The following is a 60,506-nucleotide window of genomic DNA, read 5'->3' as shown; positions in this document are numbered from 1 at the left end:
AGTTCAGTTCAGTTCAGTCGCTCAGTCATGTCCAACTCTGTGACCCCATGAATCGCAGCACACCAGGCCTCCCTCTCCATCACCAACTCCCGGAGTTCACTCAAACTCACATCCACTGAGTTGGTGATGCCAACCAGCCATCTCATCCTCTGTCATCCCCTTTTCCTCCTGCCCCCAATCCCTCCCAGTATCAGGGTCTTTTCCAATGAGTCAACTCTTCACATGAGGTGGCCAAAGTACTGGAGTTTCAGCTTTAGCATTCCTTCCAAAGAACACCCAGGGCTGATCTCCTTTAGAATGGACTGGTTGGATCTCCTTGCAGTCCAAGGGACTCTCAAGAGTCTTCTCCAACACCACAGTTCAAAAGCATCAATTCTTTGGTGCTCAGCTTTCTTCACAGTCCAACTCTCACATCCATACATGACCAAAGGAAAAACCATAGCCTTGACTAGACAGATCTTTGTTGGCAAAGTAACGTCTCTGCTTTTCAATATGCTATCTAGGTTGGCCATAACTTTTCTTCCAAGGAGCAAGCGTCTTTTAATTTCATGGCTGCAGTCACCATCTGCAGTGATTTTGGAGCCCAAAAAATAAAGTCTGACACTATTTCCACTGTTCCCCATCTATTTGCCATGAAGTGATGGGACCGGATGCCATGATCTTTGTTTTCTGAATGTTGAGCTTTAAGCCAACTTTTTCACTCTCCTCTTTCACTTTCATCAAGAGGCTTTTTAGTTCCTCTTCACTTTCTGCCATAAGGGTGGTGTCATCTGCATATCTGAGGTTATTGAGATTTCTCCTGGCAATCTTGATTCCAGCTTGTGCTTCTTCCAGCCCAGCGTTTCTCATGATGTACTCTGCATAGAAGTTAAATAAGCAGGGTGACAATATACAGCCTTGACAGACTCCTTTTCCTATTTGGGACCAGTCTGTTGTTCCATGTCCAGTTCTAACTGTTGCTTCCTGACCTGCATATAGGTTTCTCAAGAGGCAGGTCAGGTGGTCTGGTATTCCCATCTCTTTCAGAATTTTCCACAGTTTATTGTGATCCACACAGTCAAAGGCTTTGGCATAGTCAATAAAGCAGAAATAGATGTTTTTCTGGAACTCTCTTGCTTTTTCCATGATCTAGCGGATGTTGGCAATTTGATCTCTGGTTCCTCTGCCTTTTCTAAAACCAGCTTGAACATCTGGAAGTTCATGGTTCATGTATTGCTGAAGCCTGGCTTGGAGACTTTTGAGCATGACTTTCCTAGCATGTGAGATGAGTGCAATTGTGCGGTAGTTTGAGCATTCTTTGGCATTGCCTTTCTTTGGGACTGGAATGAAAACTGACCTTTTCCAGTCCTGTGGCCACTGCTGAGTTTTCCAAAAATAAGCATGGATAATCACTAATTAGAATTGAGTGCTGTTATCAGTCTTAAGCAAGCTCGTTAACTTCTCCGAGCACCAATTTCCTAACTTGTGAGGGTCCTTTTTTTTAAGATTTTTTTTTTTTAAATGTGGATCATTTTTAAAAATTTTATTTAATTTGTTACCATATCACTTCATTTTATGTTATGGTTTTTTGGTCACAAAGGTGTGTGGGATCATAGCTTCCCAACCAGGGATCAGGCCCACACCCCCAGTATTGAAAGGCAAAGTCTTAACCATTGTACCACCGGAGAAGTCCCTGAAGATGTATTATTGATGGTCTCTATTCTATGGGGTTATTATGAAGATTGGTAGGGAAAATATGTATAAAATACCTACCGCAGTGCCTGGTGATGACAACTGCTCAATAAACATTTGTCTCTTGACTTTCCTGTACTGACCAAGCATACTTTGACCAGCTCTAACAGAGAACCTTAACTGACACCTCTCTTGGACCTGGGGTGTACCAGGCAGGTAACTAGGCACGTCCTACTCCTTCCCACACAACAGCCTCAAGTGCCAGGGGTTACCGATCCCCATTTTCCCCGACCCGCTTTGCAGTGAACTCTACCCTGTAGCAGACGACTGAGGCAAAAAGTCCCAGCAGATGCGAAGACACGAGACAGCGGTGACTGTAGGGCCGGAGGGACACGCACTGCTCTGACCCATGGATCTCTGCAGATGGCCAGGAATCTGGGTGTTCCAGGAGGGATGACCCCACCCCTATCCGGAGGACCACTGATCCATCCAATTTAACTCAACAGGTTGGTTTGGGGAGTGACTGAGAGAACTGAATCCCTTTTTCTGGTCTCTGGAGAGCCTTCGGGAGGTAATACAAATACCAACAGCCAATGGTAAATGAGCCTCTACCACAGGCCCAGCACAGCACTGATGAGTTCCCATACGTCCTCTTCATTTCTGACACACGCAGGGGTGAGCGGCAGCTGAAAGTGAGACCTTAGTTCCCTGACCAGGAATTGAACTCTGGTCACCTGGATGGAAACCTAGAACCCTAACCACTACACCAGGAGCCAACAGTTAGAGTCCAAATCCCCAGTCCTCATCTGCCTTGAGAAGAAAAATGTAACAAGGATATAGAAAGTATAAAGGAAAGGAAAGTGTTTATTAGAAAAGCACAGTACGTACAAAAGGACACATGGGCGAACTCAGCAAGAGAATGAAGAGAGTCACACCTTTGGGAAGTTTAAATCCTTTATTAGAGGGCAGTCTTCCAGGTCTTTGTTTTCCTTTTGGCCAACTGTCTTTCTTTGACCCCATAACTAATTTGTCTCAGGACCCTCTCCTGGGTGTGCACATAGCCAAGACGGATTTCAGTACAAGGGCGTCTGGGTGTGTGGAGGGGGATGGCGAGACTTATCATTGTTGTAGCCATGCGTTCCGGGAAACAAACTCACTCAGAAGGACAATGCAGACAGTGGAGTGTAATTTATTACACCGGCGGGCCCAAGGCAGAGTCTCCTCTTAGCCAAGGACCCCGACCAGTTTTTGTGAAAACCTTATATACTCTAAGTGTACTTTCTCAAACCCACCTTCCCAAATTCCTTGAAATTAGTCTGGACAAGGTGAAAGAGAGATACTATCAAAGTTAACCCATGATTCATGTGTCATAAGCCTAGATAGTTAAACAGTGGACATTTATCAATAGGCCTGTGGTCATATCCCGATAAACATGATGGAATTTACGACTTTGTTCTGTTACAGAGATAATTAGCATATTCTTTTAGGCAACGGAGAATCCAAGTGCAAGTCCTGAGGCTCTTTTATCCGGGGGTCCGGTTTTCTACTGGTATGCCATTTCTATAGACACTGGGCACAAAGTTCAGAGTCCATTGGGAGGGTGAGCGTGCATGTAGTCTAATGTTCGCAGCCTGGCCTAAGATGGAGTCCAGCTCGGTCTGTTTCCTCCTTCACTATGGTCTGGCACCCCTGGCCTTTTTGACCCCATGGAGTCTTTCTGCACATGTATAGTGTCTCTTGCCCCAAGGGTGGGAAATACGTGACCTCTACATGTTTTAAATAGGGCTTAGTCCCTCTCTGTTCCTGCCAGAAAGTGTCCAGTGTCCAGCTATTTAGCCTATTCCGGTTGTTTTTGTAGCAGAGTGCAGTCAGGAGACTGGTCATAAATATGGAGCGTGGAGCCCACTTGTCTCTTGCCTCAGGAAATGTAAACAGGAGGCTGGTAGTAAGGGTCCAACCTGGAGCCTGTCTCTTTCTTCCTCAAGAAGTGTGAACAGGGGGCTATTGTAAATGTCTATCCTGGAGCCCCTCTCTCTCCTCTCTCACCCTCATATAATCCACACAAAAGCCTTGCAATACAGATCCTATTTTTGTCACCGTTTCTCAGACAAGGAAACTGAACTGTCACGTGAGTGTATGCTCCTTGGTTCTGTCTCGTCCACAACAAAGATTTGGAGGGACGGACTTTAAAGCCCTCGGGGTGTCACAGCTCTCGGGTCTTGGACAGACCATGTTATAGCTCTCAGGTCTCGAGCGGACCGTGTTATAGATCTTAGACAAGTCAGTGTTACAGGTCAGTGTTACAGCTCTATTTTATTTAGATAATAGCAGGAAAATCCATCTTCGAAGCGTGAGGGCATGTTGACCCAGAAACACGAAGAGAAGAGCGCCAGAGCATGCACGCGCGCAGAAGACAGCGAGAGCGCGGGAGCGAGCCAGCTTTGGCTCCTCTTTTTATGTTTTTCTCTCCCTGGCCCTGTCCTGTGTAAATTGGGCCAGCCAGGAGTGTTGTATGTTTTACCTGAGGTCCTTACTCTGGTCCTCGGACCTTTCTTTGTTCTATTTTTGCGGGCTTTTCTCTTCCTTATCTTTTAGCCACGGCCATTCTGGACTCCTTTTCCCTATGCTAATTACCTAACATGAACCTAAAGAATGAAGCAACCTTCCCAAAGTTGCTCAGTTGATAAGTCGCAGAGCCAGGACCCAAATCCAGGTGCAAAGCAGATATTTGTTTGGGGTTTGTTTGGTGAAGATGCAACCTTAGCTCATAGCCTTCAGGGCTTCTGCCCTCCTGGCCCCTTCTCCCCATGAGGAGCCCCAGCTCCCCAGGTCTCCCACAATGCATTATCCATGACAGAAGGACACCTCACAATCACCAGCCACCCCCCAACCCGACCCCTGCCCTGTATTGGGCTGAGGCCCTGCCCACCCCCTACCCCTACCCCCACCCCCAGCTCTTTCTGTCACTCTCTGAATGCAGAGTCATTAGCCAGGGATAGACAGGAGATTGCTTTCTTTGTCCCAGAAACCTGTTTAGGGGAAGTGCTGGGAGGCTTTTTCCCACTCCAAACAGGCCATCTCTCTGGCTCTCCCATTGTGAACTTCCTGCTTCCTACACTGCTGAGATTAGATTTCTATCTGTGATCAAAGAATGGTGGCTTGTGGCTGTTCTATCCTGAGACTGTTAAGAAAAAGGCACTTGGGTGGAGACGCATCTGGCTGCTGTCATTATCGTCATCATTTGAGATCTGCTGAGTGCCCCAGAGTGCTTGCCCTAGACTCAGGAGTGCTCAGAGAGGACAAAGTCAAGAGAGATGGAGTGAGCTTCCTGCTGCCAGGATATCTACATGCAAATCTCCACCTGCAAGTCAAATATCTCAAAGCCTGGTGCACACAGGTGTGTTCAGATAAACTCATCCTGTAGGAGGGGTTCGAGAGTGTAAGCAAGCTTTGCAACCAGCAGGAGGACTTGTTAAAACAGAGCACTGCACTCCACCCACAGGGGACCGCACTTTGAGAACGAGCGCACTAACAGGGCATGTACAGGTAGCACCGAGGTACCCACACGTGTGTTCCAATGCATGTACGTGCACAGACGTAACTTGCTCATAACTTGCTACCTTCTCAGCATCCTCTGGCCCCACTCTCCCCCTCAGTCTTTGGGCTTCAGCTTCTCCAACCTTCTCTGCATCCTTCAAGTCCTGCTTCTCCTACCTCAGGAGGAAAAAGAGATAGGAGAGCAACAAATCGAGGCAGAAATGCTCTTGTGTGGTGTGGGCAGGTATAGAAAAAGGATGCTTCCTGCCTATCAGCAAACAGAGGATGTTGCGGCCAGGAAGCCACTGCAGCCACCCTGCCGGCGTGCCCTGAGGGAACTCAGGATGGGGACAAACAGGCTGCCTGCCGTCAAGCCATCAGCCTCTGTAGCTGCCCCCAGCTGACTGAGGGGGATTCAGGATGGAAAAGAATAGGATACTGACACTATATAATTGAGGTACATATCAAAGGAATGATTTTTTTCTTTTTGCTGCTTGGCATGCAGGATCTTCAGCATGTGGGATATTAGTTCCCTGACCAGGAATGGAACCCATCCCCTCTGCAGTGGAAGCACAGAGTCTTAACCACTGGACCACTGGGTATATCCCCGAAGGAACGATTTCATTAAGCTAGACTCTTGCCTCTTTCCATACAGAGAAAATTGCTAAAGTTCTGGGATAACAGACTTCGACACTGTGGAGGTGTAGAAGTTAAACTCTTCTGAAAAACAGCGGAGCATTTTCAATAAATATATAGACAGCCCTACTTACAGGAATGTACCTTTAGGAGATCATTGCTTTAGAATGAAGCATGTACAAAGAAATTTATGACATAAGTGTTTGTAATATCAAAATCTGAAAACTAACTATCCTATTAAAACATCACCTGATTAAATTGGTACATGGATACTATGGGGGCTTCCCCGGTGGCAGTAGTGGTAAAGAACCCACCTGCCAAGCAGGAGACATAAGAGACTTGGATTCAATCCCTGGGTTGGGAAGATCCCCTGGAGGAGGGCCTGGAAACTCCACTCCAGTATTCTTGCCTGGGTAATTCCATTGCCAAAGGGGTCTGGAAGGCTACAGTCCATGTGCAAACAGTCAGACACGACTAAGCACACACACATACATACATACTATGGAGTATTCTACAATTATTAAATATGATAATATCCACCCCCTTGGGGAAGATGTGTATCTCTTATTGTTGAGAAAAAAAGGAAACAACATACAAAATAATCTGTAAAATATGACCCCACTCATATAAAATTGTAGACCTCTCTCTATGAATGCATAGAGAGTGTTCTAGAAAGATTTTACCAAAGTGCCAACCAATAATATATACTTCTGGATGGTGGGATTTAAAGTGATTTTTACTTTCTTCTTTGCAGTAGTACCTACTATTATACTAGTTGTTGAGTAATTAAATGAGATCATAAACTGATGATATGGAAAGTTTATGCTTGACAAATAAACAGTACCTTTTATGTATATTATCTCATAGTTTTTAGGATTGTTTGGATTTTTAAAAAAATGCTCCTATAGTGAGAAATCCCTGTAGGAGGGCATGGCGACCCTCTCCAGTATTCTTGTCTGGAGAATCCCCATGGACAAAGCCTGGCGGGCTGCAGTCCATGGGGTCTCAAAGAGTCGGACACGACTGAGCGACTAAGCACAGCACAACACACAGTGAGAATTAAATTACAAAATTACAAACACAATCAAGCTTTAAAAGAAAAAGGCCAGAGTATAAAGGGGCAGGGAGGGGATGCCATGATGTGGGTGTGTGTCCCCCACCCCAACCACAGTCCTGCTCCCAGCACTCAATGCAGTCCCAGACTAGTGAGTGCTGGTGACAGTGTGTTGAATCCAGCAGAATTTGGGGCATCTATTCATCCTGTTAGGAGGATTATCAGAGAAGAACCTGATGGCGTTCTGATCTCTAGTCCCAACCTCAGAGCAGACCCCACCCAGATTTCGTCTCTAGTATTGACACTCTTGGCCATGCTTCCCCAGTCCCAGGCAGAATGATCGAAGTGTTTCTTAGAAGAAGTAGAGCACTGGCTGGGGATACATCAAGCCCAGGACGTTAAGAAATGCAAATTCCCAATCACTCTTTCTCCCACCCACTGAGCTCTTCATTAAACTGCAATTAAATAAGCAGCCCTCTTCTTCAACAAGACCCAGCATCACCACATAAAGCTGACAGCCTTAGCCCTCTACACAGGTGTGATTGTTCACTTTTTGCTGTGAGTGAGCAGGGAGGGTGAGATCAAGATATGGTTCCGGTAGAATTTCCAGAAAGTGCCTATCCAAAATCAATACCTGTGGCTTTCCCTTTTTTGTCTTGTGTGGTCTAATATGTGCACGTGAGCTAAGTCACTTCAGTTGTGTCCGACTCTGCAACCACCTGGTCTGTAGCCCGCCAGGCTCCTGTGTCCATGGGATTCCCTAGGTAAGAATACTGGAGTGGATTGCCATGCGCTCCTCTAGGGGACCTTCCTGAACCAGGGATCAAACCCCCATCTCCTGTGTGTCCTGCATTCCTAGGCAGGTTCTTAACCACTAGCGCCACCTAGGAAGTCCCATGGTCTAATGCAGCTGTCCTCAAAGTGCAGTTGCTGAGGACCCCAGAAGGTGTCCTGAGACTTTTCAGGGGATCAGCAGTGTCAAAACTATTTTCATAATAATGCTGTGAGGTCATTTGCCTTTTTCACTGTGTCGACTTTTGCACCAATGATACAAAAGTAATGGTACACAAAACTATCACAAATTAAGGCTGCTTACCTCAAATTGAGCCCATTTTTGCACGAAATGCTCCCTTGGTATCTCTAATTTTCATGAAGAGATCTCTAGTCTTTCCCATTCTGTTGTTTTCCTTTATTTCTTTGCATTGTTCGCTGAGGAAGGCTTTCTTATCTTTCCTTGCTATCCTTTGGAACTCTGCATTCAGCTGCTTATATCTTTCCTTTTCTCCTTTGCTTTTTGCTTCTCTTCTTTTCACAGCTGTTTGTAAGGCCTCCCCAGACAGCCATTTTGCTTTTTTGCATTTATTTTCCATGGGGATGGTCTTGATCCCTGTCTCCTGTACAATGTCACAAACCTCTGTCCATGGTTCATCAGGCACTCTGTCTATCAGATCTAGTCCCTTAAATCTATTTCTCACTTCCACTGTATAATCATAAGGGATTTGATTTAGGTCATACCTGAATGGTCTAGTGGTTTTCCCTACTTTCTTCAATTTAAGTCTGAATTTGGCAATAAGGAGCTCATGATCTGAGCCACAGTCAGCTCCTGGTCTTGTTTTTGCTGACTGTATAGAGCTTCTCCATCTTTGGCTGCGAAGAATACAATCAATCTGATTTCAGTGTTGACCATCTGGTGATGTCCATGTGTAGAGTCTTCTCTTGTGTTGTTGGAAGAGGGTGTTTGCTATGACCAATGCGTTCTCTTGGCAAAACTCTATTAGTCTTTGCCCTGCTTCATTCCGTACTCCAAGGCCAAATTTGCCTGTTACTCCAGGTGTTTCTTGACCTCCTACTTTTGCATTCCAGTCCCCTATAATGAAAAGGACATCTTTTTTGGGTGTGAGTTCTAAAAGGTCTTGTAGGTCTTCATAGTACCATTCAATTTCAGCTTCTTCAGCGTTACTGGTTGGGGCATAGGCTTGGATTACCATGATATTGAATGGTTTGCCTTGGAAATGAACAGAGATCATTCTGTCATTTTTGAGATTGCATCCAAGTACTGCATTTTGGACCCTTTTGTTGACCATGATGGCTACTCCATTTCTTCTAAGGGATTCTTGCTCACAGTAGTAGATATAATGGTCATCTGAGTTAAATTCACCCATTCCAGTCCATTTTAGTTCTCTGATTCCTAGAATGTTGACATTCACTCTTGCCATCTCCTGTTTGACCACTTCCAATTTGCCTTGATTCATGGACCTGACATTCCAGGTTCCTATGCAATATTGCTCTTTACAGCATCAGACCTTGCTTCTATCACCAGTCACATCCACAACTGGGTATTGTTTTTGGTTTGGCTCCATCCCTTCATTCTTTCTGGGGTTATTTCTCCACTGATCTCCAGTAGCATATTGGGCACCTACTGACCTGGGGGGTTCCTCTTTCAGTATCCTATCATTTTGCCTTTTCATACTGTTCATGTGGTTCTCAAGACAAGAATACTGAAGTGGTTTGCCATTCCCTTCTCCAGTGGACCACATTCTGTCAGACGTCTCCACCATGACCTGTCCGTCTTGGGTAGCCCCTCAGGTCATGGCTTAGTTTCATTGAGTTAGACAAGGCTGTGGTCCCTGTGATCAGATTGGCTAGTTTTCTGTGATTATGGTTTCAGTGTGTCTGCCCGCTGATCCCCTCTGGCAACACCTACCATCTTACTTGGGTTTCTCTTACCTTGGATGAGGGGTATCTCCTCACGGCTGCCCCTCCTGACCTTGAATGTGGAGTAGCTCCTCTCAGCCCTCCTGGGCCCGCACAGCCACTGCTCCTTGGACTAGAGGTAGCTCCTCTTGGCCGCTGCCCCTGACCTCAGACATGGGGTACTTTCTCTCGGCCGCTCCTGCACCGTCTCAGCCTGGTGCACTCGGTCAACGCCCCTGACCCTGGGTGAGGGGTAGCTCCTCCTGGCCACGCTTCTGCATGGTCCTAACAGAAGCAGAAGATATTAACAAGAGGTGGCAAGAATACACAGAAGAACTATACAAAAAGATCTTCATGACCAAGATAATCACGATGGTGTGATCACTCACCTAGAGCCAGACATCCCGGAATGTGAAGTCAAGTGGGCCTTAGGAAGCATCACTATGAACAAAGCTAGTGGAGGTGATGGAATTCCAGTTGAGCTATTTCAAATCCTGAAAGACAATGCTGTGAAAGCGCTCCACTCAATATGCCAGCAAATTTGGAAAACTCAGCAGTGGCCACAGGACTGGAAAAGGTCAGTTTTCATTCCAATCCCAAAGAAAGGCAATGCCAAAGAATGCTCAAACTACCACACAATTGTACTCATCTCACACGCTAGTGAAGTCATGCTCAAAATTCTCCAAGCCAGGCTTCAGCAATATGTGAACCGTGAACTTCCAGGTGTTCAAGCTGGTTTTAGAAAAGGCAGAGGAACCAGAGATCAAATTGCCAACATCCGCTGGATCATTGAAAAAGCAAGAGAGTTCCAGAAAAACATCTATTTCTGCTTTATTGACTATGCCACAGTCTTTGACTGTGTGGATCTAATAAACTGGAAAATTCTGAAAGAGATGGGAATACCAGACCACCTGACCAGCCTCTTGAGAAACCTATATTCAGGTCAGGAAGCAACAGTTAGAACTGGACATGGAACAACAGACTGGTCCCAAATAGGAAAAGGAGTCTGTCAAGGCTGTATATTGTCACCCTGCTTATTTAACTTCTATGCAGAGTACATCATGAGAAACACTGGGCTGGAAGAAGCACAAGCTGGAATCAAGATTGCCAGGAGAAATCTCAGTAACCTCAGATATGCAGATGACACCAGCCTTATGGCAGAAAGTGAAGAGGAACTAAAAAGCCTCTTGATGAAAGTGAAAGAGGAGAATGAAAAAGTTGGCTTAAAGCTCAACATTCAGAAAACTAAGATTATGGCATCTGGTCCCATCACTTCATGGGAAATAGATGGGGAAACAGTGGAAACAGTGTCAGATTTTATTTTTTGGGCTCCAAAATCACTGCAGATGGTGACTGCAGCCATGAAATTAAAAGACGCTTACTCCTTGGAAGGAAGGCTATGACCAACCTAGATAGCATATTAAAAAGCAGAGACATTACTTTGCCAACAAAGGTCCATCTAGTCAAGGCTATGGTTTTTCCAGTGGTCATGTATGGATGTGAAAGTTGGACTGTGAAGAAAGCTGAGCACCGAAGAACTGATGCTTTTGAACTGTGGTGTTGGAGAAGACTCTTGAGAGTCCCTTGGACTGCAAGGAGATCCAACCAGTCCATTGTGAAGGAGATCAGCCCTGGGATTTCTTTGGAAGGAATGATGCTAAAGCTGAAACTCCAATACTTTGGCCACCTCATTCGAAGAGTTGACTCATTGGAAAAGACCCTGATACTGGGAGGGATTGGGCAGGAGGAGAAATGGATGACAGCAGATGAGATGGCTGGATGGCATCACTGACTCAATGGACGTGAGTTTGAGTGAACTCCGGGAGTTGGTGATGGACAGGGAGGCCTGGTGTGCTGAGATTCATGGGGTCGCAAAGAGTTGGACACAACTGAGTGACTGAACTGAACTGAACTGAACCACGAATTGAGGCCACAGCAACAGACTGTGTGCAGACACTGCGTCCTTCACCAGCACACACTTGCCAGATTTTAAGAGCGTCTTTGATGAAGTTGTAGTAGTAGTGTGCCTGCTGAGTCACGTCCGACTCTTTATGACCCCATGGCCTGGAGCCCACCAAGTTCCTCTGTCCATGGGATTCTCCAAGTCCAGGCAAAAATACTGGAGTGGGTTGCCATTTCCTTCTCCAGGGGATCTTCCCAACCCAGGAATTGAACCAATGTCTCTTCTATCTTCTGCATTGGCAGGCGGATTCCTTACCACTGAGCCACCAGGGAAGCCCCTCAATGAAGTGGTAGAAATAATTACTTATTGAAAAGTATTCATTATTTAGTCTCAATCCTGAATACATGTCTTTTTAGTACTCAGTGTGGAAAATGGTAAGTGTGAACAAGGCACTTTGGTTGCATCCCAAAGTGCTAAGTTGTCTTGAGGAAAAACACTTGCATTTTTGAGCTGCAAGCTGAACTAGCCACTTTTTTCATGAAATACCATTTTTCCTTGAATGAAAATTAACAGACAAATGGCTATTCAGACTTGATAGTTGGCAATCATTTTCTCAAAAATGAACAAAATGAGCTTGTCACAGCAAGGAAAAGAACAGACAATACAGACAATATTTGTTGCTAGGGACAAAACTTAAACTCTCAACTGAAAATTAGAATTTTGGAAAATGTGCATCCTTCCCCATGGGGCTTGACTGATTTCCAATCCTTAAATACTCTTCTAACGAGAGCAGTAGTGATGTTAACACAAATTATTTTTGGTACTGTATAATGAAATATGTCAGCATTTGGAAGATGTTCATAACTCAGAATCAATATTTTCCAAATGACAGATTCATTATGTTACAAAATTAGACATGGGCCAAAGACCCATCCATTCAGGGCTTCCCAGGTGGTTCAGTGTTAAAGAACGCACCTGCCAAGCAGGAAACGTGGGTTCAATCCCTGGGTCAGGAAGATCCCCTGGAGAAGGAAATGGCAATCCACTCCAGTACTCTTGCCTGGAGAATTACATGAAGAGAGGAGCCTGGTGGGCTACAGTCCATGGGGTCACAAAGAGTTGGACACAACTGAGTGACTAAACAACAAGAAAAAACCCAGAGTGCAACACAGACCAGAGATTTTTAAAGTAACTGAGTAAAAAATTCATTGACAGGTTTTCATTCCACATTGCACCTGACCTTTAAGAAACTGCCACTTGTCAAGTCTGAGTACACTAAGTATCAAAAAAAGTATTCATAATTATCTGAAAGGCTAATAAAATAGATTTCCACTTTCCAACTCTATATTTGTATAATATTGAATTTTCTTTGTGTATTTCAACCAAAACAGTGTATCACAACAGACTGAACACTGAAGGAAGAATGAGAATCCAGTTCTTTCATTAAGCCAGACATTAAAGACAGTTGGAAAAATATAAAACAATGCCACTCATCTCCCTCTCTTTTGTTTAAAAATATTATTTCAATAAAAACATTATTTTCATTAATATTTAATTGCTTAGTTATAAATATAATGAAATGGTAACAGGATCTATGTGCTAAAAACTACAAAATCTAGATGAAGGAAATCAAGGAAAATCTAAATAAATGGATAGACATGTCATGTTCATGGTTTGGAAGACTCAGTGGTTAACACGTTAATTCTCTCCCAATTGATTGTAGATTTACACAATCACAGTCGAAATTCCAACAGGTTTCTTTATAGATTAAGCAAACTGGTTCTAAAATTTCTATGGAAATGTAAAGAACTAGAATAACCAAAATGATGCTGAAAAAGAACAGACTTGGAGCACTCACCCCGCCAACTTTAAGATATACTATGCTCCTGTTGTTCAGTCACTAAGTTGTGTCTGACTCTTTTGTGATCCCATGGACTGTAGCCAGCCAGTCCATGGGATTTTCCAGCCAAGAATACTGGAGTGGGTTGCCATTTCCTTCTCCAGGGGGTCTTCCTGACCAAGGGATCGAACCCAGGTCTCCTGCATTAGCAGGCAGTTTCCTTACCACTGAGCCACCTGTGAAGCCGAAGACATACTATAAGACAGGGTGGCACTGGTCAAGGATAGACACATAGATCAGGGCTTTCCTGATAGCTCAGTTGGTAAGGAATCCGCCTGCAATGCAGGAGACCCTGGTTCAATTCCTAGGTCGGGAAGATTCGCTGGAGAAGGGATAGGCTGCCCACTCCAGTATTCTTGGGCTTCCCTTGTGGCTCAGCTGGTAAAGAATCTGCCTGCAATGTGGGAGACCTGGGTTCGATCCCTGGGTTGGGAAGATCCCCTGGAGACGGGAAAGGCTACCCACTCCAGTATTCTGGCCTGGAGAATTGCAGGGACAGTATTGTCCATGGGGTCGCAAAGAGTCAGACACGACTGAGTGACTTTCACTTTCACTTTCGAACACAAAGATCAGTGGAACAGAATAGAGTCTAGAAATAAACCTGTGCAAACATGCTCAATTGATTTTTGACAAAATCCAAAGACAATTGGATAGGAAAAGTTGCAGTCTTCTCAACAAAAGGTGTTAGAACAACCTGGCATCCATTTGCAAACAAAGAAACAAACAAAAAAATAGACCTCAATCTATAACTCAATGGTATCCAAAAAGTAACTCCAAATGCTTCTCAGGTTCAAGTGTAAAACTTCAAACAATAAAATTCTTGAGAGAAACTATCAGCAAAAGATCTTCTTGCGCTTGGATTTGGCAGAGTTCTTAGCACAATCCGAAAAAAAAGGAACCTGATAAGTTGGAATTCACCAAATTAAAAACTTGCTCTGTAAGGACACAATTAAGAGAACAAAAAGCCTGGTCGTATGTGGAGAAAATATTTACAGATCATATATTCAACAAAGACTAGTATTTGAACTATGTATAGAACGCTCAGGACTTCCCTAGTGACCCAGCGCTTAAGACTCTGAGCTGCCTGTCCAGGGGATGCGGGTTTGATCCCTGGTCAGGGAACTAAGATCCCACATGCTGCCCGGCATGGCCAAAAAATAAAGGTAAATAAATAAATCTTTGAAAAGAAAAGAACTCTCAAAACTCAATAATAAGAAACAAACCAAAAAACAGGCAAAGGATCTGAACAGGGATTTCACTGAAGACGATAGGTGGATGACAAATAACACACAAAACGATGCTCAATATCATTAGTCATCAGAGAAATGCAAGTTAAAACCACAGTGAGATGCCACTGCATGTCTGTTAGCAGGGCTCCAACAAAAAGTACTGACAATACCCAGAACTGGAGCAGATAGGGAGAAACTAGAACTCTTTCTTTTTTCTTGGAGTATAATTGCTTTACAGTGTTGTGTTAGTTTTGGCTGTACAATGAAGTGAAGGAACCACATATATGCATATATCTCTTCTTCCTTGGATTTCCCTCTCATTTAGGTCACCGCAGAGCATTGGGTAGATTTCCCTGTGTTATACAGTAGATTCTCATTAGTTACCTATTTTGTACATGGAGCAACTAGAACTCTTACGCAGCAGGTGGGAATGTAAAAAGGTACAGCCCCTCTGAAAACAGCCTGGCAGTTTCGTACAGAGTTAAACATATGATAACCATAATGTCAGGCTTCCCAGGCGGCGCTCGTGGTAAAGAACCTGCCTGCCAATGCAGGAGACATAAGAGATGCAAGTTCGATCCCTGGTTCAGGAAGATCTCCTGGAGGAAGGCAAGGCCACCTACTCCAGTATTCTTGCCTGGAGAATTCCATGGACAGAGGAGCCTGGCAGGCTACAGTCCATAAGGTTGCAAAGAGTCGGACATGACTGAAGCGACTTAGTATGCATGCACGCAACCATGATGTCACCTAGGGTAATTTATCCTAGAAGAATGAAAACTTAGGTTCTCATGATAATCTGTGTACAATCATAGAGATCTATGGTGATCTTGATTTCTGCCATGATCTCATCAAGAAAGAATGGCTTTTCCCCTAGAGAGAAATTATTTGCCTTTGTCATAGGTCAAAAAATTCCAACACACTGTAGTGTACATAAAAGAGACAGGCCTGGACTGCCCTTGTGGTCTGGTGGTTAAGAATCTGCCTGCCAATGCAGGGAACATGAGTTTGATTCCGGGTCCAGGAAGAACCCACATGCCTTGGGGCAACAAAGCCCATGCACCACAACTTCTGAGACGGTGCTCTAGAGTCTGTGTGCCGCAAATACTGAAGGCTGTGTCTAGAGCCTGAGCTCTGCAGCAAGAGGAGCCACAGCAGTGAGAAGCCCAGGCACCACAACTGGAGAGCAGTCCACTCATCATAACTAAAGAAAGCCCATCCAGCACAGCCCAAACCAACAGATGAATAATTTTTCTTTTTTAAATGACAGAGACAGGTCTGAGTTGTCTGCAAAGAGAGAAGGGCTTTGGGGGTTGAAGAGTGGAGAGCAGCCTGAGATTGACCCAGGGAGAGTGGGGTTCCTGAGACTAGGGGTACAGAGAGCAGCAGGTTTGTGAGCTACTCCTTTTACCTGTAATCCTCTAAGGGGATCTGCGATGGCTGCAGACTGAGTACCCCACCAGGAGCACGGTGGACAGGCTGTCCTGGGGCTGAGTTTCTGGGGGAAGAACATGAAGAGAGATGTTTTCCAGCCAGGATGAGGCAGTTCAAAGTCAGATTTTAATCTGGTTTTAAAAAGAAAGATGACATTTCTTGTACTTTAATGATGTAGAGCAAATTCCTACCGGCTCCACTGATATTGGTTAGAAAATCCAGGGCTGGATGAGATGGTTCAGGGTGAGTATATACCCTGAGAAGAGAGTTGGTGTCCTAGGGACACCTTTAATAGAGTTTATGGAAGACAGAAGGAACAGCCAGAGGGTCAGGAGGAGAATTGGGAGAACTTGATGCCGCAGAAGCTGCAGCAATTTCACAAAGTAGGAAGTACTCGAGAGTGAAATGCTGCAGTTTCAGAGTTCTGGTAAGATGAGGACTAAAAAAGTTTCCGTTTCCATCAGATTTGGCAATGTGGCGATTCACAGACGTGACGGGGTAGGAGCCAGATGGCCGTGGATGGACGAGTCCACCAGAAACAAAGATGTGTGTGCCCTCACAGCCCTGAATTGTCAGCTTCTTTGACTGAGCAGTCAGATGCCACCAGAGCAGGGCCAGGGACAGGAAGCCATCCTGGTCCCATCAGTGAATGAGAGAGCTGAGTGAGCTCAATTCAGTGCGTTGCCATGGCTTAGAGAAGCCACCAGTAGGGGAGGGCAGGTGGTAGTGCCATCTGCTCGGAAGATCAGCCCATTGCTAGGAGACTAAGAGGAAAGTTCCTAAACCCTGAAGATAATAGTCAAATATCCCTCTCCTATGACACTTGTTGGGTGAAGGCATATGGAGGTGAAAGACCTATCCTTTTTGTTTCAAATTTGATGTTTGTTGAGACATCATAATACGGCCAATCACTTTGCCCTGTGTGTTTACATGCATCCTCCCACTTCATCCTGCACCAAAGTGTGGGCTGGATACACCCATCTCACATACGAGGAAACAGAGATCGGCTTGCCCAAGAACAGAGAGCCACACAAGCGGCCGAGCCTGGAGGTACCTGGAAGAATTTGTACCTCCAGGTACTTGGTTTCCAGCTCCAAGGTTCTCTCCACTGCAACATAGCATAATTAGGAGGAATTATTCCAATAAGGGGCTTCCCTGGTGGCTCAGTGGTAAAGAATCCTCCTGCCAATGTAGGAGACATGGGTTCGATCTCTGGGTTGGGAGGATCCCCTGGAGGAGGAAATAGCAACCCACTCCAGTGTTCTTGCCTGAGAAATCCCATGGACAGAGGAGCCTGGCAGGCCACACTCTATGGCAAAAGAGTGAGACACGACTTAGCGACTAAACAACAACAGCAACAACATTCAAAGAGGATTCCCGGCTCCTTCCTCATATGAAAAGTGAAGAACTTCTGGGACTTGGGGCTTAGACAGAAGAGATGGTTTGTCATACCCACTGATTTCACTGACAGGAACTGAGCGTGGAGGACCAAAGGCCAAGCCGTGCTCCTCCCTTCTCAAAGGACTCACCTAATAAAGCCTCCTGCCTGGGCCGTCCCAGCTGCTTATCCCCAGAGCATGGCCCTCCGTGTTCCCTGGGTGGGCCCGCTGTAGGACCAGTATGGAGCTTGCTCCCTGGATGAGTGGCAGTGTCAGGGAACAGGAAGCCTGAGCCAGAGCAGAGGAGGTACGGAATGAGTGGCACGCACTTCTTGGAGTCACCTACACACATCGAGGAGACGTGGAGGCGTCCTGGAGCTGTGGCATGTCATGGCATGGGAGGGAAACCACCCACTTGGGGGTTGGGGGTGCAGGAGGTGCCAGGGGGCCTCCTCCCATCCGTGAATCATTTGTCCCGGGTTCTAGAAACTGCCTGCTCTAAGTTCAGGTCATGTGACGCTCTGAGGGATGTGCCCATCCTCCTGGGATGTTGTCCACCCTGCCCCTCGCACAGCGGAAGCCTGGTGGAGAACGGAAAGATCCGTGGAGCCAGATGGCAGACCCCAGGAGAGGGCAGCTAGGAAGACTCCACCTGTTTTTTAAAACAGCTTTTAACATCAGACAGCCTGGTGTCAAAGTCCAGCTCTGCCACTTAGTAGCTGTTAGTTTTGGGGGAAGCTTATTTCACTTCTCTTGGCCCTGTTTCCTCATCCGTAAACCAGAGGCCATAAAATGCGTACTCCAAGCTCACAGGAGATAATACACATCGAGTGTTGCACAGTAGCTGGCATACAGCAGAGGCTAGCTGTTATTGTCATTATCCTCATCATTATCATTACGAGGAGCTCTCCATGTGCATCTCCCAACGTCCTTCCAATTTCATCAGAACATTGGCTGAGCAATTATGGGCAACAATAGCTCTTGGGAACCTAACCAAACCCCAGAGGCAGCTGGATGGGCAGCGAGGCTGTAACTGGCTCCTCCTCCAAAGTGTCATCTTCATCTGCCGTGTTCCTGACGCATTCACTTGACCCTGCCCCTCTCCACCGGGAAATTCCAGGGAAATTCAGCCGTCAACAGAGCTGACAAAGCCAGAGAGTTTTACTGGTGCCTGGAGAATGCCTGGGACCCAGCGAACACAGGACAGTGTCGCCAGCAAACCCTCCCCTCAGTACACACACCCATCTCCCTGGAGATTCTGGATCAATTTGGGAAGTCACATCCCCCACCCTCCATGAGTTTTTTCTTTCTGTTTTTTTTTTTTTTTTTTTTTAATATATCTCTAAGGTACTTTGGCTTCCCAGGTGGCACTAATGGTAAAGAACCTGCCAATGCAGGAGATTTAAGAGACACGGGTTCAGTCCTTGGGTTGGGAAGATCCCCTGGGAGGAGGGCATGGCAACCCACTCCAGTGTTCTTGCCTGGAAAATTCCATCAACAGAGGAGTCTGGAGGGCTCCAGTCCACGGGGTCGCAAAGAGTCGGACACAAGTGAAGCGACTTAGCACACAGCACGACATGGCGAAGGTATCTTAGTCTAGCTGGGAAATTCTGAGATTCTCCCAGCCTCTTCCTTAATTCTTTATTTTTATTTTTTGTTCCACTGGGGCTCCGTTGCTGCACACGGGTTTTCTCTAGTTGCAGTGAGCGGGGGCTCCTCCGTGTTGCAGTGCGTGGGCTTCTCTTTGCGGTGGCTTCTCTCGGTGTGGAACACAGGCTCTAGGCTAGAGGGCTTCAGTAGTTGTAGCCCTTGGGCTCAGCAGCTGTGGTGCATGGGCTTAGTTGCTCTGCAGCGTGTGGAGTCTTCCTGGACCAGGGATCAAACCTGTGTCCCCTGCATTGGCAGGCGGATTCCTATCCACTGCACCACAGGGGAAGTCCTTATGATTTTTACAGCCTCTATAGATGTCCTGGGCCTAAGGAATACTTTTATTTTTTTCCATTTAGAGATTGCTCTTTCTCTTACCTCCCCTGAACATGCACATGCCTTGTTCAGTTGATCAGTCGTGTCCGATTCTTTGTGACCCCATGGACTGCAGCAGGCCAGGCTTCTGTGTCCATCTCCAGCTCCCAGAGCTAGCTTAAACTCATGTCCATTGAGTCGGTGATGCCATCCAACCATCTTGTGCTCTGTCGTCCCCTTCTCTTCCTGCCCTCAATCTCATGCTGTTTTCACCCCAGCATCAGGGTCTTTTCACATACGCCTGCTACTGCTGCTGCTGCTAAGTCGTTTCAGTAGTGTCCGACTCTGTGCGACCCCATGGACTGCATACGCCTGCACCCCTGCAAATCAATTTCTGCTCTAGGAAGCCAAGAGAGGAAGGAAAGGGTCTGGTTCCTTAGGAAACAGGAACAGAAATGGCCTAAGCTCTAACTCTCTGCCCCAAGGCCTGGCTTTTGGGATCTGACCAGCTTCCTCTGGGAGACAGAGATGGCTGCTTATCCTCCAAAACAAGTGTTCGCTCCTGCCTGGGAACTGCCCAGGACCACTTTTCTTAGGGCCTTTCCCACTTGATCTAGTTGGTGCCACGTGACACGTGGACAGCCATAAAATATGAGTGAAGTGCTATGGATCACTTCTGAGTCAGAGCGTTTAAGAAATGGATCTGCCTTCTTCACGTTTTCTTTCCTCTGTCCTCTCACTGGAAGCAGATGACAAAGTCAACTAGGCTGAAAAAATCTGAGTCCCTGAAAAATCACGTGAAAGCAAGGCTCCCATTGGCTGCTGCTGCTGGGTCGCTTCAGTCGTGTCCAACTCTGTGCGACCCCATAGACGGCAGCCAACCAGGCTTCCCGTCCCTGGGATTCTCCAGGCAAGAACACTGGAGTGGGTTATGAGACATAAGCTTTGATTGCGTCAAGCCACTGAGATCATGGGAAATTGTGGGATCTGTGACAGCAGTTGTGTTACCCCTATTGCTCATCCAGTGGGCCTGGCACATGCCCCCACCTCCTGCTTTGTCATGCAGATGGAACGAGAAAATGATTGGAGGAAGGATTTGCCCTGGCACTGGTGGGGGGAATTAAACACTCTGGTGGTGTCCAAAGGCCAGGCCTATGCAGGCAGGCCTGGAGAATTCTGTGCTCATGGCTAGAGGCACAAGTGTGTGTAGTGGGGGTGGTGTGGGTGCTGGGCATTAAATGAGGTCAATAATATAAAAGAGGTCAATATATTAAATGCAGGAAAAGTCAGTATGGAGCAAGAAGGACTAGATCTTTTAGAAGAGGCCAACGGAACCACCCATCCACTTCTCTTGGAAACAGTTGAGTAAGCATTGGGGCTTCTTCGTAAACATGCCTTTTGCTGAGCTGGCAAAGTCAGAGGCAGAGAAAGAGGAAGGAGGCAAAAAGGACTGCTGGACTGCTCTTCCCCCCCACCCATCTGCTTGGTGAAGACTCACGTGCTCTTTAAGATTCATTTCAAACCTCACCTCCTCTGGGAAGCCTTCCCTGACCTCTCTAGGTGAGGCTGCAGGCTGTGTTCCAGGCACAGTGTTCACACTGAATCACAGCTTCCATCACACTGGGTCATGACCTTGAGTTCCTGAGGACCACTGTTGTTTTTGTACCTCCTGGGCCTGGTACAAGTTCCTAGCACAGGGCAGGCACCAGTATGATGGGTAAAGGAATAAATAAATGAATCATGATTAAATGAGCAGAACCCAAAGCTGAGGAACCAAAACTAAGAACCAAACTGAGGATGCCTGAGCATCTGGGTAGACAGCCTCAGTTTTCTACCCACGGTACCACTGAAACATCCAATGACAAATTTTTCAGGTCACATAATTTTTATTGTTGAAGATCTGCTGGGGTGCTGTGGACATGAACAAGCTGTTCCCAGCCCCAGCCTTGATAACATATCACCAGCCCCCTCAGAACCTTCGGAGCCATGCTAGCCAATCCCAGCTGCTCTTCTAGAACAGTCTATCCCCCAAGCAGCCACCTGCCTGAGCTGGGCTGGGCTGATCTGCTTGGACCCCACTTCTGGGAGTCAGAGCACCACCAGATAGGCCCAAGGGAGGCAGGAGACAGCGGGAGGACCAAGTGCCCCAGAGAAAAGGATGCAGAAGATCCGGGACTTCAGCTGACTCAGAGGCCAAACTCACTGATGCCCAGCCGGAGCGGCAACTCATATTCTTCAGAAAAGCAGTTTGGAGGCAGCCTGGGGACAGAGTCAGCTTTCTCTCTGAGGCAGTTTTCATGGCAACACTGTGTCCCTGAGAAGGTGAAAGATGAGGAAAGCTGAGAAGAAATTCCAAAGTTCCAGGACATCCCTGTGTACCAGAGATGCCCGTCCGCCTGGATTGTCCCAGGCTCTGGGGCCAACAGAGAAGCAGCATCGGTTCCTTCGGATACAGCCCTCGGATACAGCAGCACTGTGGCTGTCTTGGTGATGGATTTGCTTCCCTGAGTATCTCAAAGGGCCCCTTCATCTGGCCCCTTGAGGCCAAGAGCATTCCATGGGATGCCAGGGGGACACAGCTGCCAGGAGTCCCTCAGAGTTCTTGGGGCGATTGAGTGGCTAGCTCTCTTGGCTCCTGGAATTTTGGGAGAAACTTTAAATAATACATTTATTTCTGTTACTTGAATATAAAAATGAAATGAAGTTTGCCTCCAACAGCCTGTGACCGAATGAAGACAGTAAGCCCTGTCCTGAGTGGTCAGCGTGCACAGCCACGGCGCGGCCCCTCTCCGCATCCAGCGAGAGGGCTGAGAAGGGGCGGGATGGGCCGAAGGTCAACAGGAGTATCTTCCCACTAGAGGCGGTCCAGGCACTCGGTGAAATCTGATACTGTCCCCTGCTGGCGGTGATGGCTGGGCCACAGGGGGCTGCCTGTTCTGGACTAGTCTCCAGTGAGGGTGGGGAAACAAGAATTCCTGACATGGCCTTCCAGACCGTCCCTGGGCTCCGCCTCCTCCATCCGTGATGGACACTTCCGTGTCGGGGAACCCCTCCTGGGGCCCAAAGGGTTGTCTTCAGGTGATTTCCAGCCGGGGGTTTGGGAAGAGCTGACAGCTCTCCTGATTTCTGAGGACCGTGGGAGAGCAGTGACACACACATGTAAACATACACACACGTGTGTATTCACAGAGGCAGCAGACAGTGGAGGTGGCAGTAACGATGGTGTCTGGTGGCCTTTAGCCCAGAGGAGGTTGCAAATGGCTCGGTCCCTTTGGCCAGAGTCTTCACGGCGGACTCTGTGAGATGACGCAGGACAGCTGCTTACGATTTCCGGAACCGCATCTCCCTCTGAGGACGAAAAGAGAGAGAACAGAGTGAAGCGGGGCTGGGTGTGCACAGGACGGGATGCGGGCTCAGAGCCTAAAATTCAGCCCAGCTGCCACGGGGCACTGTCCCTCAGAGAAGAGGGGCAGCCAAGGGGACAAGGTGGAAGTGGTTTCTGAGAGACCCACCACCCTGGATTTGCAGAGCAACCTTCCCCACCCCTACCAGAGTTCTCTCTGCCTGGGTGGAGAAGGGAAGGGCCGGCTCAGCTACAGGAAGGATGGGGGTCCAGGGGAGGCAGGGGCTGGACTGGGTCAGCAGAAGTGGGGTAGACCTCCCCTTCCCGCTGCCCAGCTTCCTGGGAGACCAACCTCCTGCCAAGGAGGGGAGGCCTCCCCGACTCCATGCTGGGGAGAGGAGAGGGATCCTGGGGGCTGGCCCCCAGCTTGGTCCCCACCCCTTTCCAACCCTCTGAGCTCTGTTTTGCAGGAGGAAAAGGAGGGGAAGAAGTCCAGGCAGCTGGGGTTGGCCAACATTTGACACCTGTCCTGTCCTGTCCTGGCAACTTCTGAACACACCCAACAGCAGAGGGGTGCGGAGACCTGGCCAAGACCCTGGGGAAAGGCCAGGCCTGCTTCCAGGCACCCCACCTTGGGGGATCCCCGCCTGCTGGGAACACGCCTCCAGCAGGGCTCTCACCTCCATCTTGCTGTATATCCAGGGGAGCACTTCCGTCACCTTGGTGTACACGCCAGGTTTGTTCCTCTGGCCACAGCCCGTGCCCCAGCTGGTGACTCCTGCCAGGTACCAGCGGCCGTTCTGCTCACAGACCAGAGGCCCCCCGCTGTCTCCCTGCGAGGGAGCACGCCCATCAGCAGGGTGGGAAAGGTGGCCCTTGAGCAGGAAACGGTGGGCCCCCGACTCTCCCTCCGACTACACCACCCCAACTTTCCTCCCTTCCCTCTGGGTCCCAGGACTGAGCCCCACGCAGAAGCAAGCCCACCTGGCAGGAGTCTCTGCCTCCTCGCAGGTCCCCCGCGCACATCATCCTCGGGGTAAGGTAGCTGTCGTAGACCAAGTAGTCATTGCACTTCTTGAAATCAATGAGGTTGACCTGCACCTCCCGGAGAAAAGGGGAAGTCCTCTCTTCAGTGTGGTGGGGTGGAGGAGAGAGAGGGTGGGAAGGGAGTGAGACTCCAGGCGGCTTTGAGGCCTTCCAGCTGCCCACCCCAGGCCCCAGACTGGCAACCTCCCAGGCGTGGAGGGCACCATTCCCATGGTGGGTCACCCAGGACACAGGAGCACATACAGCCTCACACCAGACACAAATCACTACACAGAACAGAGACACACATGCAGAGACAAACCCACAAGCCTATCAGGCTGCCTGACACGCGCACAGTGCTTTTCTGCATTCAAAACAGAAAAGATAGAACGAAAACCCAAAAGAACTTTTCAGTCAACACAATAGATCACTTTATTTGCTTTTGGTAATGATGTGCTTTAAGGAGAGCAGGTGTGATGAACCCACTTACAGAAGGAGAAATTTAGGGCTGAAGAAGGACTTGCCCACAGTCAGAGGTAGCACTGTGGTAAAAAACCCACCTGCCAGTGCGGGAGGCATAAGAGATGCAGGTTTGATCCCTGGGTTGGGAAGATCCCCTGGAGGAATGTGTGGCTACCCACTCCAGTATTCTTGCCTGGAGAATCCCGTGGACAGAGGAGCCTGGTGGGCTACAGTCCATAGGGTTGCAGAGAGTCAGACACGACTGAAGCGACAGAGCAGGCATGCACAGGCACCCAGCTAGTCAGTTAGAGAGCTAAGGTCAGAACAAGGCTGCTCCCAGCCAGTCACTTCATCCCATGAGCAAGGTCTTGACACCTGCCAGTCTCATGAGTCTCACGGCAAGGCCAGCTGACTACCGTGCTTTCCTGCCCAGTATCCACAATCCGACAGAACTGACACCAGACAAGGCCGCCCAGTCATCATGATGAAGTGAGGGAAGACCAAACCACTTTCTAACCTTGTTTCAGCCCAGACAAAAACAAGGTAGGTCACATCACACAAGGACCAAAGGGCCTCCTCTTCCAGCCAGAATGAGCAGCTGCTGCTTCTTCATTTCTTCATCAACTATAGTTTTAGGCTCAGTCTACTGACTCTTTCTAGACGAGGTTAGTAAGATATCTGAGTGCTATCCCAAGCACTTGGGAGTCCTATCCCAAGATCACAGGTGAGAGGCTTTGCACCAATGCCACAGGCATGGAGCCCAGAACCAAGGCCACCTCCAAAACTGATTAAGTCCCATTGTAACCATTGCCAAAAGCCCCCCTGATCATCACCAGCAGGCTTCCGGACCCCAAATTAGGCAAAAATGCCCAGCCCGGTGCTCACCCTATAGCACACTTGCATGCATGCTATCACTTCAGTCATGCCCAACTCTTTGCAACCCTATGGACTGTAGCCCACCAGGCTCCTCTGTCCATGCAAGAATTCCCAGCAAGAATACTGGAGTGGGTTGCCATGCCCTCCTCCAGGGGATGTTCCCAACCCAGGGATTGAACCTGTGTGTGCTGCATTGCCAGAAGACTCTTTACCACTGAACCACCAGGGAAGCCCGGCTTTGATGTATATGTAGGTGTGTATATACACACATTCATATCCAGGCCCATGAATCTATATACCCAAACCTTCATCTAGGTAGACCCTCATCTCAATACCCCTACAAATCACCCCATATACAGAAGCACATGTATAGTTTTTCTGATAAGCAACCTGAGGTGACCTCTAAAAATGGTTCACTATTCACTTGATCCAGAAGACGCCACAAAATTGTGCAAACCAAGAGGTTCAAATCTTCATGTTCACTCTAGGAACACTAACGAAACTGCCCAGGCCATTAAGGGTATGCATATCTGAAAAGCTACCAAGTATCTGAAGGGTGTCACTTTGAAAAAGCAGTGTGTTCCATTCTGTCGTCACAATAATGGAGCTGATACGTGTGCTCAGGTCAAACAGTGGGGCTGGAAAGGATCAGTGGGCCAAGAAGAGTGCTGAGTTTTTACAGCACGTGCTCAAAAATACAGAGAGTAATGATGAACTTAAGGGCTTAGATACAGATTCTCTGGTCATTGAGCACACCCAAGTAAGCAAAGCCTTCAAGATGGAGCACAGGACTTACAGAGCTCATGGTCGAATCAACCCGTACATGAGCTCTCCCTGCCACATGGAGATGATCCTTACTAAAAAAGCGCAGGTTTTCCTAAACCAGAAGAGGAGGTTGCACAGAAGAAAAAGATACCCCAGAAGATACTGAAGAAACAAAAATGGCCTGAAAATAAATGCCACAAAAAAATACAAGTAAAAGAAAAAAGAAAAGAAACACATGTATACAGTCAAACACACACACAACACACAGTCTAGCATCTGCCTCTCACCATCTGTCTCCTTGGTCTTGCCAAAGCCTGTGATCCAGCAGATCTCATTGAGGCCGAAGGTCTGTCCGTGCATGGGGAGGCAGGCAGGGTGGACATGAGCTGCGACAAGACCTCAAGACATCAGTGAAGGGAAGAGGCTGGAGGTTTTGGAGGGGTGCGAGGAGGGACAAGAATACCAACATCCTAGGACATCCTCCTTACCCCTAGAGTGCTCCTGAATCTTTCAAGGCCTTCAATTGACCAGGCAAGAAATTCAATCACTTTATCTTGACCCTCCAGTCTTCAGCGTACTCTCAGAGTCCCCCAGACATTCTGATTTTTCAGTGGTGCCATGTGGGCATATGCATGTGCCTTGGAGTTTCCCTGTGCCAAGCTGATACTGGGTGGCTGAGGGTGTCTCCACTCCAAGAGCGGCTGTCCTCACTGAGTCTCTTCCACACCTGTCCCCCAGAGCAAGGAGCAGTGCCGGCTAAATGCCTGGTATTATTGCCAAGATGTCTCAATGGTGGGTCCTGCTTGGTCTGGAGAGGGCAACCCTGGTTGGCCAGGGCCTGAGGCTCTCCCTCCAGGGTGAGACAACCTCACCAAGTTCGAAGAGCAAACCCCTAGAGGCACAGCCCATTAAACTCCTGCTCACTCGCTCCTGCACTCAGAATCATACAGAAGGTGCTATTGTGCATCAGTACATAAGTTCCCTATGAGAACTAACGTTCCCCTGTGGACTAGAGCACTGACCAGTTTGCAAGTGGAAAAGAGTTAATAGAAAGGATATTTGCTGTTGTTGTTTAGTTGCTTAGTCTGACTCTTTTGCGACCGTATGGATTGTAGCCCGCCAGGATCCTCTGTCCAAGTGATTTCCCAAACAAGAATACTGGAGTGGGTTGCCATTTCCTTCTCAAGGGGATTTTCCCGCCCCAGGGATAAAACCTAAGTCCCCTGCATTACAGGCAAATTCTTTACCCCTGAGCCACTGGGGAAGCCCTAGAGAGGATATTCGCAGTGTTATGCATGCTGCAGCTTCCTGTACCTAGAATTGTGCCTGATACATATAAAGTGCTCCTAGGAAGAAAGGAAGGGAAGGAGGGAAGGAGGAAGGGAGGGAGGGGGCAGAGAGGGAGGGAGGGAGGATAAATGTAAAATTTTTTTCCTATAAACTGGGAGTCTAACACATTTATCTGCTAGAGTGTAAACAAAAAGTAAATGAAGACATGGCACCAATTACTAACCAAAACCACGAAATACGACTTAAAATAGTCTATGCCTCTGAAAGCATTCCCCCTAAGATCAGGAACAAGACAAGGGTGTCCACTTTCCCCACTATTATTCGACATAGTTCTGGAAGTCCCACCTATAGCAATCAGAGAAGGAAAAGAGATAAAAGGAACCCAGACTGAAAAGAAAAAGTAAATCTCTCAGATGACAGATGACATGATACTGTACATAGAAAACCCTAAAGAGAGTATCAGAAAATTACTAGAGCTAATCAGTGAATTTAGCAAAGTTGCAGGGTACAAAATCAATACACAGAAATCACTTGCATTTCTGTATACTAACAATGAAAAATCAGAAAGAGAAATTAATGAGTCAGTCCCATTTACCATTGCAACAAAGAGAATTAAATATCTAGGAATAAACTTACCTAAAGAGATGAAAGAACTGTACACAGAAAATTACAAGACACTAATGAAAGAAATCAAAGATGACATAAACAGATGGAGAGATATACCATGTTCCTGGGTAGGAAGAATCAATATTGTGAAAATGACTATACTACCAAATGCAATCTACAGATTCAATGTAATCCCTATCAAATTACCAACAACATTTTTCACAGAACTAGAAAAAAAAAATTCACAATTCATATGGAAACACAAAAGACCCTGAATAGCCAAAGCAGTCTTGAGAAAGAAGAGAAAGAAAGAAGAATGCAGCTGGAGGAATCAAGCTTCCTGACTTAAGATTGTACTACAAAGCTACAGTCATCAAGACAGTATGATACTGGCACAAAAACAGAAATATAGACCAATGGAACAAGATAGGAAGCCCAGAAATAAACCCATGCACCTATGGGAACCTTATTTTTTATAAAGGAGGCAAGACTATATAATGGGGCAAAGACGGCCTCTTCAATAAATGGTGCTGGGAAAACTGGACAGCTACATGTGAAAGAATGAAATTAGAACACTTCCTAATACCATATACAAAAATAAACTCAAAGTGGATTAAAGACCTAAATGTAAGACCGGAAACTATAAAACTCTTAAAGGAAAACATAGGCAGAGCACTCAATGACATAAATCAAAGCAAGATCCTCTATGACCCACCTCCTAGAGTAATGGAAATAAAAACAAAAATAAACAAGTGGGACCTGATTAACTTAAAAGCTTTTGCACAGCAAAGGAAACTATAAGCAAGGTGAAAAGACAACCCTCAGAATGGGAGAAAATAATAGCAAATGAAACAACTGACAAAGGGTTAATTTCCAAAATATACAAGCAGCTCATACAACCAAATGCCAGAAAAACAAACAACCCAACCCCAAAGTGGGAAAAAAACCTAAACAGACATTTCACCAGAGAAAAAATACAGATGCGTAACAAACACAGGAAAAGATGCTCAACATCACTCATTATTAGAGAAATGCAAATCAAAACTACGAGATATCACCTCACACTGGTCAGAATGGCCATCATCAAAAAGTCTACAAATAGTAAATGCTGGAGAGGGTGTGGAGAAAAGGGAATGTTCTTGCACTGTTGGTGGGAATGTAAATTGATACAGCCACTATGGAAGACAGTATGGAGATTCCTTAAAAAACTAGGAATAAAACCACCATATGAGCCAACAATCCCACTCCTAGGCATATACCCTGAGGAAACCAAAATTGAAAAAGACACATGTATCCCATTGTTCATTACAGCACTATTTACAATAGCTAGAACATGGAAGCAACCTAGATGACCATCAACAGATGAGTGGATAAAGAAGTTGTGGTACATATACACAATAGAATATTACTCAGCCATAAAAAGGAATGCCTTTGAGTCCGTTCTGATGAGGTGGATGAACCTAGAACCTATTATACAGAGTGAAGTGAGTCAGAAAGAGAAAGAGAAATATCATGTTCTAACACATATATACGGAATCTAGAAAAATGGCACTCAAGAATTTACTTACAGGACAGCAATGGAGAAACAGACATAGAGAATAGATTTATGGACATGGGGAGAGGGAAGGAGAGGGTGAGATGCATGGAGAGAGTAACATGGAAACTTACTACCATATGTAAAATAGATAGCCAACAGGGATTTGCTGTATGGCTCAGGAAACTCAAACAGGGGCTCTGTAACAACCTAGAGGGGTGGGATGGGGAGGGAGATGGAAGGGAAGTTCAAAAGGAAGGAGATATACGTATACCTATAGCTGATTCATGTTGAGGTTTGACAGAAAACAACAAAATTCTGTAAAGCAATTATCCTTCAATAAAAAAAATAAATTAATTAAAAAAATAAATAAGAACCTACTGTATCGCAAAAAAAAATTAGTCTATACCTATTTTTGAGACATACAGCCTTAAAAACATGTAACACTAGTATATATCTACTTGAGTTTTTTAAGGGGTAATTAAATTTATCAGTGAGTTTTCACAAGCTTTCTCAGCTAGTACAGTAACTTCAAAGTGCTCAGCCTACCAGGCAGTTTAAGAAAATCTGCTCTGATTTCTAAACCAAAAATCAGGGCACATGGTCTGACCATAGGACTACATAAACCCTGCTGCTGCTGGGGCTGCTGCTGCTAAGTTGCTTCAGTCGTGTCCGACTCTGTGCGACCCCATGGACTGCAGCCTACCAGGCTCCTCGGTCCATGGGATTTTCCAGGCAAGAGTACTGGGGTGGGGAGCCATTGCCTTCTCCAACATAAACCCTAGCTATGATTTATAATGCTACAAAGATGCTTCTTGACCAGAAGTGGGGAGCAGGAAGGGGTGGCTATCAGAGTCTAGGGAGGGACTGCTGTAGTCTGAAAAGCACATGTAATGCTATAATAACTTAAATTTCATTTTACAAGTTATTTAATTGGATTTGGAATATCAGATAATATTAATAGGGGTTTGGGTTGATGCCAAGCGAGGTCCGGACGGTTAGCCAAATGGAGTCTGTGTTTGACAAGATTGGAAAGGCCTATTTTGGTCCTGCAGAATGCCTACCCCCTTTTATGTGTGCATAAGGGGCAAGGCACCGGCAGTAGGGCACCCCTCCGCTCACAGAGAGGGCTCACAGCGTGCGCGTGGCCGGAGGTGGGCGTGGCTCTGGGTTGGCCCCACCCAACCGAATCTTGCGTTGGGGATTGGACTCCTCCTCCCCCCACCACTCTGATGAGCTAACTGCTCTGACTCAGGACCAACCCCGCCTCCGCAATTAATGTGCCAGGAAAGGCCAGCTCACAGGCCCAGAGCGCCAGAAAGGCTAGACTAACCAGGAAGCCCTCCAAGGCTTCTGAAAAGACGTCTGTCTAGCCTGCCAAGACTGTTTAGCTGCTCACATCTGTGCCATCGTGCCCCTCTCCCCCGGTGGCCCCTGACATCACATCACTAGCTTCTAAGCGGCTGTTTATGCGTGCCATCAGTCTTGTTCTCTTTGCTGGGGAGCTGCAGAGCCGTTAGGTAGTAGATTCACTGTATTTGATACGTGAACAAATGGGCAGATGAAGTAATGAATGAAAACTGATCTCCTGAGAATTTCGGTAGCATTTCCTTTCTGTAGCCCCATTTAGTTCTCAAGGTCTCAGCTCCAACTTTGCAGCAGTTGGCTGTTTGGTTGCATAGGTATGTTGATTGTGTTCGCAACTTCGGTGTTGGCAATGTGCCAGTACAGAGCAGTGTGGGAAGAACGTTGGCCTGCGAAGCAGACCCACCTGGACCCAGTCCTGAAGCTGCTCCTTATTACTTCATGGCCTCAGGGAATTCTCTTCTCTCTAAAGGTCTTCTCCTCAAAGGGAAAATGAAGCTAATAATAGTACCTGCTTCACAGGATCTGGTAATGAAGACTATATGAAATTGTAGATGTAAAACACTTACCATGGTGTCTGGCCTCTGTCAAGTGCTGGCTGTACCAGTGAAACAATTCGATTTGTTTATCTTAATGAAGCCCAGAGCCTAAACCCTGGCTCTGTCACCAACTTGAAATAGAAGAGGAGTCATTGGGGCAAGTTTATTTCCAATCTCTGGGTCTCAGTCCCCTCAATTATAAGATAGAGTTCCACTGAATGATCTCGAAGACTGACATCTGCCATGCGGAAGCTCTGGACCCTGGGATGGGTTTGTGGATGCTACGAAGTGCAGAGGTTCGGCACCGAGGGGTGCTGGCTGAGCAGGGGCTCACTCACCGGACAGGGTCAGGGGCTTGGAGAGCCGCATGAGGGCGATGTCATAGTCGTCCTGGTCATCTGAGTAGTTGCTGTTGATGATGATCTGGGCGACGGAGGCTGACTCGGGCAGGTGGTGCAAGTCGTTGGTGCCCACGTACACCTTCCAGCCCTCCAGGATCTTCTCCCGGGTACTGCCAAAGCCACAGAGAGCATGGGCCAGTTACCATCTGGCAGAGGTCTTGGCAACATCTGCTGCACACAAGGAGCTTCAACCAGAGCACCAGCTTGGAGGCAGGAGGATGGATGAAATGACCTCTGGAGGGGGCACTCTATCTTAGCCCAGGGGTCTAGAACAATCCTCTACTTTCAAACAGCTGCTCTGAACTGGTGGTTCTGTACCTTACAATAGAAAATGGGGGCTTCCTTGGTGGCTCAGTGGTAAAGCCACCAATGCAGGAGACACAGGTTCAATCCCTGGTCCGGGAAGATCCCACATGCCGAGGAACAATTAAGCCCATGTGCCATATCCGTTGAGCCTGCGCTTTAGAGCCTGGGAACCACAACTCCACACACCACAACTATTGAAGCCCCAACACTGCTCCTCAACAAGAGAAGCCACCTCAATGAGAAGCCCATGCATCGCAACTAGAGAGTAGCCCCGACTTGCGGAAACTAGAGAAAGCCCACATGCAGCAATGAAGACCCAGCAGAGCCATAAATGAATAAATAGATAACATTTTAAAAATAGAAAATGGGAGGAGATGAGTAAGACTTCTGGGAACACTGGCCCCACTGGCCCCACTGTCTCCTCTGGATGCCACCAAGGATTCAATGAAGTGGACAGGACACATCTCAGTGGTAGTATTCTCAGCGGAAATGGGGCTTTCGACAGGACAAAGTGACCCACTGAAGACTCACTGCTGGGGAAGCCGGTGCCCTTGAGGCCTCGTCTCCCAGCCCTTTCCTGTCCACCAACTCGAAGGACAAGCCTGGCTGGTGACTGTTGAAAGCTGACTGCACTGCCCTGCCCACAGCCCCAGTCCCTCAGTTCCTGGGACAGCATTCCCGATGTCTCCAGCTCCTCTCCTGTAACGTCCAGGTTTTGAAAGCAGCCACAAGCCCCAAACCTCTTTATTTCACCCTGTTCTTTAGGGCAGGCTCCCAATTCCTCCCGTCTACCTTCCCCTCTCTCTCCCCTGAAGCCAGCAATGGTATTTTCTCTCTCTGCACTGGCTCAGCATAAGTAACCCCAACTCACACTCCCAGGACCGAATCATGGTCCTCACCACACATGTGCCTCCCAGTCCTCGGGGCTAGGCTTACAACCAAAGTCCCCCTCCACAGAGAGAAGTCAGTCTGCCCTCAGCCCTTCCTGGCGTCCAGACCCTCAGCCGTGTCACATCACGGCACCCTCGGGCACTTACATAAAGAAGCAGTGGGCGGCGGTGAGAATCCACTGGGCATCGATCAGCGTGCCCCCACAAATGTGGGTACGGGAGAACTGCAGGCTGACTTGCCATGGCCACTTGCTTTCTGGGGCCCGCGCCCCTCCCACGATCCGCCCGGTCATGGCCCTCAGGCCACAGTCTGGAGAGAAGCAGAAGAGATGAACTATGAAGTCTGCTTTTCTTAGAGCTGCTACCATGCTCCTAGGCCCAGAGAAGCTCAGGCATGAGGGCACCACCCACCCACGGAGGCTGCTTTGCCCACTTAATCTGATTCAGCACAGCTATTTCCTGCCAACACAGAGCTCCCACATGGTAGGTTGGCTTTCTGGGATCATCCAGTAGAAAGTCTGATCCTAGGAAATCCTCTTTCTTCCCACTCATTTGTTGTTCCAATAATTCAACAAATGCTTCCTAAGTACCCCCTGCTTTGGGTGATGTGCCAGGCGTTAGGGTCACAATGGTGAACCTGAGGGCTGCTGTCAAGAGCTTTGGAAAGCAGACCAAGTCTAACACAACCCTGAATTGATGAGCAATGTGATTTGGATGGTTTCAGAATGAAGGAGAAAAGTCCTTCCCATGAGGCACAAGTAGTTGGTGCTCACATGGTTTCTCAGGGGGTCATTTAGTGCTGTTGGGGGCCCTGTGCCCCAGGGGAACATTTCCAAACGTGTTCCAGAGTGAGTCATCCCCTGAAATCATGCACAGAGTTTCCTTTCTCCTTTGAAGGAGGAGAGAGTGTAGAGCCAGCGGTGGTCTGAGGGGCTCTGTCCATAGCACTGTGCCCACTTGCTCAGGGGGGCACCCCACCTGGTCATCATGAGAACACAGCACTCGTGGACTGGTTAACGGTTTTGGCCCTGTGGTCAGACCCAAGATTCAATACCAGCTCTTCACCTACCATGAGCTCTGACATGCTGTCTCAATCCTTTGCCCCCTGCCCAGAATCCAGGACACTTGAATAGTGAGGTTGCTGGGCTGAGCAGAGTCAGAAGAGGAAATGCTGCCCTGAGAGTGTCTATCCAGATGACTTACAGGCACCCTGGCCCTGAAACAGGCCTGCTGCTCAAGCCCCTCTTCCTGGCTCTGATCCCCAGGGTTAGCCCTCTTCCACAGGGACTCCATCCCTCTGTCCCCCGACTCCCACCCCACACTGGCCACAATCCAGGAGGAAGAGCATCTTCTTACGGGAACACTGTAGAGCGACATACTGCTGGGAAGGGCAATCAGACCTGCAGGAGGAGATACAAAAGTTGAGAAAAGGGCACATCAGCCACCGCCTCCAGGAAGCCTTCCATGATTGGCTCCTGCTAAGTTCTATCCTATCCCCTTTGCACAAGAAGATGGAGATTCTGACCTTTCTCCCTCCCAGTAGGACAGACCCTTCCCGTGCTTTCTCTAGAGACAGGGATGGCTTAATGCAAACCAGCCCCACCCTTCTCCCCACCTCCCAGTTTTTCTGTGGCAGGTTGCACATACGGGCTAGGTCATGTCTTCTGAACTCATGACTTCACTGTCTCAGCATCTTTCTGCAGCTAAACATGTGGCCCAACTCTCCTCTGACACTTGCTCAATGCCCTACCAGCAATGCAGCACGTGAACCACCCAGCACAAAGCAGGAATCCAGGAGGCAGCTCATTTGCCTTCCTTCCCTCCCCACGCCTTCTTCTCTCACAGCCTGGTTTCTTCTCTCCTCTCCCCAGGGTAAACACTGCTAGCTGGTGGAGCAACACCCCCCCAGCCCCCTCCACCCAGTGGCATCAGGACGAGAGCAGCTGCAGTGCAGAGTGACAGGTGGTGAGGCCTGGCGGGGAGAGAGGGTGATGCTCCCCAGATGGGCCTCCCTGCCCCTGACTCCCTGCACCTGGCACTCCCCCTCCCCACTGCCACCCCAGGGATGCTTCTCCCTCTCCACCCTGAACGCCCTCACTGCAGTGGCTTTCAGTCCCAACATCAGGCTGATCAGTGGCCCCAAAGTTTATTCACTATCTTTGGCAACTAGGTAAATTCTTTGGGTGCCCCTGACTTCGAGGTGCTCTGTGCACCAAGTTTTGATGACTTCCAAGTCAGGAGGCAGGTAGTGAACGAAGCTGTTTCTGAGATGCTCTGGACATTTACCAAAGACTCCTGGAGGCAGCAGACAGCCATGCCCACCCCACATACCTATAGGTGCTCTGCTGGATGGTGGAGTTAAATTCGGAGACTGAGAAACTGCTGTCAACATTCCTATTGTCCACTTTGGTTGTCCAGTAAGCACTGCAAGGGAGGAGAGGGGAAAGGAATGAACCACCTTGAGAAAGCGCCCACCCCTGGTCCCCGGGCCTGCATGAGAGTCCCAGCCAGCCCTGCTACAGAGGCCAGAGGCAGTTAAAATCCAATGATCTCAGACCCCACCCACATATTCCACTACTCCCCCCACTAGCCTTACACACTAACTTAGTCGTTTTGAAAATATGGTCCCATCTCTGGGGACAATGTTAGCACTGCCTGGGAATTTGTTACAAATGCAAATCTGGGGGCCCTGTCTCAGACCTGCTGAATCAACAGTTCTGGTTCTGAGTTTTAATAGGCTCTCCAGGTGATCCCGCTGCACTCTGAAGTTTGAGAAACATGGACTGAGCCCTTTCCTATCCGTACTGTGATCCATGGACCCACAGCAGCAGCATCCCCACCCCACGCCCCACGCCTGCCCCCGACCTGCTGAGCCATGCTCTTCATTTTAATAATCTCCATGTTATGGGTTTGCACATTAAAGCCTGAGAACCGTTTGGCTCCTTAGACCAGAATGTGCCTAAGAACCACCCTGGGGTGTCGTTAAGGGTTTGAAATCCTAATTCCAGAGATTTTGATTTCAGGGTGCATTTTAACGAGCACCCCAGGTGATCCTGCTCTGCGTGATCCATGGACTGCTATCTGTGTGGCACTTTGGTGCGTTTCTAGGACATGGGACACCCTTACACGCAAGCTTCCCTTTGCGGGTGCTCTTCCTCCATTGCTCTGCTGACGTCCAAGTGCAGTCACGCACCCTCTCTGTTGTGTGTACATAATGCTTTCCACGTATTCTTTCCATTACACATCACAGAGTGCTGTGATTATTGGTTAAAGCCTCTCTCGCCCACACCATACCAGAGATTGTCCAACAATAGGGATCTTGTCTGGGTGTCTGGCACATAATAAAAACTCAATGAATATTCTTTGCATAAATGACGCTGTCTATGGAAGTCCAAGGGAAGTTCACATTTGCATAAGGTCACACAACTCAATGATAAACCATGTCTGTCATCTTCCAACTAGATCACCCAGGTCATCTTTCACAGATGGGAACTCTGAGATGGGGGCAGAGAACTGGTTTTCAGTCCTAGCCCCCAAGCCCTAGTTTTCCAGGTGCTTCTTCTACAGAGAACCCACAGTGAGATCCTTAATAAACCCTCTCCCCAGAACTTCACACACATTAGTGAACCCCTCAAACTACTTGGTTTGAAACCCAGACCAAGAGGGAGTATGGAGGTGACTATGTGGCCAGAAATGGAGGGCTCCTTTAAGCTGGAAGGTCATGGTAAACCCCATTCCCTACTCCCCCTACTAGTACCAGCTTCCTGTTTCAGATCTTTAGAGCCAAAGATGCTAAGGACTTTACCTGGCCACATCTGCCCATCTCACTCTTCGTTTGATGAGTCCTAGCTTGAGCTGCAGCTGCTCAGAGTCCACTGAAGGGTTTGCCCAGCCTGAGCTTCTAGTTATCAGATGTGAGGAGAAGACAAGACCTGCCCAAATGCACACCCACCTCACAAGGCCACCGCGACCATTGAATGTGCTCGTGGGCATGAGGGTGCTTTGATGCAAAGAACCGTATAGGAGTGCCATCCTGCTCCATATATGCAAATAACTACTTTGGCCTCCTGTAAACAGCTTGCCCCCAGACCTGGGCTCCCCAGGCTACTGTTCCTTTGAATAACTTGAGGGCACTATGAGCTCGTGACCTCAGCCCTGGTCCCCAAGAGTCTTCTTGGTATGAGTGACCCTCAATAAGCCTGAGATGCCCGTGTGAAAAGTCTGAGACGTCCCTGAAGCGGGGACTGGTGGGGAAGGTGTACCTCTCGAAACCCAGCTGCTGGCAGGTCTTCTGCGAATAGGAGTCATTCCAGCTGTCACTGCAGACAGGAAGCCACTGATGGGAGGATCCAGAGTAGACTTTAAGCAGAGACTTGTCCCAGTCAAACCTCACTGCCGGTCAAGAAAAGGGCAAGGGGGGTCCTCAACACCAGGAGGCTCCAAGCTCTTGAGGAATGAACCGAGTGAGGCTCTGAGATGCTCCTTCCCCAGGCTTCTTGCTGAGGCCTTGCAAACATCTGGGAGCTTGGCCGGGGACAGGATGGCCATCAGCCATGCTCAGAGCCCAAGATGCTCGGTGAGGGCAGAGCCAAAGCAAGGGGTTGGAGCAGAGCAGAGAGCTCTCTGTCCAACAGGACCCAGGAGCCTTTGCTGGGAGAAGGGGTGAGCGCTGCCAGGAGGCATCACCCCAAGAGGGCAGTGACGTGCCCAAATAAGAGTGTGACAAAGGGAACCTTGATCCAACTGAGTGCTCACTAGACCTGCGCAGTCACAGATGGATGTGGTTGTGGGCAAGGACACATGAATGCACACGGGTGGAAGGGGCAGGTTATGTACCCACAGACACCCACATCAGGGCTGTACATAGACGACGCTTGTAAAAACCACTGAGGACACCACTTAAAGAGGTCTTTGTCTCATCTGCGGCTTCATTTACAAACTGACCTTCATGAAACCACAGATGTGGCAGGTCAGAGGTTACCTGCTGGGCAAAGAGAAGGGGTACACGGACAGGGCTTCAGACCCCACACTTGTCTCCAGCTGCAGAGCAGCTCTGCTTTGCTGGGAGCTGTCAGATTTTATTTGAGAAGCACTTATCTTGTCCAATCCACACATTTTGCAAATTAAGAAACTGAAGCCCAGAGAAGGTAAGTGATTCGCCCAAGTCACACTCAAAGCCAGGTTCCAGACCCCAGTCTATTAGGACTAGAACCCAGATCCTCCAGGTCTCTGTCCATCACCTCCCATTTGAGCTGAAACCCAGTTTGCAGCCCCCAGAGTGCACGCATGAACACACGCACACATCCAACCTCCTTACCACAGCCCAGCTCATCACTCTTCAGCTTACAGTCCTCAACTCCATCACAGCGCACAGCGTGACTAGGACAGCTCTCTCTTGGCTCTTTGTAATTGACCCCTGTGTGGCCCCGCCAAAAGTAAACTGGAAAAAAAAAAAAAAACATAAAGCAGAAGCTGGGTCATTGCTAGCCCCAGAGAGACATGACACAATGCAGCCCAAGGCCCTGGGGGTTCTCAGACACCGACCTGCAATCCCTCTTGGGCTCTGGGGTTCTCGTCCCCCATCTGTATGGAGAGAAAGGCTGCTCAGGAATGCTCTGGAATGTTCCAGAAAGCTCCTGCAAGCAGGACAGCACCAGGCAAACTCAAAAGCAGCCACTCAGAGAGAGAGAGAGAGAGTAAGGGAGGGAGGTATGGAGATGGGTAGTACTCCGGAAGCTCTCCTGCCCTACATGCTGGCCAGAGAGTTGTTCAGAGAAATCCTCCTTTTCAGTATCCCGGAGGCCCCTTCTCAGACCCAGTCCAGCATCCCCAGCATCTCTATGCGCTGCAGGTTGTAGCACACACATCCGCAGCCACTGCCTGCCCCATCTTCTCAGAGGTTGTCCTTCCAGCTTAGAAAGCTCCTAGATTTTCTTCCACCTCCCTCTTCTATAAGCAAGAGCTATCCCCTAGGCTCAGTTCTTGCCCCACTGCTTGTCTCAAGGCCTTTAACTGTCTTCCCAGGGACTTCCCTGGTGGTCCAGCAGTTGGGAATCCACCTGCCAATGCAGGGACACAGGTTCGATCCCTGGTCCAGGAAGATCCCACCTGCCTCAGGGTAACTAAGCCTGCGAGCCACAACTACTGAGCCTGCACACCCTAGAGCCCATGCTCCAGACCAAGAGAAGCCACGGCAATGAGACGCCTGTGCGCCGCAGCCAGAGAGCAGCCCGCCGCTTGTCTCAACTAGAGAAAGCCCACACATGGAAACAAAGACCCAGCGCAGCCAAAAATAAATAAAAAAGTGTCTTCCCACTCAGCGAGCAACTCTAGGTGGCTGATTCCCGAATGCACAAGTTGGGTTGAAAAGCCGACAGCTTTACAAACCATATGTGAGCATCAGCTCCGCGACTTCCTAAGAGCTCTTTCCATATGGGGAGTTGTCATGCCTCCTGCCTGGAAACTCCTCACCTTGGACGCCTGAGGAAGCCCAGGGTCTGACCCCTTACCCTGCCTCTTGTCTGCAACCTGTTTCTCAGCCCTGACCCCCGCCTCTGTCACTGGCCCCACTATGCTGTCTCACCAGCTGGAGGTCACCCTGTGTGACTGCTCCTCCCTGGTTCAGACACCAGTCCCCTTAACCTGCTGGACTTCTCCTCCTCCTGTGCCCTGGTCTTTCTACCCACGCCCACCCCGGGCACCGAGGCTCCTGGGATCGCCTTGATGTGTAGCAGAGAGCTCTCAGGAGGCGGGGGCTCTAGTCCTGACCGCATTGCTGAGCTACTCAGTGACCACCTCCCTGGGAAGTCCAGAGGTCAGGGGACTTCAGGAAATCCTGTGAAATCATGTTGAGAGCCCCCCTGCCCAGCTTGCCCTCTCACCTCCTGCAGGATTATTTCCTGCTGCTCTCTGTGCACTGCCAGGGGCCTCCCCTGGAGCGTGTGCCCTGTGTGGGGAAGGGAGGGATTAGGGTCGAGCATCCTGGTGGGAGGTTCACATGGAGGCCACGAGGCAGGCTCTGTGCTGACACCTTCATGGGCATTGTCAGGCAGGTGGGGAAACTGAGGCTCAGGAAGTTCATTAACTTAAGTGGCTGAGCCGAGATGCTGCAGCAGGTCTATCTGGTCCTAAAGCTGTACTTGTAACCAGCTACTTCTTTCACGTGATTCTCTTCCTCAAACAGCCCTGCCAGCTGGGTGTTTCCCTGCAGTCGCCCAGCCCGCCCTTCACCGCCCTGAGCAGCCTCTGTAACAGAATCCTCACCCCTCCGCCTGGCACTTCAAGCTCTCTACAATGTGGCCCAGCCGTGCCCAACCCAAGGACAGCCTGCAGGTCCCCAGATGAGTATTCACCCTGGCGAATCGGGTCCTTCCCCATGCCAACTTGCCCATTGGCCCCCCCACACACTTCCTGCAGCCGCTCACCCCGCTTAGATGCCCTGTCAGGAGATCCTCCCCTCCCTGCCATCTTCTGGGTCCTCATCTTCAGGAGCTGTCCCCTGCCTCCGTACCCACACAGCTGTACTCTCTTCCTGATGGTAGTACTCAAATCCACTTGGCCTTAATCATTTCCATCTCTGTCTCCCAGGGGACTGTACTCGCCCCGAGGACTGGGGGGTACAGTGGGTACTCCCCTTTGCTTCCCGCTAAGGTTTGCCACTGTGCTGAGCTCAGAGCAGACATCCCAGCAGGGAGTCCTGGCACAGGTCCTGAGTGTCTTTTCAAGAAGAGGGTGTGGATTTCAGGGAGATTGGACCCCTGAACACTTGATCTCATTGACCAAAAATGCCCAAGGGGCCTTTACCTCATCAATGTTTTTAATGCTTGTTTTTTAAATAATTCACATTTTTAGAGTGGGATTTTGTGTCAGGCACTGTGCCATTAGCTCATTTATTCCTCATAACCCAGAGAATCTTCAGGATATTTTACTAAGCACATGTTAACTTGAATGAATGAATGGATTTAATCCCGTTTGAAGACACAGAAACTGAGCTCAGACTGGTGAACTACTACAGAAGGGACCCACTCCTCGTTCCTCTGACTTTCCACCCTCTCAACCCACCCACCTCCAAGGGGCCTGGAGGTGCCAGGGTTCAAGGCCACTTGTAGGAGCATCCCTCTGTGGACACGGCAGCCGGTGTGTGTTCCCCACTCTTGTCTCCCTGCTGGGTGCCCGCATCCCCCAGCCCCACTCTACCCTGCAATGACCAGGGGCCAGGCTTGCTCCCTCCGTTAAACTCACATAGGATGATGAGCGACACCACGAGGGCGATGAGAAGGAGGACACATCCGATGAGCGGCAGCCGCTTCTGGCCCTCCTGCCAGGTGAACTTGGGCAAGGTGATACCTAGGATCAGGCCAGCAGCAGGGGAGGGTGAGACTGTGAGAGGGGAGTCCAGCAGAGAGGAGCCGGGGTAGGGAAAGAAGGCTGGTCCAGGAGGACCCAGTTAGGCCCTCTCCACCCAGCATATGGTACATCCCTGCCTGATACCAAGTTCCCTTTTACTTAGCATGTATTATGGGCCTGTTAGGCATTTGTGTGTGGTATCTTATTTAATTCTGACAGCAACTGTGTGAACTGGGCATTATTATACCCATTTTATAGATGGGGAAGCTGAGGTTCAAGGAAGTTAAATGACTTGCTCAGGGTTACTTGGTTAGTGAGTGGCAGAACAGGGATTCAAATGAAATGTGTTTGATGCCAAAGGTTTCTATACCAAAGTGCCTCATTGACTCTTCAGAGGGCAAGATGAGCCCCAGATCTGAGATCCTTCTCCAGGCCTGTTTGTACTGGGGCAGACTGAACTCGAGGGCAAGAGGAGGGCAAATTTGGGATGGGGGCAAAAGGGCTGCTTTATTAAGGGCAGAGCCAGTCCCTGAGGCCCATTTGGCATGTCCCCCTATGGGCTGAATCATAATGGCCAGCTTGGGAAGTTGGGGGTGGGGAGTGCCTGCTTGATCAGAATCTCTCCCTTTGTTCCTCCACCCACAGATAGGCCCTTGATCATCGCTGTACTCCCATGTTGACCCCAGCTTCCCTGGCAGACCCTCCAGGGCAGCTCTAGGAAAGAGGCCTGGTTTCTAACCAGGAGCTCTGGCTCCCAAAATCTGCACCTTGACCCAGTATGTGCAGCCTCCCAAGTCATACCTGCTTTGTTGGTCCTGATATCTTATGCTTTACCACATTCACCCCAGTTTCCCACTGTCTTGGGTTTGTGTGTCATGGTTCCTTTCTGCCCCCACCTCCCCAGGTCCCCCACTGCCCATCCAGACCATCCCCTCTCCTCCCCAGACATTGTCATCCAAGAACAGAGGAGAAGCAGAGAGGGCCCAACTTGGAGATTCACCCCCACTAAACCCCCTCCGCCTTCGGGCGGCTTCCCTGTCCCTCTTGCCTTCCCTGCAGGAGTCCCCCTTACCTGGGCTCTCCCTGGCGGCCCTGGCAGCTGGCGTGGGCCCGGCAGGAGATGCATGGACAGGGACAGTCCCCACTGGCGTGGCTCTGACAAGGTACACTCGAGTTGGAGATGATGTTGTGAGTGGTGACATGGTAGACGAGGACCTGCCAGACGATGACCTCGAAGGTGATGCCCGGGCTGCAGGTGCTCGGCCCGGGGATGCCCGGGGTGGAGGCGTCCCTGCCGGGGAGGCATTCTGAAAGCAGATGGAAGGCTGTCCCTCAGGCTACTCCTCTATTAACTCATCCAGCAGTCAGCCCTGCTGACCCAGCAGACAGAGGTCCTGGGGCAGGTGGCTAAGGGGTGAGCAGAGCCCCCAAACAGGGAAGAGAGTGTCTGAGGATGGAATGAAAGCTTAGAGCCTGCTGTCCCCAACTCCCTGTGGTCTCTCCCCTTATAGAGAGGTGGGCAGAGGGCACTAGGCCATCTGCCTAGAGCATGGGGCATCTGCTTTGGCTGTATGTGTCTGTGCTGTGCTGTGCTGTCACTTCAGTCCACCTCTGTGTGATCCTATGGACTGTAGCCCACCAGGCTGCTCTGTCCATGGGATTCTCCAGACAAGAATACTGGAGTGAGTTGCCATGCCCTCCTCCAGGGGCGACATGTGTCTAGGTACCCTCAAAAAAGAGGCTGCTGGACCAGACCTCACTCTGAGCTGGGAGTTACCACCCTTTCTTCCCTCTTCACTCCCTGGCATCCCATCCTTAGATTATAAAACATCATTCTTACTTTGAGCTGTCATCAAAAAGTGTGAGACACATTGCTTAAGAAAAGCCTTGACCTGCCTCGTTCTCCCCTTTTCTCAGTAACAAGGGAACTCATGCACACTCACACACACAAACACATACACACACACACAACAATACAACAGGAGAGGTAGAATGCAGGGGAAGAAGGTGACCAAGGTCCTTAACCTTATTCAGCTATAGGAGAAGTGATTCATTCATTTAGATTTAGCACTTTAATCTGTAGTTTCAGAGGACTTAACATGCTTTACATTTATTTACTCACTTGATCTTGAGAAACAACCCTATGAGGAGGGAACTCTGATTATCCCTATTGTGCAGCCAGGGAAACAGAAGCAGAGAGATTGATCAAACTTGGTCAAACTCTCGTGTTTGAGAGCCAGAGCCAGGATGTGAGCCCAGAAAGTTGGGCTCTGAAGGTCACGTTCAACCAGGAGGCTTTGCAGCCTCTCTCAGGAGGGAGGTGAGCATTAAAGCAGCTGCGGCTAGAGCAGGTGATCCACGAACACCAGCGCTGTTCCTCCGTGGAGAGCCTAGGACTTTGGGTGTACTCAATTTGGGACTGGGAGTTGGTGAGCAGCCAGGGCTGATGGAAAGTCTTCGAGCAGCCTCTGGTGGCAGCCACGCCCTGGTCTGTAGAATGCCCAGGCCCTATCACCAGATTAGGCCTCCTCTCTCCTCTCCCTGGCCCCTTACAGAGGTCTCTGCCCTCCTTCGCACCACCTCTGCCTTCTAAGCCCCTGTAGGAGTCCCCAGCACAGCAGGGGGAGCTGGGGGCTAGCCTGGCCTAGGGGGTCACATCTGCCCCTCATTCTCATTTTTGCTGAACTTTGAACACCAAGGAGGGAACGGGGGAGCAGCAGGAAGAAAGGGAGCCGGGACCTGTGCTCAGGGTCCCTGTGCTGGGGGTACAGTCAGCAGGGCTGTGAGGAGGGGATGGGCTCTGGACCTCAGGCACCTCCTTTTCATCTTTCACCGACCGCTGTGCTTAAATGCATTTGACATTACTAGTAAGCAGCCCAGTTACTAAAAAGTTCTGCTTATCAGAACATCAGACTCAAGTCAACACTATCAAGCCTACCAGACAGGGTTAGTTTTTTTTAAACTCCATCTTCTAAGAGTCAGAGGTAGCGGATTTAGTTACTTCTTTGTTTTTCTGGAGGCTGTGAGATGAATCCAAGAAGGGATGTCACGTCCCTGACTGTACTCAGCTTCCCAGGGGCAGGGACCAGGAGTGACTATCCCAGGAGTCACCAGTCACTGGGGTTCACTGACAGATGTGGGTAAGTACACGTGGTCCAGATGCCCCAGCCAGCAGAGCAGCGACACACGCGTGTGTGTTTAGGGACGTGAAGAGCACCTGCAGCAGCTGCTGACCCAGGTGAACCAGAGCTCAAATTTCCCTCCTACCCCCGTTGTCTAGACGCTAGAGCTCCACAGAACAAAGACGGGTTATGCCCCGGAAGCCTCAAGGGCAACAGGACAGGAGTCGGAGCAGGGAGAGGAGGTGAGAATATGTGTGAATGTACAATGCCTCTATTCACAGCACTGGCTTTGGTGTCAGGCAGACCTGGGCCCCAATCCTAGGTCTCACCCGAGGTGTGACTTTGGACAAGCCCCTCAACTTTCCTTTTTCTTAATTTGTAGAATAGGACTAATCATCCTGAGGATTCACTGAGATAAAATAGGAAATCTCTGCCCTGTGTCCAGCAGGAAACGGTCATTCCTCGCCCCCTTTGCACTGGCGCACCCAGCACCCACCGTGCTGAGATTTAACAGCCCTGGGGCATAGAGGGCTATAAGGTGGGGTGAGCTCATCTTTGGAGAAAGAGGGAACTGGACAAAGACCAGACCAAGGTCCTATCATGAGAGGGACAAGCTCAGGCTGGGCAGGGTCCCGTCCTTCCTTCCCACCAGTCACCCAAGCCTCAGCACCTGCTCGGGACCTTGGCATGGCGGCATCCCCACTGATCTACCAGGCCTCCGTCTGTGATGCTCATAATATAAGTTTACCCCCACCTCAGGGGAAATTCCCATAACTCAAGACAATAATATGATAATAGCTCTCAGTGAGTGGTACTTTAGGGTTTACAATAAACCTGCGTATCTGTGGCCTCCTGGGGTCCTCACTCCATCCCTGGGAGGTTGACACATTTAGAAGCCCATTTTGTAGATGAGGAATCCAAGGCTCAGAGCACAGATTGCCCAGAACCCCATAGTCCGGAACTGCCACACACCTGCGTGCATCTGAGTCCCCCGCCTCCTTGAGTCATCAGCCAGAGGCTCCTGGCACATCTTCTCTCTGAACCCTGTGCATGGGCTGCTTGTTCTGCATCTGTGACGTGGCCTGAGAATCAGGGCTGGGGCCTTGCAGGGCTGGGAGCACCAGAGGGGATCTGGGGGTGCGGCCAGGGGTTTCTACAGGGATCTCGACCTTGTGGAACTTTCTGGTGGGAAACAGCATTGGTCCCAGTGGTCTGTCAGGATCTCGGGTGGAACCTGGTAGTCAGGAGCCCTCCAGTACTCTCGAAGCCAGGTGGTAATTCTGGGAAAGTGACTTAACTTCTGTACATCTTGGTTTCCTCATCTGTACAGTGAGCTGGTCACCCTGCCTCATAGCATTGCAGTGATGGGTGATGAATGTAGAGTAAGCGCTTGGTGACCATCACGCTTGGTGATGGCGGGTGGGTAGGTGTCTGTTTGTTTGTTAAAGATACTGGCCTTCAGATGGAAAAATCTGTGTTCAAATATGATGACATCCATGCCTAACTGGCTCGGGCAGGTGAGTTAACCCTTCAGAACCTGTCTCCCCACGTGCGAAATGGGACTGATCTTATCTCCTTCCCCCAGATAAGCAAGGAATCAATATGACAGAGCCCGGTTTATAAATGCTCATCACTGTAACAAATTTAACAGCCCATCAGACGTCTTACTTGATCCCATTTCAACCTCATAACAGCTTTCGTGGTTGGTATTATTAACTCCATTTTGCAGATTTCAAACTGAGCGTCAACGTGGTTGAGAATATGCCCAAATTGACATCTCAGTTAATTGATGGGCTTGGAGTCTCACCAGGCCCCCTCAGAGCAAGTAGAATCTGGCCCCAGAATATCAAGAAGGCCCACAGTAACTTCCTGCATTTCTTCAGGGTTTACAATTTGCAAAGAGCTTTTATACCTTTTATTCCATTTTAAACAAGGCTCTTAGTTAACAAGCTGGACAGAAAATTTTATCTCCAGTTTATACATGAGGAAACTGGGGTTCAGAGGGACTCAAGAGCATGCCTAAAACCTCTAAAAGGATTAGTGGTCTTGGGATTTGATCACAAGCTTCTGATCCTGTTACCCCATCATGACGGGCAGGGGCTGCGTAAGAGAGAAAGAGCTGAGGGGCCTGCAGTGGCGAAGGCCCAGAGGAAGATGGGGGTGCATAGACCTGGGGGAGGCTGGAGGGAGCAGGGACCAGGGAGGCAGAGCAGGAGCCTGAGAGCAGCCATGGGAGGCAGGGTCCCTGTCCCCAACGTTGGCTTCACTCACAGGTAGGTCCCAACTTGCCCACCCTAGGCCTTGACCAGCAGGAAGCAGAGATGAGCTGAGCCCTGGGGTCCTGGCAGGAGACCTACGTGGGTCCCTCTTCTCTGAGTCTAGAGGGAGGTGGGACCTGTAAGATGGAACCAACCCGGGGGCTCGGTGCCCAAGGAGCCAGGTGGAAGGGTGAGTCGTCTCCAGTCAGACTCTTTCAAACTGTTGACTCTGGGCCTCTGTGGCCCAGCACAAAGACTTCCCAGGGTTGGGAGGTGGGGGCTGGGGGTGGAGGAGAAGCTGGGGGAAGGGGAGAAACAGTGATACCCCAGCAGGGGCTGGAGGCCCCAGGAGCACAAGCGCTCTAGTGTCGGACAGGGTAGGAGGCAGGCGGAGAGTTTCTGAGCCCGCGGACCAGGGACCTCCAGGTGCCAGACAGAGTGGCCCATGTGGGGAGCCACCCAAGTGTGTCCCCCTAGCGCGGCCCCAAGACCAGAGGAACACAGCGTCAGAGACAGGCCGTTGACTCCGTCTTCCTGACTCCAGACGTCATAGGACATGCTAGGTATTCTCATTTTCCGGGACCCCCAGAACAGGCGGTTCCACGGCCGCTGACTGCCTGCCACTCCACCTTCCCGGAAGTCCTTCCTGATGTCTAGCCTACTAGAGCACTAACTTATTTCCTTTCCTCAATTCTTGGAGAGCAGTTGCTGAGGTTCCAGCATCCCTCCTGGAGGCCTGACCTCACCCTCAGGGCAGATGCCTTGAGCAGGTGGGGAACAGGGCGGGAGACTTCCTGCCCCTGGTCCTGGACGCAAGGGGCAGAGCCTGGACCTGAACCGGCCTGATTCCTGGCCTTGGCAGGTGAGCAGCAGACCCAGGAATGGAACTTAGAGGACCAAGGCCCAGGCTCTGTACAACCTACCTGCAGACCAGAGGCTCCTCTGCCTTCCCTGGGAGGGAGGGGGACAGGGCAGAGCCGAAGCCTGGGTGACTCAGGGCCGTTTCCCTGGCTTAGCATTGCCAATCCTAAGGCATTTCTTCCTATCTAACCCTATCCACCCCTGGCGTGGTCTCTGGGTTTACAAATGGAGCAAATGGAGCTGTGAACCCTCACCCCTTTATGGACCAGGCCTACACCCCAGGTGGCCACTGCTGCCACCTGCCTGTGTCTCTGCAGCTCCCAGGGACCCCTACTCAAAACTCATCCAGTCCCCTCAAGATGTTCTGGGGCAGGAGGAGGGAGGCAGGGCCAGGGTCCGCAGGAAGGCAGCGGGGATGGGCCAGGGAGAGGGCTGACAAGAGCAGGCCCGGCCCTGAGCCCTGGGGCTCTTTCCAAGCACTTTCCTGGCCAGGAGTTGCTGAGGATTATTATGCCCATTTTACAGACAAGAAAGTAGAGGCCCTAATTATTTGTATGCTTTGCTCAAAGTTGCTCAGGTACGTCTTGTCTAATCGCAGAACAGGGACTAAAACTAGAGACCTGCCCTCTGTACCAACTGCGTCTGGGGTAGAGTCACCATGGCTCCTGGGTCAGGGTTAGGGTTTCCTGCTGCAGCTCTGCCCTGGCCCCTTACCTGGTGGGGATGGGAGTGAGCTAACAAGCCCCCGGGTATGTCCTACCCTTGGCCTCTCTGCATCTCCTGCAGGCCCAGCCAGAGGTGCCAGGGAGGCAGGGGCCTCTGGCTGTGCTGAGTGATGTCACAGTCACTCTCAGATTGCTTCATCTCAGCAGTTATGTGGCTGCCGCCGTGGACTGTGCCCTGGGCTTTCTGCAGCGACAGTTATTTACCCACAGACGGCAGCCTGCACTCTGTGCGTCACTCAGAGCCCCGGGCAGCACAGGGAAAAGTACCCTTTAATAACGTCTCATGCTAGACTTGAGAATGTCCGCCTGCAATAGAGATGCAGACGTGGAGAACGGACTTGTGGGCACAGGAGGGGAAGAAGAGGGTGGGACGAACTGAGAGAGTCACGTTGATGGGTGCTAAGTCGCTTCAGTCGTATCTGACTTTTTGCGACCTCATGGACCGTGGCCCATAGACCCCTCTGTCCATAGCATTCTTCAGGCAAGGATACTGGAGTGGGTTGCCATGCCCTCCTCCAGAGGATCCTCCCGACCTGCATCTCTCACGTCTCCTGGGTTGGCAGTGGGTTCTTTACCACTAGTGCCACCTGAGAAGCCCCGAGAGGGCAGCACTGGCATATATTCACAGCCGTGTACATAACGCAGGGAGCTCAGCCAGGTGATCTGTGATGACCTGGAGAGGTGGGGTGGCAGTCGGGTGGCAGAGAGGCTTAGAGGGAGGGGATTTGTTGTTGCTCAGTTGCCCAGTCAGGTCTGACTTTTTGCGACCCCCATGCACTGCAGCATGCCGGGGGCAGGTGGAGGGGGGATATATGTATACAAATAACTAATTCAGATTGCTGTATGGCAGACACTAACACAACATTGTGAAGCAATTATACTCCAATTTTTAAAACTAAATTTAATTTTTATTTAAAAAAAAAAGAAGGTCCACCTGCAGCAACTTGAACATGTCTTCAGGGCCAAGGGCAGGTCCATTAGAGCCCTTCAAGTCCAGCCTGGACTGACTGGGCCTCCCTCCTTAGCCCTGGGCTGTGCTGTAGGCTGCCTACAGACTAGAAGCATCTTGAAATCCCCCTAGTCCAACCCATTTTCCTACTGCTGAGGTCATTAAGGCCCAGAAAGGCAGTGTGACTTGCTGAAGGTCACACAGCCGGTGGGGGCAGCGCCAGGATCAGAATCCGGACCTTCTGACTCCTGTCCTCAGGCTGCTGCCCACCTCCAGGCTCCCCCTACTGCCCGCCCCTTAACAAGCTCAGAAAAGGAAGGACTCTTCACTAGCTTGAGGCCCCTGTGGCAGTGTCAGTCTTCCAGGGATCCTGAGCATCGAGGAGGTTCTAGGGGTGGGCACCCCAGCACTCCAGACTAGGCAGGAAGAGGTGGTCCCCAAGCCCTGCAGAAGCCGGGATACCAAGAAAGATCAGGAGCCCTTTAACAACACCCAAAAAGCTCCCTGGCTTATTGGGAGCCTGGGGAGCCCCTGGGCCACGGCTGGGGAGCCCGAACACCCTCCAGCATGAACTGGACTGGATTAGAGAGGTTCAGGCTTCTTTCCATTCCCACTGCCCAAGCTAGGCTTCGTCGCATCTCCAGTACACAGGGCTGACTCCTCCCCTCCCTTCCCTGGACCCAGAGAAACCCCACAAATACAGGGCCCTCAGAGCATGGGCAGATTCCCCAGCATCTCCTCCCACCCAGCCCCCAACACCTGCTCCCCGCCCTGCCCCCCATCCCCCACACACACAAGCAATGTTAGCCTCAGGGGCCCGAGGCAGCCTGGAATTAAACTGGGCTCCAGAACAAGGAGTCGGCCCATGCACCGAAGGCACCAGGGAATCTTGCTTCTGCTCTGAACCAGCTCTGTGACCTGAGGGATAACGGCATTCCTTTCTGGAGCTGGCGACTTTACACAATGAAGGGATTGAACAATCAGCTGTTTTCCAGAGACAGACTCACAGATTCTGAGACTGAGCTTATGGTTTCTGGGGCGTGTGGGGCAGGGGGAAGGCAGGAAGGGATAGTCAGGGAGTTTGGGATGGACATGTACACACTGCCATATTTTAAAAGGATAACCAATAAGGACCTACTGTCTAGCACAGAGAACTCTGCTCAATGTTATGTGGCAGCCTGGATGGGATGGCAGTTTGGGGGAGAATGGATACATGTATATGTATGGCTGAGTCCCTTCCCTGTTCACCCGAAACTATCACAATGTTGTTTGTTACTGGGCTGGTATACCCCAATGCAAAATAAAAAATTTAAAAATACATTAAAAAAACAACCAGCCATTTTCAGACAAGTTTCTACAGAGCATTTGAAGTTCCGTGGAGATGCCTTGGAATCCAGCTTAGTAAGTAAAAGTCTTCAAGTCCTTTATCCCACTTCAAACAGAACAGATTAACTTTTCAGTTTGAAACAATGGGTTCCAGATAAGATTTCATCTGAATGAAAGAGGCTGTTGCTACAAAGAACTTGAAAATTGCCAGCATGATTGGGAGCTAAAGTTCCTTCTAGTTTATGATGCCTCTTAAACGTGTGAAAAAGCTGGGGATCCCTATTAGGCCAGAATCAAAACACCTTCCTATTCATTCATTAATTCATTAATCAAATAGTTCAAAGAGTATTGAGTACTCCCTATTGCCAAGCAAACAATGTTTGGTTTCCCAGAAACTTGGTTCCTCAGTTTCTCCTTATGTCCTCTCTTTGCCAATGCTGGGTTGTTGACACAGTTCAGGGTTGGTATGAATGGGAGCCCCGTGGGCAGTCCTGGGAATTGCTACCCTATCACAGACTCTACCTGGCATTACTAAGGCCTCCACTTAGCTGACAAAGCCCGGGGTTCCCTGTGCTAGCTTCTCTCATGCCCCAATTCAGCACCCTCCCTGCCTGGCTGGGCACCATCCACCCCCATTGTTGCCGTACCAAGAGGAAGCTGTTTTGCCAAAACACTTACCCAAGACACTTAAGCTAAGTGGCTATTGTTACATCATTCGGTCTTCCTGCCCAGCACCCAGCCTGGAGCCCCATACACACCCCCCACAACATTCACGCTCACATTTGCCAGATCACAGGGACAACACGGGGAGGCAAGGCAGGATGGGCTTGGTGGAAGGCTGCTCAGCGCCAATGCCAACACGGAACCCAGAGGTCTCAGGTGAGGGCTGCATACCTGCAGGGACGAAGGGCAGGTGCCGGAGGTCCTAGGGGGTGCCTACACTTTAGGGTCTAGGGAATGGCAGAGCCACCTGAGCCTACTGTCTGCCGTCTTGGGAACCTGACAAGCCTTCTGCAGAGAGGCTGCCTCATCCCGGACCAGACTTGGGATCTCCAGCCATTCTCAAGTCCATGGCATCCGTGGTCTTGGAAAACCTGCTCCACTTTAAGTAGACCCAGGAGGGGAAAATCCACTCTACAGAGAATTGTTGCTCTATCAGTGGGTCTATTTCTGTCTTTCTTTAATAAATGTGACACTTCTTTAAGGATTAAGAATGTGATGCCTTATGAAAAAACACAAAATACACACTGTTTTTTAAGAATAAATGTGCATCTCCATTGTGGCACATCTGTAATTCCACTCTATGTGATTCCAGAGACTGTCATGGAACCAGGAAAGGGCCTAGGGGCAATTTGTCCAACCCTCTCGTTTTGTAAGTGGGGAAACTTAGGAACAGAGAACAGAAGATATTTGTCCAAATTTAGAGGAACTAGGACTAGACCCTAGACAATGATGATGACGATGACAATAAATCTTAGCTATGAATATATGTCTACCTCTATATATCTATCTAACTATGCTAGACATTCTCGTCAAAGAGACTTATTAGGTGAAAGACAGTGTTCTAAGACTTGTTGAAGTAGATACTACATTTGTTCCATTTCACAGATGAAGAAACTAAGGTGCAGAAAGGTTAAGTAATTGGTTCAAAGTCACAGCTGACCAGGAACCTGGTCAGTGTTCTGTCCACCGCACCCTACAGCTTCTCCTTTGAATACAAAGAAGCTCTGAGCCTTTTCTGCCTTCTTTCCGAGATTCCCCTGAAGTCCCAACCAGCTCACAGAGAAGCTTCATCAGGCTAAAGTCCATTGGCCACCTTCTTTCTCACTACTCTATGGAGCTGATGGTCAAAAAGTACAATGCATCTTTCTACAAAGGAGTCCTCAGGGAGAAGGCACAGCCTTGGATGATCAATTGCTCCCACTTTGCTCTTATTCAATTTCATTTGTATTAAGAAACCCACTGCAGATGAGATTAAAACCCTCAGGAAGCTCTCTCTGTCCCCTCCTCAGGCTCACAATCTTGGAGGTTCCACCTTAAATAAGGGGACGAACCTAAGAACCCTAATAAGGAAGCAGTTGTTCAGTTCTTTCATTCCAAGGTAAGTTAGGACAGCCTCCCAGAGTCAACATGGCACCTGCCATACGTGTGTCATTTATTCCATCAATAATGAAAAGCCTGCCCTCCATCCTATGCCCCTCCCGTGACCTTCCATGTTGGTCCCTAACTCTGGAGAGGTGAGCTTCCTAGCAGGTATCACCCCCCACCCATCACCCTGTCCCAGGGACTGACCCTTCAGATAGCTTCTGTTCTCACCCCTCTTGTCTAGGAGCCATGAAGTTTACGTTCCCAGCAAGTTATCAAAGAACATGACCCACGGCTGAGACCACGGGTTCACTTTCCCAACATTTCAGACAAAACTCCCTCTGCATTACCCTTACTGCTCACCAGAGGCTCCAATGATCCCCAGAATCCTAGGGTCAAATGACTTTGGTGAGGCAGAGACATGAGCCAAGAAGTCCAGAGCAGAGGGCAGGAGAGAAAACCTGGCACAGAAAAGTCAAGAAAGAGCTGGAAAAAAATGGCGGGAGAGATGATGGTAAACTGTGCAGAAACACTTCTAGGGTTCAGAATGAACCACAAGCCCACTGTCGACCAGAACATAGGCTTCCGTTCCAGAGGTGGCCCATCCTTCCCCAAGTCCTAGATTCCACCACATCAACAGAGAACAGAAGAAGGTGGAGATGAGCAGAAAATAAGACCCGAGGAGAAGTTAGAGCACAAGAGGAATGTCCCTCAAGAAAAGAAAGCTGAGCTGAGGAATCGTTGAACAAAAGCTTTGGACATGGCTGGCTTTTCAGCAGAGGACAGTTGGCTGCTCTCTACCACCAAAAGCAGAAAAGGAAAGTCACCTTGGTTGTAGCAGAAGGAATCATGGTTAGACATAAGGAACACTTTCCAAGCATGACAATTATGGAGGCTCAAAATAATGACCAAGGGAAGTTGAAAAAGCCCCTCGAGGATCTTAAATGCACATAGAAAGTCACCTTTTCCAGGATGGTTTAGTGAGGGAGTTACCCAAGATAACCTTGAAGCTTGGTTAGAATGCTATTAATAATTTTTTTGTGATTCTCAAACCAGCAAAGACTTCCCAAGAGCACACACACTGGCTGGGGTTCTCAGGGACCACAGAGTGGGAACCCGGGATCCAGCCACAGAACCCAGGGGGTGCTTCCTGACCACTCTCCAAATCCCATCAGCTTCTCCTCCCATGTGGCCACTTCTACGAATTGTGATAAAGCAGGCTGCCCGAGTAACTGCCAAGTAGCTCCTAGAAAAGGCACCTTCAATTTCCTCTGAAACCCAAGGCGCACACGGGTGCCCATGCCACACCTAGCTGCCAGAACCATCCCTGCTTTCCCAGTGCTAGGAGGTTCTGGCCCGAGGTCCCCAGACGCACTCACCCGGCGGCTGTCCCTTTCCATGGTCTCCCAAGGGCTGAAGCCTCCGGACTCAGCTGGTGTCGAAGGGAAGATCCATGTTGGCCTCTGGCGTCCCAGGCATGTAGGGAAAAAGGGGGCTGGAACTGAGTGCCGCCCCCCACCCCGCCCCCCCCGCAGCTGGGCGGGGAAGCTGGTTGGGACATGTGAAGTAATCCCATGTATGAACAACAGCGCAGAACTAGCCAGACCTGTCCCCTGCCCCTCCTCCGAGGCCTCCCCAGTTACTCAGCAAATGCCAAATACCCGGAGGATTAAGCTACCTTTATTCCTAAAGCTGCCCCCACAAAGTCAGCTGTGGGGAAGAACAGGGGTTCCAGATTGCCTCTTTCAGAAGGGGATTCTGGGGAGATATAATGGCCCAAAATGTCCTCACAGCGCCTGTGAGGATGATCTTAGCCCTGCCAACCTCGGCTCCTAAAACAGGTGCTTCTGAGCCCTCTGAGGTATGATCCTGTCCCCATGGGGATCGGTCAAGCTCAGAGGCCCACCCACGGCAGGACAGTGTGAACCTTTATCTGCAAGGACCGCATATCCACATCTCAAATCAGGACATGTGGTCTGGCAAAAAGAATTTTTTTTTTTTTTGGCTTATTTCTATAAAAACGCTAAAGGAAATTAAAATCAAATGGCTTCTAATTATGCACATAATGAATTGCCCCTATTGAAAACGATAAAATGTTATGAAACGACATCAAAACCAGTGCAAATAAAACATACAAATGTTTTGAAGGGAAAAGGTTCCAAGAAATCCTAGGGTGACTCATGGTTCCATACCTCTGCCCTATACTGTCAAAAGAAGTCGAGTCTAAAGAAACAGCAAGAGGAGCCGGGAAGGGTTACTTAGCACCTCCACACCCAGCTGAGCTGCTGAGAACAGCAGAAGGCGAGCTTCAGGAAGAACCTTCCAGACTCTGAGTATTTGGAGCACAAAGATCATAGAACTGCAGATCTTTTAGAGCCTGAAGGAAGCCGAGAGTTCATCTAGTGATTCAATCTCCTCACTTTACAGATGGACAACCAGAGAGCCAAGAGCCTGAGGAATCTGTACTAGTCACATCTAACAAACAATAGCAACAGCAGAAATAATAAGGTGCTGGGTATCCTACCAAATGCTTCACATACAACGATGCATTTAATCCCTGCAACAATCCTATTCACCCATCCTTCACTCATTCATTGAACAAATATGTGTTAAGGGCTTCTTATGTTCCTGGCACCGTTTTAAGTGCTGGGGACCCATAAACAAAATAAGTGAAGGCCCCTGCCCTATGGCACTGGCATTTGGGGGGTGGGGCAGACAAAAATAATTAAAAAAATAAACAGATAGATCATAATGATGGTGATAGATAGAAGATACAGTGTGTTAGAAAGGGGAGAGGGTCATAGAGCAAAACCAGGCAGGGAAGGAGACTGAGGGGGCTGGGGAGGCAAAATTACAATTCGAAACAGGAAGGTCAGGGAGGGCCTCATTGAGGGGACACTCAAGCAACAACAACGGATGTGACTACTATCTCTCCATTTACATATAGGAAAATGGAAAGTTCTAGATCAGATTGGAAACCATTGGCTCCAAAGGTGCTTTGAGGGAAATCTAATTCAGAGGCAGAAGGATGGAGGAGAGGCATTCCGGAGGGCCCAGGCAGAGACCCCAGGGATCTCCAGATTTGGGTGATTTGGGGTGTCACTGCCCTGGCTCTCCAAAAGAACTCAGCTTTGGCCCCATTCCCTTCTTCCTCCCTCTACCAGCCTTCCATGGTAGAGGGACTCCTCCCATTCGATTATCCATTCCCAGTTCAGTTCAGTTCAGTCGCTCAGTCATGTCCGACTCTTTGCGACCCCATGAATCGCAGCATGCCATTCCCAAGGAGATGCCAAACTGTGCCTTGTCTTCCCTCTTTCCTAGGGAGGCACCCACCCCGACTCAGGCCACCAGGGACTAAGGCTGGAGACTGGCATTGGGCTTTTCCTTCCATGCACCAGACTTGCAGACCCCCACTCTGTCCCCCTGGCAGACCACTGGCCTCCCAGGGTCACCCTTAACTTCATGTCATTCCCTGAAGGTCCCACCGGCCTCTGGTAAGAGCTCAGGATTGGGGTTCTGGGCCAGCCTGGGGGGATGAGAACCCCACCTCGGAGATAAAGGCCAGCTATGTGAACTTGGAGGTCTTCAGATTCACTCTCTGGAAGACGGTGGTGACACGTCCACCCCCAGAGAATATGTCCGGCACTGTGAGGCTCTGGAGAGATGTTGGTTGTATTTCTTGCTCTGTTCTTTGGGTCCATCAGGGACACAGGTTGTCTCAGCATCCTTGCTGACCAAGCCTGAGGACCCACGTGGAAAGCTCCACCAGCCATTGGTTCAGTTCAATCAGTGCTGACGGCTCAGCACCAGGCCCTGCAGTAGCTGCTGGGGTGAGGGTGGCAAAGAACAGGAGGGCGGGACCCTACCCGGGGTCGAGGGGAACACGCAGTACATGTGCTGGGGCTGCGAGGCGGGGCTGAGGGACACTGAGGCTTGAAATTCTTTGCTGGTAGTTCTCCTCTTTCCAGAGGGGTAGGTGCTGGGCTGGCCTAAGGTCTGAACTCTCCCCCAACAGAACTGGCCTTGGGGAAGACCTCTCTCTGCCCTCGGCTTCTGCACTTGCTTGTCTCCATAGAAGGAAGACACCTGGTCACACCATCCTCAGTTCTCTCTGACCAGGGACCTGACCTTGACCACTTCCCACCCAGAGGCAAGCAGTGCAATGGACCCAGGTGTTCACTTGCTCTACCGTTCATCTCTGCTGCAGTGGGGACCCCAGGCCATCCGTAGCCTCGTCCTTTCCTGCCTCTGGGTCATTTTCCTTCAGGGTGGAGGGAGTTTCACATAAAACATATCATCCATGCAAACAAGCAAGTGCCTCAAGGCAACCCCAAGAGCGTGAAGAGTGACAGAAATCTCACTATTTTGAGACTAAACTCTTGGCACTCCACTTTCACGGCTGCTCCAGTTGCCACTACCCAGGTCCTTGCGAGCTCCTTCCTAGGGCTACAGTCTGGGAATCGAGGCTCTTAGCCATGCTATTTGCACCTGGTTGCCAATGGTCCTGGCTCCTGAATCCTTCAGCAGCCTCATTCCTGAATTTCTACCTTGCTTCCTCCGTGGAAACTCTGAGTGCCCTCCCTCCTAGGCACCCCACTTCTGAGCTTCTCCATCACTCAGAGCTCTGCAGAGGGGTTTCCCTTCAGGTCTAAGGGAAGCCAGGACACACAGACCACATACTTAGAGGCCAGGCAGAGAGGAGACACCAAGCCCACCCTCAAGGGAGTAAGTCACCAGGAGAGACCCCTTGGGTCAAGACACCTGCCCCACCCCAGAGTCTGTACTTCCCCCCTCAGCCCCTGCTTCCCCCATCCCTGAGTCCAGCACTCTCCCTGAGTCCAGACCAGCAGGGCCACTGGCCCAGATCAACACCAGGTACTTGGCTAAGGATGTTCCCAGATAGTATAAGGGGAGGCTGAGTAGAGTGGTGGTACTTTTTTCCAAACCGAGAAGAAATAACCCATGTGCCTAAATGATGTTCCTGGTCCCAGCTGGCCCCTCGGGGGCCAGAAGACTGAGGAAGACTGGTAGGGGACTTGGCTGGTGGGGCACGGCTGAGGCTTCCCATGTCCTACAGATAAGGGGCCTCTTGGCTTGAGTAATGGATAGAGCAGAGGGAGGAAGGCCAGGCATACCTAGAAAAGAAAGGTGGGCAGGAAGCCTGAGCATGGCCAAAGGACCACCTAATGACCCCACAGCTGAGTGCCTCAAAGGGTCTGGAACCCTCAACCCAGGAGCCAGCGTTCCCCTTAGTCGTGGAGTTTGCTACCCCCTGGATCTGGTGCAGGATCAACAGGAGGCAGAGAGGTACTACGGGCCTTCTCCCCATGACCATCACAGTTGCCATCACTGTCTGGGGTGGTTAGCATCACCCCAAATCCACGATTAGACGGGATAAACTAGGTAAGAAGCCTCTGGCAGAACCCTGGGCTACCTTGGCATATTCTGGCCCCCGCCCCCTCTAACAGTGGGCAGTGAGGAAGGCTAGGCCTGTTCTCAGGATGTCCCAGGCCACAGCAGCCAAGCCCTCTCAGATGGACCCTCTGTGATGCCCCTCCCTGGAAGCCACCCAGCTGTGCCCAGATGGGAGCGGAAGATGCACCATCTGGAGACAGTCCTTGGTGCCACCTGTTTCCAAAGAAGGATTTGGCGCAGCTGCTCTTCCTCATGATTCGCCCACACCCGTCTCTCCGAATTCCCAGTCCCCCTCCCAGCAGAAGTCAAGTCCTGCTTCAGCACAACCACCCCTCTCACACTCGGCGGAATGGTTTGGTGACCCTCTGAGCCGGCACTTTGCTTGCTCCTGGTGTGAAGGGATGTCAAGGTCTTCTTCCCTTCACGAATTTCTCTAAGATCAGGCCCATGGCTGCTATGGCCCCCCTGAAATGTGGGCCCGGAGCCAGGGCCCCCACAGTCATATTGACGTGGGCTCCTCCTTGAGAAAAAATCAGGTGGCACAGGTGATAAAGAATCCACTGGCAATGCAGGAGACCCAGGTTCAATGCCTGGGTTGGGAAGATATCCTGGGGAAGGGAATGGCTACCCGCCCCAGTATTCTTGCCTGGAGAATCCCATGGACAGAGGAGCCTGGCGGGCTACAGTCCATGAGGTCAGAAAGAGTAGGACGTGACTGGGCGGTTGACCACACACAGTGGTTCACCAGGACCACCCACCGACTGCTGCTAATTTTTCCACAGGACTGAGGCATCTGCAAACAGACTGGTGGCGCTGACAGGCAGGTGGAGGGTATGCCCTGCAGAGGCAACCTGGGTCCATCTGGGCACAGCTAGTCCAATGCTTACAGAGTGTGAGAACAAGTGAGACACTGCTGTGACCACGAGACTCCCACATCAGCAGCAACGCCTCTACTCCTCTCTGATCCATCTGAGAAGGCTTTAAGGAGGAGGAGGTGAGATTCCAGGAGGTGTGAGAGACAGGCAGTAAGACAGGCTGGCACCTTGGGGCCGCCAAGGGGAATGTGAGAGGCCTTAAAGGAACATTCAGAGCAGGGAGTGTTGAGTGGTTTGTACAACAGGCTTTGAGATCTGGCATAGAAGCGAAGAATTGATGCTTTCAAGCTGTGGTGCTGGAGAAGACTCTTGAGAGTCCCTTGATCAAACCAGTCAATCCTAAAAAAAATCAACCTGAATATTTATTGGAGGGACTGATGCAGAAGCTGATGCTCCAATACTTTGGCCACTTGATGTGAAGAGGCGACTCACTGGAAAAGCCCCTGATGCTGGGAAATACTGAAGGCAGAAGAAGGGAATGACAGAGGATGAGATGGTTGGATGGCATCACCAACTCAATGGACTTGAATTTGAGCAAACTCCAGGAGATAGTGAAGGACAGAGAAGCCCAGCGTGCTACAGCCCATGGGGCTGCAAAGAGTCAGACACAGCTTCGAGACTGAACAACAGCAAATAGAATCTCAGCTCTTCGGGTACTACCTCTGTGTCCTCGGGCAAGTTACTCCTCATCTCAGAGCCTCAGTCTCCTCAGATGGGGATAACAGTTCCTCTCAAATAAAGTATTTATGCCCCCACTCACTGAAATCATTTGTATAAAACACTTGGCACAGGCTTTGGTACATAGTACCCGCCAATAAATAGTATCCATTGTGATATCATTTCTAAATTTGGTTGAACAGCAAATACTGCTTTGAGCAGGTATGCTGCTGCTGCTAAGTCACTTCAGTCGTGTCCGACTCTGTGCGACCCCATGGACTGCAGCCTACCAGGCTTCTCTGTCCATGGGATTCTCCAGGCAAGAACACTGGAGTGGGTTGCCATTTCCTTCTCCATTGAGCATGTATAGAGAGGGTTAAGATCCATGCTTTGAATCCGAAGCCCAGAGAGAAGGATCCTTACTGGAAGTGTGGTGGAGGGAAGCCCTGGGCTAAGACTCAGGACTGGACTTCTGTTGCTGCTCTGTTACTCTTAAGCAACTTCTTCCCAGGGGCCCCTGGTCTCGGCTTCCTTACCTCTAAAAAGTGAGGTCCTTTTCAACTCTGGAGAACCGAATCTCTAAGCAGAGAGATTGGGCACAAGAGAAGGGAGTCAGTGAAGGGGAGCAGGCAGTGTGGAGATTACTGCAGAAGAGCTGAGGAACAGAAAATCTCACAGAGAGAAATAGAATCACAGTTCAAGAAAGAAGAAAATGCCGCCAAAGTTTGCCCAGAAAGACAAGAACAGAAGGGTGGTCAGAACCCAGAAAGAAAGAAAAACAGGTGCAATGTGCAGTAAATAAGAATTTGAACGGAAAATTATATATATATATATACACATATATATATATTTCATGGTTAAGTATAAAAGGAGCACCAAGAAATAATAACTCACATTTGCAAAGCACTTGCGTGAATATGACTTCATTCTGTCTTCAGAACACAATCTCATTTTGCAACAAGGAAGCAGAGAGTCAATAACCCTGCCACTGTCAAAAATTTATGCAGGATGGAGCTAATGCTCAAATCCAGATTTTCTGCCTCACATCTATGTTCTTACCATGATGGTGTCGGTTGTAATAGACCAGT

At 49.6% G+C, this 60,506-nt stretch overlaps 1 protein-coding gene across 1 annotated transcript; it reads right to left on the bottom strand.

The window, feature by feature from the left end:
- Positions 1-21,283: 21,283 nt before the first annotated feature.
- Positions 21,284-53,945, bottom strand: TMPRSS13 (transmembrane serine protease 13). The gene is made up of 13 exons (XM_014478648.2): positions 53,851-53,945; positions 42,218-42,452; positions 41,041-41,145; positions 38,117-38,239; positions 37,062-37,191; positions 35,131-35,223; positions 34,156-34,199; positions 32,947-33,109; positions 31,541-31,713; positions 26,156-26,254; positions 23,724-23,866; positions 23,420-23,572; positions 21,284-22,744 (listed from the first exon to the last, which is right to left on the bottom strand). Exons 1-13 carry the CDS (start codon positions 53,869-53,871, stop codon positions 22,718-22,720), a joined length of 1,509 nt encoding a protein of 502 aa, XP_014334134.1. The 5' UTR covers positions 53,872-53,945; the 3' UTR covers positions 21,284-22,717.
- Positions 53,946-60,506: the final 6,561 nt, after the last annotated feature.

Source organism: Bos mutus, chromosome 15, assembly GCF_027580195.1.
Source record: "Bos mutus isolate GX-2022 chromosome 15, NWIPB_WYAK_1.1, whole genome shotgun sequence".
NCBI lineage: Eukaryota > Metazoa > Chordata > Mammalia > Artiodactyla > Bovidae > Bos > Bos mutus.
Note: the sequence above shows the minus strand (reverse complement) of the source record. Positions and strands in the feature narration are given on the sequence as shown.

Bases quoted from the DNA above. Each gene is read 5' to 3' on its own strand.
- TMPRSS13 (XM_014478648.2), bottom strand. From the start codon at position 53,871: ATGGAAAGGGACAGCCGCCGG. The intron at 38,240-41,040 runs GTGAGTTTAACG...TTTTTTTTCCAG, and splicing joins GGTGTCGCTCATCATCCTAT to TTTACTTTTGGCGGGGCCAC. The intron at 23,573-23,723 runs GTGGGCTTGCTT...GCTCCCTCGCAG, and splicing joins GAGGCAGAGACTCCTGCCAG to GGAGACAGCGGGGGGCCTCT.